This window comes from Prionailurus bengalensis, chromosome E1 (assembly GCF_016509475.1).
Source record: "Prionailurus bengalensis isolate Pbe53 chromosome E1, Fcat_Pben_1.1_paternal_pri, whole genome shotgun sequence".
NCBI lineage: Eukaryota > Metazoa > Chordata > Mammalia > Carnivora > Felidae > Prionailurus > Prionailurus bengalensis.
The window spans coordinates 56,934,996-57,004,732 of record NC_057347.1 but is presented as its reverse complement, the minus strand read 5'-3'; the positions used below and the strand labels follow the sequence as shown (position 1 = coordinate 57,004,732).

At 58.6% G+C, this 69,737-nt stretch overlaps 2 long non-coding RNA genes across 2 annotated transcripts; one reads left to right on the top strand and one right to left on the bottom strand.

Annotated features, from left to right (window-relative positions):
* Nucleotides 1-39,873: 39,873 nt before the first annotated feature.
* On the bottom strand, nt 39,874-40,942 carry LOC122486163. Its single transcript, XR_006298039.1, has 2 exons — nt 40,445-40,942; nt 39,874-40,112 (listed from the first exon to the last, which is right to left on the bottom strand). It is a non-coding gene; the product is annotated as an uncharacterized LOC122486163 (long non-coding RNA).
* A 54-nt stretch (nt 40,943-40,996) lies between these two features.
* On the top strand, nt 40,997-42,553 carry LOC122486156. The gene is made up of 4 exons (XR_006298029.1): nt 40,997-41,114; nt 41,285-41,489; nt 41,635-41,761; nt 42,296-42,553. It is a non-coding gene; the product is annotated as an uncharacterized LOC122486156 (long non-coding RNA).
* The last annotated feature ends 27,184 nt before the right edge of the window (nt 42,554-69,737 follow it).

The following is a 69,737-nucleotide window of genomic DNA, read 5'->3' as shown; positions in this document are numbered from 1 at the left end:
TTCCCATATACCCTCCATTTCTAACACACACACACACACACACACACACACACACAGAGTTTCCTCTATTATCAACATCTTACATTAGGGAGACACATTTGTTATCACTGAACCAATGTTGACACGTTATTAGTAGCTAAAGTCCACCGTTTCCATCATGGTTAGGTTCGTGCGCTTTCGTGGGTTTAGACAAACGTACAACGAATGACACACGTCCGCCACCGTAGTGTCCTACAGAGTAGTGTCCCCGCCCTAAAAATCCCGTGTTTCCGGGTCATCCCTCCCTCCCCCGTCCCCACGGGCGGCCACTGGTCCTCTTACTGTCCGCGTAGCTCTGCCTTTTCCAGAATGCCATACAGTTGGAATCACACAGCCTGTGGCCTTTTCAGACCGACTTCCTTCACTTAGTGATGTGTGTTTAAGGTTCCCGCGTGTCTTTTCATGGCTCGATAGCTCCTTTCTTTACAGCGCTGAATAATATTCTGTCGTCTGGACGGACCACAACTGACGTATGATGTTGATCCATTATTTATTTATTTAAAAAAAAATTTTTTTTTAAAATTCGTTTTCTTGATTTTTGAGAGGCAGAGAGAGACAGAGCGTGTGTGGGGGAGGGGCAGAGAGCGAGGGAGACACAGAATCCGAAGCAGGCTCCAGGCCCCAAGCCGTCAGCACAGCGCCCGACGCGGGGCTCGAACTCACGGACCGCGAGATCGTGACCTGAGCTGAAGTTGGACGCTCAACTGACTGAGCCCCCCAGGCGCCCCATCCATTATTATTATTTTTTTTAAAGAAAGGCAGTGGGTTTCGTCGCCAGGCCGGGCTCACAGATGCGCCTGGACAAGGAGGCGGCAGGGGTGGGGTGGGGGGGGGGCTCCTGGGCTTGCAGGGTCCGGGCCCGTGCGTGCCCTCTCCTCCTCCTGGGCTGGCACAGACGGCTGGCCGTCCGGGCTCTTTCTCGGGGAAGCCTTTCAGGCTGTGCCCTTGGCTCCTCATCCCCAGACTTGCAGGCAGACAAATCCAAGGGGGGGAGGGGATCCCCAGGTTGGCCGGGCGGCCTCGAGTCTCAACACAGTCCAAGCGCTTACCTGACGAGCCGTCCACGGCTTCGAGAGGTCAGCCACCCAGGAGAAGGTGCTGCTGAGGCCGCAGGGGATGCGGGTCTCCCGGGGGCCCTGCTCCCAGAGCCCACCTCCCCCTGCGGCTGGTCGGGGCCCGCCAAGCTTCCCGGCCCGGACGGCAGGCTGAGGGCCACGGGGAGGTGAGCCGGGTGGGCTCCAAGAGCTCTGGCCCTCCTCGGAGCCCCTTTTCTCTCCAGACTGAAGTGAGGTCCACCCAGTGCCCGGGACGTGGTTTGCTGCTCTTACGCAGGCTCCTGGCAGAGGCGATTTCCAGACACGGTCTCCGCCCTCTCTTTTCTCCTTGGCCAAGGCGCTGTTGGCAGCCGGGTGAGCCCGGAATGTGCCTGTGTGCGCATGTGCTGTTTCTGTGGGATGTGTGCTCTGTGTGTGTGTGTGTGTGTGTGTGTGTGCGTGTGTGTGTGAAGATGCTGCCGACGTCGTGGGCGGTCCCTGCTCCCCAGATGGGCGGGTCCGGGGCCCAGAGATTTGGGGGGGAACCCGCAGTATTGACAGGGGCTGACAGGAAGGGGGCGCCCAGCCCTGGGGCCCCTGATTTCTGCCCCACCCACTTGCGGTGTTTGGTGTGGCCCCGCCTCCTGGAGTCTCAAACTGCCCGAGGCCACGAGAAGGTCACCGTGGAAAAGCGACAGGGGCTCAGAGGAAAAGAGCACCCATTTCGTGTCACCCGGGACACTCAGAGACGCTCTAGAAACCTCCCGAACGCAGGCCCTGCCCCAGCTTGGTTTGCATGGGACACCTCAGAGGTCACCTCGTCGCCCGGAGGCCGTGGCCACGGAACAACATCCGGCAGGTGGATTCCTCCAGGCAAGCCGGCCGAGAAAAGCAGCTTTAAGACCAGGAGTTAGGCTGTTCCCGCACATCTTCTTCCAAAGCTGACTCACAGTCGGCCTCTTCCAGGCAGCCCTGACTCCGGGCAAGAGGGCCCTCACCTGTGCGTGATGCTCTGGAATGTTCTTCCGTTAAGTCCCTGCCCAGGTGCGGTTGGCCGACCTTGTCCTTAAGGCAGGAGGGCAGGGAGGCCACGAATGCAGCCAACTCCTGCCTCCAGGCCCTGTTTCCTGAGGGCAGGGTGCTGGGGGGGGGGGGGAGCACCCGCCCCGCTTCCCACCTTCATCTCAAGCGAGATCAAGTCCCTGAAAGTGCACCTTCCGTCCCCTCATTGGTCCACACAGAAGAAACGCGGTTCCCCAGGCGCTTCTGCTGTGCCTGTCCCTGTGGCCTCAGGCCCCGGGAACCACAGAAGGTGCCAGGGAGGGGCGTTGGGACAGAGTCTCTCTGTGACTTCTCTTTGGCGACAGCTGTCTGCGGTGGGGCAGGCTCCCAAGGGCCTCTGCGTGAGTGAAGGCAGCTCGGGGCCGCGCAGCTCTGGCGGGGAGAGGCGGGCTGGCCCCAGGGACCCAGGGACCCAGACTCCGGGCTGGGGCAGCCTGACCTCCACACCGGGTGGATCTGGCCACTCGTGCTCACAGCCACTCCATGTCTGTCCCTGTGCCCTGTCCCACGCCCGTCCCGTCCCTGACTCCGGTTAATGTCTTCTCCAGCAGAGTCTCGAGGAGGAGGAGGGACGTGGGCCTGAGACCGTTGTGTGCAGGCAACAGGAGGTGTGCGAGCCGCTCTCAGGAGGCTCGGGGTGGGGGGTGGGGGGGGGGAAGGCAGGAGGGGTTTGTCATATTTACCGAGGGCCCATTTCACCCTCCGTCGTTAGGACGAGCTCGTGGAGCAGACCCAAGGCTGGAACTCAGAACCCCGAGAGCCTTCTGCCGCTGCCTTGCTGTGAGTCTCGGGGCAGCTTGCTTACCCTCTCTGGGCTCATCAGTAAATGGAGCCGGCCAGGATGGGGGGGACTAGAGGGCGGGCGAGTGGGACCCTTTCTTCTTCCCAGGGAAGGGCAGTCCCTTCCGGGGGGGCACGTGGGCAGCCCCGGAAGGAAACTGGTCCCTTCAACACAACCTCAGTGTGTGTCCGGAGAAATGCATGTCTGAGGCTGGGCGCCTACGGGTCGAGGCAGGTAGGACGTGGGTGTGCAACGGCACCTGAGGGTGCGGAGGAGGCAGTCAGGGGGGTGGACCAGGCCAGAGCGGAGGCCTCGCTCTGGGCGGCAGGACGGCTGCCGAGTGGGCAGGGCTGGAAGTTGGCCTCAACCCAAGTCATCGCCCAGTTACAGTTCTATCATTGACCTGAATAGACTCCTTCGGTTCCCTATTTAATACGCTGTAAATAAACGTGGCAATGACACCTTCCTTATTGACCCCTTACTCTGCGTGGGGCCGCGAGCCGATCGCCGTACGTGGGCCCTGCCATTCACCCTGCACAGCAACTCGAGGAGGCAGCATGGACGTTATCCGCATTCCGTATACGCCGGAGACAATGGGGCCCAGAGAGGTTAAGTAACTTGCCCCAAGCCACACAGCTAGAAAGCGGCAGAGCAGAATTGGAACCCAGGCCTGTGGGAGCCAAAGTCCCGGCTTTCATCATGCAGGCCACACTCCCTTTTAATAATAATGGTGAAAAGCCTGGAGGGATGTTCACCCCCCAGATTTCTCTCAGGCCCTTCGTCGGAGGCTGACCGGCCAAGTCCAGCTGGAGGTGGTTGGTTGGTCCCTAAAGGGGCCTCCTCGAGCCTCCCAGCTGGGAAGAGGAGAAATCCGCCCCTCCGGTGCCGGCCGCCCCTGCTCCAGCGTCTGGCCTGAGCCCAGCGTGCAGGCTGGCACTGCCCACAGCCAGGCGACGAGAGGGGCCCCCGGGGAGACTTGGGGGGGGCGGGGGGGGCAGCTTTCTCGTCTTTCATTCTTCAGTGGGAGCTCTGGCCAGGGGCGTCAAGCTTGGGCGGGCACTCGTTTTGGTATTTTTCTTTTCTCCGGGGGAAGAAATGACCAAAAGCGTAGCGTGTGCTACACGCACACTAGACGTCGGGTCTGTGGCAAGAGAGAGGAGGGAGGGCCTGGTGATTCCCTAAATGCTGTAAATACCGCGCCTTGCCTCCACTCTGTCCGCTGCTGCTCACGCCAGCCGGCCCCTGCCCGGCCAGACCGGCTGTCCGTCCCCTCCCGTCTAAGGCGCCTCCGCCAGGGTCGGGGAGTCTGGGGAGCCCATCGGCAGGGCTCGAGTGCCTCCCTAGAGGAGTAGCTGCGGGGGGCTCCTGGGGCAGCCATCCCTACCCGCGGGTGTGGCCCAGCGTGCCCATCATCGATGGGAAGATCCAAACCCTTAAAGAGGGTCTCGGTGATGTAGGTGGGCTTCTCCTCTGGGCCCGGGGCTGTGCAGGCCACGGAGCCCCTGCCTTCACTGACCCGCTCGAAGGCGTCCTCTGGGCACAGCTTGGCCTCCGTGCGTCCCGCAGCTCCGACCGTCAACACTCCTGTCCGTCGCCCTGCGACTTCCACCCCGGCCTGGTCAGTGGACTCCACCCGTGCCCAGCTGAATGACGGGTGGGTGACAAGTGTGCACAGAAAGAGTTTTTTGGCTTTACTCTAGGATCTGCTCAGGGTTTTCTTTGCAGAAAAAGGGGTTTGATTTTCAAACTCGGATGTCAGTGCAGGCAAGTCAGAGACAAGTTTCTGGGTAAAACAGGGGACGTGGGTCAGTGGAGGTGGGTGATGTGCAAGGGGCGGGGCTTGGAGCAGGGGGAGGAGGAGCAGGGCCTTGGCCAGGGAGTGGTCACCTGGTGGGCATGTGCACACAAAAGTGCATGCGTGAGAGTGTGCATGTGTGTGTGCACACTTCAGTGTGTGCCTGTGTGTGCGTGTGCAAGTGTGTGCATACGTGTGCGTCGGTGTGTGCATGTGCCAGTGTGTGTGCACACATGCACGTGTGCACGCTTCAGTGTGTGTCTGTGTGCATGTGCGAGCGTGTGCACACATGTGTGCATCCCTCAGTGTGTGTGAGTGTGCATGTGCAAGTGTGTGCATATGTGTCTGTGTTTCAGTGTGCGTGTCTATGTGCATGTGCAAGCGTGTGCACACATGTGCGCACACTTCAGTGTGTGCCTGTGTGTGCAAGTGTGTGCATACGTGTGAATCTGTGTGTGCATGTGCCAGTGTGTGTGCGCACACGTGCACATGTGTGCACGCTTCAGTGTGAGTGTGCACGTGTGAGTGTGCACACACGTGTGCGTGTCTCAGCGTGTGAGTGTGCACGTGTGTGTGCATATGTGTCTGTGCTTCAGTATGTGTGTCTGTGTGCATGTGTGTGTGCACGCTTCAGTGTGTGTGCATGTGCGAGCGTGTGCACACATGTGGCCACGCTTCAGTGTGTGTGAGTGTGTGCACACATGTGGGCGCGCTTCAGTGTGTGTGTGCATCTGTGAGTGTGTGCACGCTTCAGTGTGTGTGCATGTGCGAGCGTGTGCGCACATGTGGGCACGCCTCAGTGTGAGTGTGCACGTGTGAGCGTGCACACACGTGTGTGTGTCTCAGTGTGTGTGAGTGTGCACGTGTGTGTGCATGTGTCTGTGCTTCAGTGTGTGTGTCTGTGTGCATGTGTGTGTGCATGCTTCAGTGTGTGTGCATGTGCGAGCGTGTGCACACATGTGGGCGCGCCTCAGTGTGTGTGTGTGTGAGTGTGTGTATACGGGTGGCCTTCTGTTGTCGCCACCAAGGTGGGGTCCTCGGCAGTGGCAGTATCCAAGGCCAGGCAGCCGTGTTCCTTCCGGCAGAACAAAGCACATGGGACCTTGGGAGGCAGAAGCCAAAAAACCCCCAATAAATAAGGCAAGGGGCGCAGGTTATAAATAGACGCAGGCTCGGGGAGCTCTCGGCGGCCCCCCGCTCCGTCCCCAAGTGGGAGCAGCAGCGTGGGGCCGGCCGTGCAGCCCCAGATGGCCGCCCTCGGCCCTGGGCTGCTGGGGGGAGAGGCCCACCTCCGACCTTTGTCCAGGGCCAGGGCCAGCGCCTGGACGTCCTTCTCGGACAAAACGCTTCCTCCAGCGGCGCCGGCCGCGTTGTCCAGACAGCCCCGACGTCTCTCCCTCCCGGGCCCAGCGGGCCTGGCCTCCTCGCCGCGTGTTCCTACCGCTCAGGGCGGAAGGTGGTTTGCTCCTTTGAGCTGAGGGCTCGTGCGTTCTTTCTGTTCCCCATTCAGACCCCGATCCTCCTCTCAAGGCAGCGCTGACCCAACTCTGGGCCGCTGCTTGGTGGTGTTACACTCCCTGCAAATGTCCTCTGGCGACCGCACGGAGGACCGTGCCTGGCGCCTTCGCCGTCTCACGCGGTGCTTTGCTGGCGGCGGTTTCAGAGAGTATCCGGAGAAGATGGGCCACTCATCTACCTACCCATCCTTCCATCCGTCCGTCCTTCCATGCCCGGCCCCCTGACCCACTGGTTGATTCCTCTCTGAAGCCTCGCTGCTGAACAGTGAACCGTTCATCCGGGTTTTCAGTCTGACTTTCTTGCTCTTTGCCGCCGCGGGACACAGACCTGCCCCCAGGGAGGGGCCATTGCGGGGGGCGGAGCCATGGCGGGGACAGTCCCCGCGGCTTGGGAGCTCCTGGCCAGGGCTCCCTGCCGACGGATGTTGCTTTCTCAGCTCCCACTCGCAGGCAGGACGGTGGAACACGCGACGGGGCTGTACCACGTGGGCCCGGCCCCCCAGTGTGTGAGCCCGCGACTCACGGGGTCCGAGCGGAAGTAGGCCAGACAGCAGGCTGCCAGAGCAGTAGTCACGACTGGCGGCGCTTTTCATCAGGTTTTGGGTCCTACTGCGTGCGGGGCACTGTGCCAACCACTGCGCCCGGATCTTTTCGCCGAGTCCACTCCCCGGTGCCGGTCCGTAGGGGACTGGGAATTCAGAGCGAAGCACTCGTGCTGGTCCTGGGTCAGATCCTGGGTCAGCTGCGTGACTCTGGCCAAGCCTCTTGACCTCCCCGGACCGCATTTTCTTGCGCAAAAGGAAACGGTTTGCCGCGCATTCGAGGCTCCCCATCTTTCCAGGTCTGCGAGCGGCGTTTTCACGTCGACCACTCTGAGGATCTCTTCACGCTCGCGAAAACTCACAATGACGACAACGCTCCTCTGAATTCCGCAGGGGTTTCAAATCAATTTGTATTTGATTATCCACGACTGCATGTACGTGCATCTGAAAAATAACCCCAGTGTGGGCATTATTTATTGAGTCTACGCGTGCAGGTTGGGTGCGGGGATCTTGGTCTCTGTGTTAAGACTCGGCAGCAACCAGCGGTCGGGCCACATCCGCCTTCTAAGTTGAGCAAAACCTCAACTCTTGCTCCCCCACCCTTCTCGGATAACAGGAAGAAAACGCAAAATTGGACAGGACGGTGAGCGGAGACACAGACCCTAATGGAAACTGTTGGTTGCAAACAAGACAGAAGCCCAAGGGCGAGAGGGTCAGACCGCCCCGGATGCACCCCCACAGTGTGGCCGGTGCCCGCGTGGCCATCACCCTTGCGCTCGAGGGAGGTTACAGGGGCTTACGCCAGGGAACCACTTCTCAAAATGCCTTCTAGATCCCCACACAGAACATGCAGAAGGCTGGCAAACAGGTCGGACCTTTCCTTTTTTTCATTGTTCCTTCGTGAGATTCGATTTGGGTTAACTGCATACATCAGCATTCTGGCTTCCCTGGGGAAGGAGGATGAATGTTCTCTTCCCACCCCGCCTCCCTCCCTCGCTCCCTCCTCCTCCTCCTCCTCCGGGCTCCCCCTCCCTGCTGGCACAGAGGGCTCAGCTCTTCAGGCAACTGCCTGCAGAGGAGGCCGTGGCGGGGCCTCCGCGAGTCTGGAGAGGCTGCCTCCGGCCAGCAGCTGGCCCTTGTTGGGAAGGGAGGCCAGCCTTGCCTCTGAGAGCTGCTGGCGAGCTGGGGTTTCACTCTGGGTCTTGCAAACTGTTCACTGGGTGATTTCAGGGTCACGTAAGCATTTGGATAAAGGAGGGTTGGAAATGCAGGTGTGCTTCTACTGGATCTCACGTCAGCACCCCGATGCTCTGAAGTAGCCAGCCAGCCCTCCCACCCGGTCCGAGTGCTCCCCACGGTGCTCCCCTCACAGCCCCTGGGGCTTCCCCCTCGTGTACATCTCGAGGTTTGTGGCTATTTGTCCCCGAGGGACTTGGGTCTGGTAAGGGACCGGGCGGTCTCTGACCCAATGGGGGCAGCTCCCCGGAAGAGGCGAGGGTTACCGTGGAAAGTGAAGAATGTTCAGGAGAGGGGCAGAGGGTCCAGTGCGTGCCCAGGCCAGGCGAGGGCAGGCTCCCAGGATCCCAGGGGTCTGGGGACACACAGGGGTGGGTGCCAGCCGCGACGCTGGAGAGGTGAGCAGAGGCCTGGGCACGCGGCCTCTGTGGCACCCTCTGCGGGGACAGGGAAGCGTCCTGGGGATGCCACGGGGGTCCCTTAGGGGCCGTGACGGTGGATTGTGTGTGTCCACTGGACCGGGTGCCCAGAGAGCTGGTCGAGCGCTGTTCCTCAGTGTGTCCGTGCGGGTGCTTCTAGAAGGGGCTGGCGTATGGGTCCGTGGACTGAGTAAAGCAGAAAGTCCTTCCCAGTGCGAGCGGGCGTGGTCCGACCCACCAGAACAAAGAGGCGGAGGAAGGGAGAATTCTCTCCACCTGACGGTTGAGCTACGATATCTTCTCCTGCCCTTGGAATGGAATTCACACCACCCGCTTTCCTGGGCTCCAGCTGGCACTCGGCGGGGACCGCTTAGTCTCTCCACCGGCGTGTGCCAAGACCTGGATAGGAAACATCTTAACATCTCTCTCTCTCCGCCCCCACCCCAACCTCCACCCCCACCCCACTCCCACCCCCAGTCTCTCCTGTGGGTCCTGCCTCACACAGACTCTGGGCCCCACCCTGCTGTCCGCTGCCCCCCGAGTGGACCTGACTGTTCACAGCGGTGCAGAACTCACTCCTTGCTCAGGCAGCCCTTCCGTGACGTCAGCTCACCTCGTTGCTAGAAGGCTCCTGACATCACGATAACTCCCTTTGCTGTGGTACCAGCCTGCCCGCCGCCCCCCTCCCCGGCCCCGCGTCTCCCGAGGGCCCCGGGGCCAAAGAACTCGTCTCCTTCTCCCCGGGCAGTCCTTCAAGTTTCTGAGCGCTGTCCACGGCCCCTGTAAGCCTTTCCTCTGCTTCTTGGGCCGAGCTTCCCCTTCCGTGCCTCACAGGATGTGAAACAACAGACACTTCTGGGGGGGAAAGACCACTCTCGAACTGGCCACTCGCTACCTCGGGTCGCGTCGGTGTGATTCCTCCCCTGGTGCCTGGGTGATGGGTGAACTGGACCCAGATGCCCCCCCATCCCCCGGCTTTTCTCTCTCGGGCACTTGGGCTGATGTTGTGAAATCGCCATCGGGTCAGCCTGGGCTTTGGGGCGGAGCTGATGAAGGCAGGCACTTCCTGCCAGGCGGCTGGGTAGTGGGGAGCAGGTGCGGCCAGCAGGCGGAGGAGAGAGAGCATCGCCTGGATGCCGGACACTGGCTAAGCCCACTTTTCATGCTCCCCGAGGGCCCCGTAGGCTCCGCCGGTGGGCTTTACGCAAACCAGTCCTCGCCCTTGCGGGAGTCAAGGCTCCCTTCCCAGCGACCAAAGCTTGGTCAGCACAGAACGGCTTCTCTGACCCTTTCTCCTTCCCTGTCCTTCCCTCCCTCTCTCTCACCACCTCCAGCTGGGGCAAACTCTGGTTTGTTAGTAACACTTTCGACATGAGGCTCCCAGGGCAGAGGCCAGGAGGAGGTGGCCCCTGAGGGCGCAGGGGACAGCCAGTCTTGGGCATCCCACAGCACATGGGACTTCCAGGAACGAGAGCCCCCAGCCAGGGCAGGTGCGCAGCTCCTGAGCTCAGGAAGGAAACCCTCCCGCTTCCGGGGCCCCGACGAGGGTCTCCCTGCACAGGTGCCAACCCAGGGCCACCGATTACAGCCCAGGGTTCATTTCCGTCCCGTCCCTTCCCCAGCCGTCTGGAGCCTGGGGAGTCCCTCTAGTTTCTAGGAATATCCGTCTCCTTCGTGTTAATGATTCCCTTAAGGCAGCCGCCATCCCACTCAGCCAGGCTGTGAACAGGACGATCACTATTCTCGTTATTGTAATTAACAAGAATGATGAACATGACTTCTAAGAGCCCGTGGTGCCCCTGGCTTGGGGAAAGCCCATGGAGACCCTTCTCTGGGACTGTAGGGACCCCGGTGCCCACGGGCGACATCCCACCCTGCCCTGTGGCCTCGGGGGTCACCGGTGCCATGTGCCTGCTTCACTTATCCCGGGTCCCATGGAGTTACGTGCTGCTGGGGGCAGAGAGGGACGGTCCGTGTCGCCCAGAGTGATTCCGTCCCTTCGCAGAGAGGCCCACGGGCCCCAGAGAGGAAGGCATGTGCTCGAACGTAGCACAGGAGCTAGCAGTGGCCCTGGGCCAGACCTCAGGCCGGCTCCAGCCCCGGACTGGCTGAGCTCTCTCCTGTTCCTGGTACACCCAGGGCTGGTGGCTCAGGTGGCCACAAGGGCCAGCAAGAGGGGAAGGTAAAAGCTTGAGCAGCAGGAGCAGGATCCTCTTGCCAGATGGCTTGCTCTCGCCGGCCTCTTGGCTTGGGGTCTGGCTGAGGCTTGTGGGTCCGGCTCCCCGGCAGGGCCGGCTGGGAGCCGGGGTGAGGTTCTGGGGTCAGAGCTTGGCTGAAGTGTTGGGCTGGGTGAGCAAGCCGGGGGAGGAGCAAGCCCCATTCTGTCGGGATTGTCACTTGTCACTTGTCATCACAGCTCACCGGGTCAGCACGGAAGGTTCTGGAACATGTGCCCTTTTGTAGGCCGCCCGTTCCCAGAGCAGCCATCCACCCACTTGCTTCACTGCCCCCCTCGGCACATCCTTGAGACGGGAGAGCTGCATTTTCCCCAACACTCAGGTGTTTGGATGCCTGCGCGTGCTGGCTTGCTGACCTTCAAGTGGCCTTAAGCGACCCCCTCCCGCCCCCCCCCCCCCCCCCGCCCCGAAGGCAGTAAGCTGTCTGGGCAGCCCTTCCAGGCCAGCCAGTCAACGCCTGGCCAGGGCCATGCGTGATTTAGATCTTGTGTCTGAGCAAATGGGACACTCTCCTGTGGCAGGGCGCCCCTCCCCCTCCTCCCTTGGTGGCAATGTGCTGACTTTGGGGCCACGGCGGTGAGGCGCCCCCCTTCCGTGGCCGGGGTCGGTGCCAGACTGCCCTCCCCAGCTCCCTGCCCACAGGCCAGGGCGCGCCCTTACTCCCCACCCCCACCCCTTCATACCACCCCCATATCCACAACCACACACCCATGTACCCCTACCCACATACACCCACCCTCCCACCCCTCTATCCTCCCCATACACCTCTTACATCCATACACACCTGTCCACGCACCCTCACACCCCCACACCTACCCTCACCCCCACCGCACTGGGGAGGGGTCTACGGGAGTCTTGGCAGAGAGAGGGAGAGGAAGGGGGAGGGAAGGCGGGGGAACAGAGGAAGGGAAGCAGGAAGAGAGCAGGAGAGACAGGCAAGGAGGACAGCAGGGAGCACTGGGAGCAGAGAGGGAGAAAAGCCGAAAAGGGACAGACAGAAAGGCAGAGCAGAGCCCCCAGAGGGACCCTGGTTGCAGCCCCTGCCTCGCGCTTGAGCCTATCTCGGCGTTGGTCAGGTGAGACCACGCTCTGGAGGCAGATGAGGCCTCAGCCACAGGATCCCAGACATAGTCCCCAGGCCTGGCTGTGCGGGTCTGTCCCCAAATCAGCCACTGACGTGCCCAGCAAACCAGCTTCCCACTAACTCTGGCAGAGAACGGAGAGGGAGGGACACGTCCTCACGGATGCAGCTGTCCAGCCTTGGTGCCCACACCTTACAGGGACATGTCCAGAAGAGGAAATTATGAGCTGACCTCTCTTGTGAACATGAGCCCAAGAGTCCTTCATTTATTTTTTTTAAAGTTCATTTATTTTTGAGAGAGAGAGAGCAAGTGGGGGAGGGTCAGAGAGAGAGGGAGACACAGAATCCGAAGCAGCCTCTGAGCCGTCAGCACAGAGCCCGACGCGGGGCTCGGGGCTCGAACCCACGAACCGCGTGATCGTGACCTGAGCTGAAGTCGGACGCTTAACTGACTGAGCCACCCAGGCGCCCCCTAATCGGGGCATTTTGTATGGATGGCATCATCCGGTGTGTGGTCTCCGTGGCTGGCTTTCTTCACGTTCTCAGGGGTCGCCCACATCGTAGCGGGTGTCCGTGCTTCCCTCCTTTTTAAGGGCTCAGCGATATTCCACCGGATGGATGAACCTCACTTGGCTTATCCATTCCTTGGCGGATGGGCCTTTGGGTTGTTTCCAGCTCTGGGCGATTGTGCTGCTGGGAAGGTGGGTGCCCGAGTACTTGTTTGAGTATCTGTTTTCAGTTTGGGGCTATACCTACGAGTGGAATCCTGAGTCATATGGAAATTTTATGATTAACTGGGGAACCATCAAACTTTTATTTCATGGTGGCTTCAACGTTTTACATTTCCACCGGCAGGATATGAGGGTTCCGATTTCTCCACATCCCACCGCTTGCTATGTCCTTAAAAAAAAAAAAAGCTCTTGGGGCGCCTGGGTGGCGCAGTCGGTTAAGCGTCTGACTTCAGCCAGGTCACGATCTCGTGGTCCGGGAGTTCAGCCCCGCGTCGGGCTCTGGGCTGATGGCTCAGAGCCTGGAGCCTGTTTCCGATTCTGTGTCTCCCTCTCTCTCTGCCCCTCCCCCGTTCATGCTCTGTCTCTCTCTGTCCCAAAAATAAATAAACGTTGAAAAAAAAAATTAAAAAAAAAAAAAAAAAAGCTCCCTCTCTCTCTGCCCCACCCCTGCTTGCACTCTGTCTCTCAAAAATGAATAAATGTTGGGGCGTCTGGGTGGCTCAGTCGGTTGAGCGTCTGACTTCGGCTCGGGTCACAATCTCACCGTTTGTGGGTTCGAGCCCTGCGTCGGGCTCTGTGCTGACAGCTCGGAGCCTGGAGCCTGCTTCGGATTCTGTGTCTCCCTCTCTCTCTCTGCCCCTCCCCTGCTCACGCTCTGTCTCTCTCTGTCTCTTAAAATTAAATAAAAATGTTAAAAAAATTCTTTTAAGCGAATAGATGTTAAAAAAATAATAAAAAAGCTACAGCCATCCCAGGGGGTGCAAAGTGGTACCCTCTTGGGGTCTGGATTTGCACTCACTAATGACTAATGATGGTGAGCATCTCTCCACATACCTCCTGATCATTTGCCTGTTTTCTCTGCAGAGGTGTCTATTCAAGTTCTTAGCTCGTTTTCTGGAAAGGTTCTGAAGCAGAGCTGTATGCCCCTTTAAGCCTCAGCTTTACTATCTGTAGAATGGGGGAACACAGGAGTGCCTCCTCCGTGGAGGGCAACCAAGCGTCCTGGTTTCCCGGGACCGTCTGGTGTCAGCAGTCCCACGAAACCCCTCTGGCAGGGGCAGCCTGGGGACCCTCCCGAGGAGGGGTGTGGGAAGCTCGTGGCGGGAGTAAATGTCAGCTGTTATGACTTAATCATTTCAGTACGCGCTTATGGTCGCGAAGTCTGAATGCAGAGAGCCCGAGTCAGGAGTAAAAGTGACCTCAAGCCGACCACGTGGAAAGTTTCTGGAGGTTTACAGATTGGTTTAGGTGGCAGGACCTTGGGGATGTTGATATGCGGAGGAGAAAGGAACAGTGATCATCCTGATACTTTATTTTTTACAATTTTTTAAAAAAGTTTTTATTTATTTTGAGAGAGAGAGAGAGAGAGAGAGAGAGTGAGCGAGTGCATAAGTGGGGGAGGGGCAGGGAGAGAGAGAGAGAGAGAGAGAGAGAGAGGAGGATCCCAAGCGGGCTCCACACGGTCAGCGCAGAACCCGATTCAGGGATTGAACTCACGAACCGTGAGCTCATGACCTGAGCTGAGATCAAGAGCCGGACACTTCTCTGACTGAGCCCCCGTCCTAGTCCTTTCATTAGTAATATTTATCGAGCCATCATCGAGTACCAGCCGCAGAAGGGGAAGAGAAGGCTGGTGGGAGGGGCCCCTTTGGAGGCCGCAGAGCCGAAGGGGCTGGAAGAATGATGATGTGGGTGGTGAAGAAGTGTCCAAGGAAGGAGACGGGCTCGTGGGTCCTGCTTCTCCTCGTGGGGTCTCTGCTTCCGGAGAACCTCAGGCACGGCCTCAGCCAGTGGCTCAGAGGCCCAGGCCCCAGCGGGAGCCTCCTGGGATCCCCTCAGTCTTGCTGCCTCTCCTTGCAGGGGCCGGGGGGGCCTCCCATCGGAGATTCCCAGCCAGGCCCCTGAGCCCTTTCTATCTACTCAATCGTCCATTCAACGCTTGCCGGGTGTCCCCACGGGTCAGAGCCTGTGCTGGAAGGGGAAATGGGGGCCCTCCCGAGCAGCTCCGGAGCAAACAGAGCCTGGAGGCGGGGTCCGGCTGTCAGTTCTGGGAAGGCCCCGATGCCCCGGGGAACGCACTGGGATGTGGTTCCCGGTGCAAGAGGCCACCGGGTTCTGGAAGGCACGGTAAGCAGCTCTGGTTCCTGGAGCCCCGTTACAGCTGCGACCTGCTGCCAGCCTGCTTTCAGTTAGGAGGATGTGATGGGCCTCATCTGCTCTGCCTCGCCGGGGACCGAGACAGCTCACAGAAAGTGGGGAAGCAGTCTGGACGCTTCCTGGGGAAGCAGTCTCCCAGGACGCAGGGTCCAGGCCAGCTTTGTGTCCTCCATGTCTGAAGGCAGAGGCAGAGGGACGCCAGGAGACAAGGGGCCCGGCTCCGGGGACCGACTCTTCCGCTCACCGGCTGTGCGGCCTTGGGCCAGTAATGATTTTTCTAGTGACAGGATTGGACGGGATCCTGTAAAAGTGACATGCTCCCAAGGGTCCTCGGGAAGACGGTGATGGTCTGTCCTCCAAGGCCTACGGGTGAGCAAGCTCCCTACCTGTGTCTCAGGCACTACCCCTGTTGAGTCAATCTGTGTTCTCGACTCTCCTGGCGCATATTTGCTAAACACCTCTGATGTGCCTGGAACCCTCTGGTAACCCTGCCCTTTGAGAGTCCAGACGGTACCTGCCCACCTGGAGCTCAACTTCTATCACAGCAGACGTGTTCTGTGTCATTCCGGATCGCGGGGGCCCTGGCGGATGAGCAAACATCACAGGGAGGTGGGTTTGGGTACCTGAGTGGTGACCTCTGTGTTACGTCTCACCGAGAGACTTCCTCTCTGGCTGGTGTTGGGCACATGGCTGTTGGGGGGGGGAGGTGGCCCACACAGCAAGGAGCTAAAGGCAAGCCGCGGCCAGCTACCAGCTAGGAATTGAAGATGACCTCTGGCCGACAGCCGGCAGGAAGCTGAGTCCCTCCGTCCGACAGGCCACGGACAATTCAATTCTGCTGGCAACTCCAGGATTTTTGAAACAGATCCTTCCCCAGTTGAACCTCAGATAAGCCCACAGCCCAGACCTCAATGGCAGCTTGCAGGTGAGATTAAAGCAGAGGACCCAGCCAAGCTCGGCCAGACTCTTTAAAAAAATTTTTTTTAAACATTTTTATTTATTTTCGAGAGAGAGAGAGTGAGAGAGAGTAAGAGAGAGAGAGAGAGAGGAAAGGGCAGAGAGAGAGGGAGACACAGAATCCGAAGCAGGCTCCAGGCTCTGAGCTGTCAGCGCAAAGCCCGACACGGGGCTCGAACTCACGGACCCTGAGATCATGACCTGAGCCCAAGTCGGACTCTCAACCGACCGAGCCTCCCAGGCGCCCCAGTGTGCCGGAATCTTGACCCACAGAGACGTGACACAGTACCCGAGGGCTGTCTTCCGCTGCTAGGTGGTGGTGATATTGTTACGCAGCCGTGGGTAAGTGGCCCAAACCTTGGAAAGGAGGCCAGCCTGGCTTTCCAGTGGAGCCTCTTCTCACCTGGAGATTCTGCAACCATGTTTTCTTCGCCTTCGTCTCCAGCCTTATGCTTAGTTCGGTTTCTGGCCAATGCACATTTCTTAAGTGATAGCACTGCTTTCTGCGTCGAAGAAGCAGGAGGCTTGGCCTCTGAGGGGCAGGTGCCTGACCGGCGCTGGGGTGGAAGCCAGAGGCCCGGATTCTGCTCTCGCTCCAGCCGCTCCCTCCCAGCGTGACCTTGGGCCAGGCCGGCTGGGCTTCGTGCGCCTCCTTGATGAAGCATCGGACCTACCCACTCGCAGGTTTGAGCCCATGAAATGAGCTAACGTGACGACCTGTGAAGAAGCTCGCGGAGGTAAGGAGTCATGATTTGTTATGAGATGTCACAAGCATTCCTGCTGGGTGACTCAGGAGGCTCACACACTTGGAGAGTTCCCTTCCAAATAAGGCTTGGAGAGCCTCTCGTTTGAGCCCGGAGCCTCCCGGAGCCGGTCTGAGGACCTGGCCCACCCTACCTGCACCGCCTCCTCTGTTGTGAGAGAACCCGCCCAAAGAGCCGTGATCACGGACCCTGCGTGTGTGTGTGTGTGTGTGTGTGTGTGTGTGTGGGAACCGACGGATGGCATCCCTGCAGCCTACGAGGCCACCCCTCCGCACTGAGCAGGTGCGGGGGCATCTCGAGCTCGCCTTCATGGGTGCGGGTGGGGACCGCAGGCTGGTCGGCGGGTAAAGAGACGGAGAGGAAGACGGAGAGGACAGTAACCAGGGGGCACGAGCCATCTTCTCGACAGACCGTCTCACCTTCGTTCACCACCCTTTGTAGCGAGTCGGTGCTAAAACCAAAACTTCGATCTCATTTTCTGTGGCAAATTTGCTTTAAAAGCCACCAGCGTTCTTTTCTCGTCCCGAGCTGAAGTCCTCACGACTTTTCAGCGGCTCCAGGAGGAGTCAGGAGAGCCCAGGGAGCAGGCGGATGCCTGGCCCGGTGGCCCGGGGGGCAGTGAGCGAGACAGATTGCTCTGCTGGCCTTTTCCGGGTCAGCCGGGGAAAGAAGCACCAAGTACCTGCTGACCCGTTGCCAATGCCGCCTAGAGGGCCGGGCCGGAGGCCCAGGTGGGTGCAGACTCCGCAGGAGACGGGGCTGTCGTTGAGCAGGGCGTCTGCCGCTGGAGGTGGGGGGTGACGTGTGGTGTCAGGAGTGCAGACCGTGGGCCAGTCCCACCCTTCATTTCCCGGGGAAGGGTCTGGAACCGGGTTTGTCCAGCTCTGCCCCTCCCAGCCCTGTGACCTTGAGCACGCTACTTTATGCCTCCTCGGCTCTGTTTCCCTATTAGCTTGACAAATGAGCACTAAAGATATGTGTACACATGCATATACACATATCCACCTGACACACACATTATATATTACACATACAATGTACGTAACACACGTAATACAAACGTGCATAAGGACGTAATATACGCATGTATTTATATATGTTAGCTACGATTTTGCGTTGATTTCAGTGAATTTTTAAAAAATTTTTTAATGTTTATTTACTTTTGAGAGAGAGAGAGAGAGAGAGAGAGACAGAGCGTGAGCAGGGGAGGGGCAGAGAGAGAGGGAGACACAGAATCCCAAGCAGGCTCTAGGCTCCGAGTGGTCCGCACAGAGCCCCATGGGGGGCTCGAACTCATGCGAGATCACGTGAGATCATGCGAGATCACGCGAGATCACTCGAGATCACGCGAGATCACACGAGAGCATGGCCTGAGCCGGAGTCAGACGCTCACCCAAAGTAGACAGATACATGTGTCGTCGCAGGGTGACGAGGGCCACCGGGCAAAGCCAAGCAGAGGGGAGAGACTAGAGGCTGATGGGAGCTGTTCTTTCAGATCAGCCAGGGGCCAGATCTGGCTCGCTGTCACCTGGATTTATAAATAAAGTTTTATTGGGACACAGCCATGACTCTCCCCCACGTGCTGTCTACGACTGCTTTCGAGTTGAATAGTTGCCACAGACACCGTCTGTCTCATAAAGCTGGGACTACCTACTTTCTGGCCCCTTATAGCAAGTTGGCTGACTCGTGTGGATGGTGCGGTTGGGGCAGGTCTCGCGGACAAGGCGAGAAGTGCGCTGAGCTCTCAGTGTCCGTGGAAAGAGGGTTCCGGGCCCAGGGGACGGCAGGTGGCACGGCCTTGAGACAGTGAAATGTGCCAGGGGTGGCTGAGGACCTCAAGGAGGCCGGGCTTTGTCAGCGTGCTGGCTCTTACTCGGACAGGATGGAAGTTGAGGAGAGGGTCTGTGCTATACTGCACAGGTGCGTGTGTGTGTGTGTGTATCAGGGAGCAGGCGGAGGCGCGGGGACTCGGTGGGAGGCCAGTGCAGTGATCGAGGTGTCTGGGACACGGTGACAGGTTGGAGAAGATAAGACGCGGCCTATTCTGGATAAATCTAGAAGGCAAGAGAGCCACGATTTGCTGATGAGATGGGCGCCTCGGGCTTTGATGCCTTGGAGGCTTTGTTGAACGGATGGATGGATGGACGGATGAACGGGGTGACTGTGCCCACGTGGTGGGCAAGCGGTGCCCTAGCAGGGCCCAGAACCAGCCCCCCAGACCCCTGCCCACCCTGCCCCTCAGCTGTCGTTCTGGAGGCCCCAAGCGTAGGGTCGTCCCCCGCACCGGGAGGGTGCTGACCTCTGGGCACTCCCATGTCATCGGTTCCCTGACGCCCCGTGGCCACGGCGAATGGGCCACATCTCTGGTCTCCCGTGGTCCAGGCCGAGGCTCCCTCCCGAGCAGCTGTCACCATGCCGGTCCCTTCATGAGCAGTGGCCCTGAGCCCGGACTTGCCCGGAGAGGAGCCACATCCCGGAAGGGCTCTCACCCCCTCTAATGACCCAACAGCACCAGCGGCCGCTGGCGGGTGGCGTGGGTTCCCGTGCTGACGTCCATCAGTCCATCCCCGCGCAGGGCTCTGGGGGCGCGGGGCTGACACAGCGCCAAGGGGAGGGATCCACGATGAAACAACAGGGGCTCTGACTCAAGGCCGCCCCCTCCTCACGTGTCGCACAGGGTGGAGGGCCGCGGGCTGCAAGTTTCTCTAGGTGGGGAGCCGGCCCTCTGGGGGCCCCTGCTCTTCTCTGCTCTGCCCTGCATTCAGGTGTTCTCCGCGGAGCCCCCGAGGGGGACAGGGGAGAGGAGAGAGGACGGAACCGCCCGCACGCCCCAGCCTCCAGCTCCGGTGCCCCGGTGGCCGCAGGGGCGGGGCGCCCCCTTGCCTGGTGCTGCCTCTCCCTCCTCCCTACTCAGCAGAGCTCTGTACGCGTCCGTGGGCTTGAGTCGGGGGGCGTTTGGAGGGACCCCTGTCACCTTGGCTCCTGGAGACACATCAGCCCTGCCTCTACCTCCCCAGCTGGGTTGAAACCAAGTGTGTTAGATTCCCACCTGGCGTGCTCTGCCTGTGCCCCCCCCCCGTGTGCCTGCTTGAGAGCAGGCCAGCGAGAGAGTCACGGTCTGGTTCAGCATCGAGACAAATGAGGGGGTTCACCTGTGGCCTCTGTTGGGAGAAGTCAGATACCATTCTTTGCTGAAGGCTGTGGGGATTTGTCATATATATATATATTTTTAAGAAACGGCTTTATTGAGATACAAGTCATATATTATGGGCTGAATTATGTCTCCCCCAAAGTTTGTATGTGGGAGCCCTAAGCCCCAGCACCTTGGGCTGTGAGTGCGTCTGGACACAGGGCCCGGAGGAGGTGAATGAGCTGAGACAAGGTGGCGGGGGGGTCCTGCCATCTGTCTGCTGCCCTTTTTTTTTTTAATGTTTATTTTTGAGAGAAACATTGCGAGCAGAGGAGGGGCAGAGAAGAGAGGGAGACACAGAATGGGAAGCAGGCTGCAGGCTCTGAGCTGTCAGCATGGAGCCCGACGCAGGGCTCAAACCCATGAGCCGTGAGATCATGACCTGAGCCGAAGTCGGAGGGGGCTCAACCGACTGAGCCCCCCAGGCGCCTGTCTCGTGTCCTTCAAGGAGGCGGGTCTGGGAAGCATTAGGGGTGTGTGTGGTCCTAGGAGAGGCCCCGTGAGGACGTGGTGAGAAGGTGGCCCCTGCAAACCGGGGAGAGAGGCCTCGGGAGAGACCCACCCTGCCGCTGCCTGGATCTCGGACGCGCCGCCTTGAGGATGTGAGTGTAACTGTCTGGTTAGGGCCCCCCCAACCCGCCACCTGCGGTCTGTCCTACTTTGCGTGGCCGCCCCAGCGAACTAACACACCGTATAATCCACCCACCGAAATTGTGCAGATCCGTGGATTGTGAGATATTCACAGATCCCTGTGGTCATCGCCATGGAGGACTTCAGAGCATTTTCATCACCCTGGAAAGAAGGCTTGTACCCGTCAGCTGTCACCCCCCATCTCCGTCCCCCCCGCCCCCGGCAACCGGGAATCAGCTTCCTGTGTCTGTGGATTTGCCTGTCCTGGACGGTTCACATCATCGGAATCACGCGGCGGGCGGCCGTTTGCTACCGACCTTGGTCATTCCGCATCGCGATTTGCGTCCGAGGGGAGGCCTGTCTGTCAGCACTTCCTTCTTGTTCATGGCCGAGTAGTAGTCTGCTGTAGGGACAGAGCGCCTAGGGCATCCGCTCGGCACCAAGGGACACTGATACAGTTCGCCTCCTTGTCGTGCGTGGCGCTGCTGTGACCATCGGTGGACGAGGTTGCGTTCGAACGCAGTATTTTCGTTTCTCTTGGACGGAGGCCGAGGGCTGGACCCGGTGAGCCACGCGCTAACTCTGTGCGTAACCATTTGAGCGACTCTTTGAGGCGTGGCTACACCGTGGGATGCACCCCCCGCAGCGTGGCGAGGGTCCCGGTCCTGGTCCTCGCCAACGCCCGCCCTTTGGCTTTGCTCCTGCTGCCGTGGGCACATTTCTGTCGGCCGCGAGGGGCGAGAAAAGGTCGAGTCTCCGCCCCCGTCCTAACGCTGAGGCCCGAGATCTCCCTGCGACACCCGCTCTGAGGCAACAACTGGGACCTTCCTGTCTCGTCCGTGGTCCTGCTGGGAGCATCCAGTTCCTTGTGGCACTGCGTGCCGCAGGCCTGGCCCCCGATGAGCCTCGGTCCCGTGGGCCACCTGTGCCGGAAGTGCTGTAAGTCATTTCAGGGGAGAGGTGGCCTTAGCAGTGGCGACACGGGGATCTAAATGTCACTCGGTAACTGCAGAAATGGCGGGTCGCTTGGAGCAGAGCCGATGCACAGCCGGAGCACAGCAGGATGAGGGCTACAGGGACCGACGTACCCTTCTCCTTTCTAGGACCAGAGAAGAAACACTTGCGTGCCCCCCTTCCCCCGAATCTTGCCCACAGAGCTTCACCTCCGGGCCCCCGAGAGACCCACGCCTGTTAAGGGGTCGTTTTGCTGAAAGGCAAGCTCACGACTCTGCTCTGAATACCGAGGAAGTACGTGCAAAGAGCTCATTCAACGCATGGGTTGGTGAAGACGTCGGTGTGGTGTTACAGCTGGTGCCAGGAGCCGGACGGCCACAGGCCAGGACCACTGCTGCGAATTCACACTCTCCGCGGGGCGGCGGTCAGCCACGTTCCAGGGAACACAGTTCACGTGCCTTCCGTGGACGAGGCCGCGTGCATTATTGTGCGTTTTCTCCAACTTGCAGAATGGCAAAATGCTCGCGGACAGCAAAAAGGGGAACATAGCCCGGAAGGTGTGCTGGGCATTCTAGGACACCCCTGCATCTCGTTTGGCCGTTTCAAATCCCCCAGTGTCCCTGACGGGCCCCCGGGCAGGCGATGGGACCGTTGGCCTTCCTCTGGTCCTCCAATTACAGGACCTGTGTGAAGAAATGGGGGGGGGGGAGGACAGAAGGGGGTGACTGGGAGGCGTGTGTGGCCCCTGGGGGAGTGAGAGCCGGTGGGGGTGTTGGGCTCAGGGGGACACTCGGGGACAGAGTTGTTCTGGACGGCAAGAGGGTGGTAGGGGCCGGCAGGAGAGGACGGGGTACCAGGACCACCCTTCCACTCTTCCCTCGGTTTACCCCCGGTCAGCCATCCTTCTGTCCTAGAAGAGGCCGGTCACAGTGGAGCCCGGGGCCCCTCCTCAGCGCACAGTAGAGCTGCCACAGCGCCCGGGCCTCAGCAGCATCCATTCTCGAGGAGCGCTGAGCACCGGGCTTTCCTTTCCTGGGGTCCTAGACACCTGGGTAGGAATGCCTTGGCGGGGGTTGGGGGGGGTGGTCTCAGGGGGAGGAGGGAGAGTCCCCGGGTCCTCGAGGAGGCTCGACCACCTACACGATCCTCCAAATGGGCCTGGGGTTTTGCTCAGAGAGCCCGACCAGGGAAGATGCCTCCCCAGGACAGGAGGGCAGCTGGGAGGTCGCTGTCGGAGGGACAAGGGGCGCGGCCTGCAGTTCTGTCGGGCAGCCTGGGGGGAGTGATGAGCAGCAAAACGCCATCTGATCTCAGGGGCAGGAACAGGCCAGCTGGGCGGGGGCACCACGTCGAGGGGGCGTCCGACCCGACTCCGCGGTGCCACAAACGGAAAATGCTGTTTCCCAGACTTTCCCGACGGGACTTTTCAGATTGCTGTTTTTTGACAAGCTGCTCGGGGTGGGGTGGAGTGGGGGGGCCCAGGGAGCAAGGGTGAGGAGGAAGACATGTGGGGTGAGCTGCCTTCTGTGGGGGACGGTCCAGTCACCTGCTGATAAGAGACAGGCTGCTACCCCCGCCCACCTTCCTGCATCTTGTGCAACGCCCCCCCCCTTTGATGTTCAAGAATGTTATCGAATGTCAGATCAAAGGGGCCGTAGTCCGTTAGCTGATGGTTAGCCAAATGATAAATTTGCTGGTCGTACCCCCAACACTGGTTTTCTAGCATTTGAATGCCTCCAGGGACGGGGAGTTCAGTACTTTACGGTGGCAGCCATTGCCATCTTGAGGCTGAAAAATCTGTTTTCCGGGGCTTGCAGCCCCTCGTCTTAATTTTGCCACTCGGGGCCACACAAGAATGAGTCTATTTTTCTTTCAAAAAAGGTTTTTTTTAATTGTAAAACTCTTTAAAAAGTTTATTTATTTATTTTTGAGAGAGAGAGAGAGAACGCAGAAGGGGCAGAGAGAGAGGGAGAGAGAGAAAATCCCAAGCGGCTCCGCACCATCAGAGCGGACCCTGATGTGGGGCTCGAACTCACAAACTGTGAGATCGTGACCCGAGCTGAAGTTGGACGCTGGACCGACTGAGCCCCCCAGGCGCCCTGAGTCTCTTTTCTTTGGAGCAGCACAGACCTTCAGAATTCTTGCTCAGCGGCTTTTGTCCCTGCGTTTGTCTTCTGCGGTCCTATAACCATTTTTCAAGGCGCTTGGATTCAAGATCCCTTCCCTTCCTGGTTAGTTCACAGAAAACTAGCTTGGTCTCTGCACAAACACCTCCCCCTGACCCAAAACTAAATAAGAGGCCAGGATGTCAGGCCAGTGTGGAGGACAGTGAGTTATAATCACCTCCCTTCTTCAGGGGACAATACCTTTAATAATGGAGCCGGAGACGGTATTATTAGCTTTCTGAGGCAGCCCCATGGCACTGCTGACTGAGAGGACACTGACCGCTGACCAGTTCCCTTATTTGTGTGGTTTGTGTGAATGGGGGCCGGGGAAAGGGGGGTGCTCTGGCATCGCCTTTCCCCATCGACAGGGCAGTGGGGAATGACGGGCTGTTGGGACACAATGTGGAACTGGGTGTGTGACGCCGGGGCGGATGACCCAGGGGAGCCGGAGCACGTCGCCGCCACGTCTCGTGGGGTTTTGACCATGGGCTGCCTTCTTGGGAGGAAGGCGCTAGCCCCCCGGCCCTCCTGCTCTGCTGCGCTCACGGCCAAGGGAGAGGTCAGGTGCTGGTGCTGGGAAGCCGGTGGGTGAGGCCACGGTGAAAGGCTGCCGGGACGTGGATGGGCCACCGTGGGCATCTCCGACCCTGTGCCCTTATGTGAAGCCGTGCCAGCCTTTGTCCCTCTTCCCTGGGGTTCTCCGGAGGTGACGGGAGGCGGTGGATTTTCCCCTCGTGCGTGGAGGAACTGTTATTTCAATCGCCGTTGGTCCGGGTGCCCTTCCTACCCCTTCTTCTGACCTCGCGGGGGGCAGCGAGCCGAGCTCACGGACACAGCCCGCCCGGGACAGATGGGCAGAGGGCCCGGCTTCGAGGGCCGGGGCGGGGCTGGGCCCTGGCGGGGGTGCCACGAGCTGGGGTGGGGGGGACGCAGACCTAGTTACCCCAGGATCTTCCGAGGAGGGGCAAGAGAAGGCCCACCCCCGAGGGCTGCTCCCCACCACCCCCCTTCGCCCAGCATGTGAGTCAGAGGAAACCGGAAAGGGAATATACACCACCCACAGCTCAGCGGGGTTTAATGGTGAGCGCAGTGGCGGGCTGGGAGCTGGGATCTGGGGGACGTCTCCAAGGAGAGGGAGTCGGGTGTAGATGGCGGGAAAGAGGGACACACTCCGGGATTGAGGCCTCGGGGCTGGAGAAGCTCACGGATGGGGTTTTCGAAACCGGAACCCTAACCTGCGTGTCCAGAGCGGCTGGCCTCATTGTGGCGGGGGGGGCGGTGGTGGTGGTGAGATGGTCTGGGGTCTGGAGTGGCCCCCGCCTGTCGCTCCCTTCTTTCTCTCCCCTCCCACCGGATCCTCCCGGCTCGTCTCTCCTCTTTTCTCGCCTCCAATCCAAGCGGAGGGGCCCTGGGCCGTCACAGAAGGGCGGGGGGGGGGGGTGGGGGGTGGGGCGGGGGCCGGGGGGGGGGGGGAGGCTTCCTCAGCCAAAGAGGAGAAAAATCTCCTTGGCCCAGGGTTGGTGGCCGGCCAAGCCAGACCAGAGGGTTTAATGAAGAGAAAACAATTCTCAGGGGGGAAGAAGGCTGTTCCCATTTTAATTTTTTTTCCTTTTGGCAGAAACTAACTTTTCTGTAAAAACAATGAAAAATCAGGGTGGAGTTTTCTTCCCCTGAGCCACTCAGCACCCCAGGGAGGAAAGGTTTGTGGCCAGGGACGGGGACAGAGGGCCTGGCTCCCGCGAGCGGTGCCCCGAGGGCGGGCAGGGGACTGGCAACGGTGGGCACTGGACCCGTCCTTCCGGACACGGGGTCCAGCAGGCCTGAGTCCTCGGCTGACCTGAGCCCCGCTGGCCCTCCAGACGGCCACAGGGTGGCCTACACCACGGTTTGCGTTCCGTGAAGTTACGGTTCCTTCCCAGGGACCGGCCGCTGGGAGCAAAGGTCCTGGGGTGACACGGGGAGAGGCAGGCTGGGCCCGTGCTGACGAGGGAGGGACCTTGTCCCAGGGACCGTCCCTCTTTGTGCCGGGAAGGCACGCCCTACGCGCTGTTTCTGGCACAGCTAGAACCCTAAATCCGAGGGTAGTCGATGCATCATGTATAATCCTAGAGCTCGCTGCTCTCTGACCACGTCCCTGGGACCCCGCTTGGAGCTTCCTCGCCCACTGGTTTCTTTCTGAGCTCCCCCAGCTCTTAGCACAGGCCTTTGCGTTGGCCTCTCGACTCCCCTCGGAAAGAACCATTCAAACGTCTGGCCTAAAGGGGCGCCTGGGTGGCTCAGTGGGTGGAGCGTCTGACTTTCGATTTCGGCTCGGGTCGTGATCCCAGGGTCGTGGGATCGAGCCCCGCATCGGGCGCCGTGCTGAGTGTGGAGCCTGCTTGGGATTCTTTCTCTCCCTCTGTCCCTTTCCCCCATGCATTCTCTTTCTCTCTCTCTCTCTCTCTCTTTCAAAAAAAAAAAAAGTCTGGCCTGGGAAGTCCCGGGCGGCGGGACCATTTTGCTGCCTGGAACCATCAGACAGGCCTGAATGAACACCTCCTTGTGCACCTCCAGTCCTGTGTTTGCCAGGGAAGGCGGCCTGAGTGGGCCAGGTAGCATTAGGGAAATCTCAGCGTAAAATCCGTCCAATGAAAGATGCTTCCAAGAATCAGGGGCCCACGAGTAGCTTGGGGTTGGGGCAGCAGAAAGAAACCCAGAGGTTGGGGCCCCGAGAGGAGGGGGTTTAGCCACACGGAGACTGTGGTTGGGAACGTAAGACATGAAAATTGCCAAGTCAGAATTAAGTGGCCAAGGTATCCAGAGCCTCCCGCAGAGGGGACTCACCAGGGGACAGGCTCCTGCCCAAGCGAGAGGGGCGGGGCAGAGTCTGAAGACCCAGAACTCGCGGCCGCACAGGTCGGGGTGGGCTTTGTCATCCCCTGGCCTTTGTCTGCCCGCCCTTCTGTCCCTCAAGTCCTGATGTTAAGTACCCAGAGGGCGGGACCTGCCAGTATTCTCCTGTTTGTGTGCCATGCTTGGTGGAAGCTTCTGGAAAGTGGCTTGTGGAGGGTGGGGACACAGGACCTGCTCCCCCTTGTGACACATCGAGTGCACGTCACCACCCTGAGGGAGTCCCCGAGGACCCGGCATTGCCTGACTGAGCTGAGGCCTTGAGAGACCCTGGCATTTTACAGGTGAGGAAACCGAGGCACAGGGAGGGCAAGGTGCCCGAGGTCACTCCCCTGGTTAATTGTAGAGTCAGACTAAACGTCCAGAGCTCCTGGCTCACGGATCACATCTCTCCTGTGCACCACCCCATCCTTCTGGATCCGGGCAATAAGGGAACGGAGACAAATAGACACACACACGCACACACACATGTGCACACACCCCCCACCCGCCTGCACCTGCTGTCAGACGGAGGGCAGAAGCCACCGGAGACGGAGGGCCCCGGGGGCCTGGGCGCTGAGGCAGGAAACGGGGTACCGCTGCACCCGTGGCCTCCCCAGAAGCCGATTCTCCCACATACAGTGTTCTTTGTTTTCATTAGGGAGAATCTCACTTAAAATAATTACAGCTACAACAACAACAACAAAAAAATCACAGAAGAGAGAAAAAACGGAGTTCAGTTAAATGCAGATTTATTCAGGATGATGTTATGAACTCTGCTCAACGCCTCTAAAAGTACCCATTAATGACTACACACTAATTACCCACCTTTGTATTGTTCTAGAAAGGAAGAGATTCATTCTCCCTGGAGCGGAATAGGTATCCGGTGAGAGGATGCCCCGCGCGTGCTTTAGGGCGGACCGAAACAGCCCTCCTTTTTGGCAAAATCATGAAGAGGCCGGGACGGCTCCACAGAGCTTTGCCCTAAAACGCCACCTCGAAAATGAACACTCTTTTCCCTTCTGGAGGTTTTCCCTGCCTTCATCAGAACAGGGTAGTTTGTAGCCGAAGCCTGGCACCTGCGGGCTGCTCGGGTCTGGCGAGGGTCTCATGCCCGTGGTATTTGCGTCCTTTTGCTCCTGGGGGCGGGAGGGGACGCTTGTTCCCTCCGAGGGCCGCTGTTGGCACCGGCTCCGTGCTGAGCCACCGATGTTCAGGCCACAGCTGTTCCCCGTGTCAAGGACAGGGCAAGGTCGTGGCCAAGGCAACAGGTGAAGCAGGAGGGTGTGTGTCCCTGGGGTCGGGCGCGTCTGTCCATGTGTCTGTCCCGGGGGGGGGGGGGCGGCGAGGTCGCATCGTCTCCACAGAATAGACAGGAAATCTCTGTCCCGGGAGGTAGACGTGTCCAAACGTCACTTAGGTGCAAGCTCTGGTTTTCAAATACAGGTCTGGAAAGCCCCAGCGTTCAAGATTTCCGTCCCTGCCAGGAATGAAGAAGACCGTCTCGTGGCCTGGGAAATGGGGGTCGGGTGTTCGAGGAGCACCCGAGTCCCTGGAAGACCGGGGGGTCGTCCCCAGCAGGTGCCAAGGACTGAAGGCCCCAAGCAGTCAGCAGTGAGGTCCTTGTCCTGGGAGGAGGGAGATACAGACAGAAAGGATCCCAGCTGGTCTAGGAGTTGGGAATTCCCTGGAGGGGGGGGGGTGTGGAAGTCCATCAGCTCAGTGGGTGGTCCCAGATGTGGGGGGGGCTTGCGAGGGGCAGGGTTGGGACTACCCCAATGGAGCTGCAGTCAAACGGTCCCCAGACCACTGACTGCTTAGGAGTGACCCTGGGCCTTCTGCCCCAACCTGTCCTGTGGTCTCAGCCCCTCCCCCACTCCCCGCTGCCCCCCTGATGCCCGGACTCGCCCTGCCCGGTTCTGCAGGCAGATTTTTCCACTTGGCACCCCAGTGGCCATGATGGCCCTACCGGGTCTTGGCCGAAGCCTTGAGGTCTTCTGACCCAGACACGTACCATTTTCCTTGCGCCTTGGCCGACGATCGCCGGCCGCCAGGGAGACTTAGAACACCTGAGACGTGAGATTTTTAAGTTTATTGCATTTGGGGGGTTTATTCATTCCTTCAGCTGCTAGCGTGCATTTCCGGAGCATCTCGCAGGTGAGGGCGCCGTGCGTGGCACGGGGCGAGGACCAGGGAAGGAACACGCGCGGGGCCGGCGGCTTTGGGGAACTTGGAGCCTGGAGGGGAGCTCACCACAGCGCAGTCACCTCATTCTGGCTCCGCTGGGAGGGAGGCCGTGTGTCTGCTGGTGGGTCATTCCATCGGAGTCCTCCAAGATCCAGGAGGGAACGGAGACCTGACTGTTCGGTCCCAAGAGCCAGGAGGCACTCAGTGGCAGGTGCACGCATGAGCACGCAACATGGAGAGAGCAGGACATCTGGGAGTCACATGGTCTCTGTGCCCAGGAAGTCACCCAGGAGGCAGCCCGGGATTAGGGCACGGTCAGTGTGCCCAGAGGGATAAGGTGAGGGTGCCAGGCAGGGGGGGGGACCAAACCCTCCACGTGCGAGCTCCCAAAGGCCAGAACGGGCACAGGGACACGCACAGGGCAGTGCTGTCCTGTGTGCGGGGACGGGGGCTTGCGTTTGGCGGGAGAGCGCTAACCAGAGTTCGGGTCACCACTGTCAAAGCGGCTTGTTCTTCCCCGAGCTGGGTCGGTCCTGGTGCAGCAAGGGTGGGCTTTTCCCGGACCGGGAGGGAGGAAGTGACCGGGGGAGAGCAGCCGGCTTGTTTTGCCCTAAGTTTGGGTGGTGGGGGGATTTCCTTGCTACGGTCACCAGTCTGCTGATTCCTAGGGAAGGAACAAGTCCTGGGGTCCCTGGGGGGCTCAGTCGGTTGAGCGCCCGACTTCGGCTCAGGTCATGATCTCGCGGGTCATGGGTTCGAGCCCCGCGTCGGGCTCTGTGCTGACAGCTCGGAGCCTGGAGCCTGCTTCGGACTCTGCGTCTCCCTCTCTCTCTCTGCCCCTCCCCCCGCTCAAGCTCTATCTCTGTCTCTCTCTCAAAAATAAATAAACATTATAAAAAAAAAAAAAAGAAGAAGGAGCAAGTCCTGGAGGAGGGAAGCCGGGTACGAGACACCGGGGGGAGGTCAGATGGCAGATGGCAGGCACTGAGCTGCCGAGGGGACTCGGCCCCGTCTGCCCTCCCTGCCTGTCTGGGCGACTCTAACAGAGCACCCCAGACCGCGTGCTTACAGCCAAAAGACATTAATTTCTCACGGTTCCGGAGGGTGGTTGGCCTGGTTCATAGCCGGTATTGTGTCCTCGGGTCGCAGAATGGGGGCTCTTTCTGCGTAAGGACACTGATCCCTCGTAACCTGACCGCCTCCCAAAGGCCCCGCCTCCTGACACCATCCCCCTGGGGCTGGAGGAGACAACAACTCGGGTCAATGACATCGTCTTCCTACTTCACTGCTGTCCTGATGTCCCCGGAGGATGTGCACCTGGTGTGGAGCTGGACGGGGCTCGGAATTCCCAAAAGTATTTTCACTTTCCGTACGCTTTCTCATCCCACCCATTTCTTTTTTCTTTTTTTTTTTGAAGTTAAATTTTTTTAACTGTTTGTTTATTTTGAGAGGGAGAGAGAGAGAGAGAGAGAGAGACAGAGCATGAACGGGGGAGGGCAGAGAGAGAGGGAGACACAGAATCCAAAGCAGGCTCCGGACTCCGAGCTGTCAGCACAGAGCCCGACCTGGGGCTCGAACTCACGAACCCCGAGATCACGACCTGAGCCGAAGTCGGACGCTCAACCCGCTGAGCCCCCCAGGGACCCCAGGACTTGTTTCACCCATTTCTGGTTGCGACTTTGGTTGCTTTCTTGTGAAACCAGCTCACCACCCCACTGTGCCTCAGTTGTGCCGAGGAGGGGGTGGGGGAAGGGTGGTTTCCCTGGAGGGGGCCACGCGGTCACGCTGGCCTGCCGAAGCCCGGGCAGAAGCGGTGGAGGGTTCCGGCCGGGAGCCCTGGGCACAAAGAGGGCATATCAGCTTGCCCCCTGGGGCCCTTCCCACTGACCTCAGCAGGGTGGGTGTCACCTTACAGAGGAGGAAACCGAGTCCCCGAGCCGGTCGCTGACTTGCCTAAGGCCACACGGCTCGCCACGGAGCAGCAGCCCGGGCTGGAACCTGGGCAGTCTGGCTCCGGAGCTCGGGACACCGGTCGGCCTCCTGGGGTTGTGGGGCCCAACCCCGCCCCTCCTCAGCGTGACCCCTCCTGACCTCGTTTCCTTCCTCTAGGCCTGCCCTTCGTCATCCTGGTGAAGTCTGTCTCGGGCCTCGGGCGTCCCAGAGCTGAGAACTGGGCGGAGCTCTGGTCCCGCCACCCCACCCCCGTGACCCACACCCGCGATTCTCTCCCTGTGCTTTTCGCCACTGGTATCAGTTCAGGCCTCCCCACCTCCCCTCGATGGTGGCCCTGCCTCCCGGCTGGTCGCCTGGCTTTCCATCCCGCCTGCGTCCGCCACGTGCCAGTGTGACTGAGCTCTCCCCACCGCGCACAGGCCAAGAGCACCCTCCTTGAAGGGCACCCTCCCCATCTTGCCCCGCCCACCTCCCTCCCTTTCCCCATCAGGGCTCTGCACTGGGCACGGCTCACCTACCTGTGGTTCTCATACCCACGACCCCGCTCCGTGAGCACCTTCTCCTCCGCCCAGAGAGCCCGTTTCCATCCCTGGTGTGTTTGGCAGGCTCCTATTCGTACATCAAAACCCAGCTTCCGAGGCGCCTTCCCTCAGTCTCTGGCCTCCTTGGGTTACTTCTTACGTATCCTATCGTTCTGTCGCCTACTGTTAATGATCCGCTGGCTGGTCTCCACCCCACCCCGTCTCCGAGCCTCCCATGGGAAGAACAAAGACATCTTTGCGCGCCCAGTGTCTAGAAGAGCCTGGCTCAGGGTGGACGGGGTGGAAGGGAATAGCCTTAGTCCTTCCACGCTATCCTGCTATCGCTCGGCCCCTTCCGGGGCTCCAACGGGTCCATCGACCTGCAGACGAGAGGGAGCCACCTGTGGTGTATGGGGGGGGTTGCGGGGGGGCGCGCTTCCCTCCCGAACCCGCCTCTGACCCGAGGACCCCCTCTCTTGCAGCCTGAGTCTCCCTGCCTGCTTTTCCATTTCTTCCCTCAAAGCTCCGGTTATGAGGGAGGTGAACACCCAAGAGGTGGTTTTTGCTCTGTAGAAGGGATGTGTTAACCAAGTTGGCTGATAAGTGGTTTTCTGCAAGCAAAGTGATTGGACGGGTGTTCCCATGGCAACCGAGACCTTCCTGGAAGCGTCTGGAGGGGGTACAGGAGGAGAGGGGCCGGCTCTGGATCTGCTGGGCCGGCCAGGCGGGAAGGGGGTGCCGCCTGGAGATCCCCCCTCCCCCCCCCACCGCCCTGACTCTGGGTCCTCCCTCTCTCTCTGTCCCCTCCTGTTCCTCGGGCCACAGAGATCATTTCACGCTGGAACGCGTCCTGAGCGACACTCACCGTTCCCGGGATCTGTCCTCTGTCTCTCTGTCTCTCTGTCTCTCCATTAACAGAAACTGTGCTTTCCGACACCGTGATGTTTTACAACGCAGCCGGTGACGATTTACAAACCGCGAGCACTGCCATGGGATGCTCTGAAAACGCCCTTTGGAGGCGGATGATGTACACATCCCATTTCACAGATGTGGGGACTGAGGCCGGCACCGGAGAAGGGGCTGGCGGTGCAGAGAGGCCAGAGGTATGGCGAGACGAGACGCCGGGCCGGCTGTGACCCCAAACTGCCCTGCGCGCAGACGCTCCCCTTACCCCATCAGCAGGGGTGGGGCTGAGAGAGAGAGAGCGCGCGCGCGAGAGAGACAGAGACAGGGAGAGACGGAGAGAGATGACCTTCCCTTAACCTCCCTCCCTCCCTCCCTCCCTCCTCCACACGGGGACTTCTAGCGCCGCTCCCCCGCTCCCCTGCAGCAGAGGTGGGCAGGAGGGGGGCTGCCTCCAGAAGTGGGAGGTTCCCGGCTGCTGTTTCTAACGAGTGTCATTGTGAGATTTCATCAGTGCCTCCCCGCCTCTCTCCGTCACCCGAAGGGGCCTGGGCCCCATAAAAGTGGCAGCTGGGTAAAGAAGAGTCAGTCCTCTGCTTTTCATTGCTCGCCCTTTGAACCGGGAGGGACCCCCAAGCGCTTGCAAGGGCATGAGCGAGTGTGCGTGCGTGCGTGCGTGCGTGTGCACGCACAGGCGAGGGCATCCGGAAGTGCGGGTGGGGTCCCTCCAGGGGGCAACAGGCTCTGTACTTACACTTGCTATAATAATTACGTATTCCTTTTGTTTGTTAGGAAAACACTTAGGTCTATTGTACGAAGACCCAAGAGCCATTGCTTAGAGAAAAGCCAGAAAAGTCGGGAATCTGGAGCCTTGCCTCCGGGAGTTCCTCACGCTTTGGAAAAGGATTCGCAACCTACTGTGTGTTTGGCAGTAAAATTTGCTTTTCCTCTAGCGTTTGTCTCGTAAACCTTGTGCTTTCGCTTTCGTTTTTATACGTTGATCATGTGTTTAATTATTTGGAAGTTTATTTATTTATTTTGAGAGAGGGAGAGAGAGCACGAGCGGAGGAGGGGCAGAGGGAGAGGGAGAGAGAAACCCAAGCAGGCTCTGCGCTGTCAGCTCGGAGCCCCACGCAGGGCTTGAACGCAGGAACCGGGAGATCACGACCTGAGCCGAAACCGGGAGTCGGATGCTTAACCCCCTGAGCGACCCAGGCGCCCCATACGTGAATCATTTATTAAAGCCTCATGTACGTACAGACTGAGCAGACCGAAAATAACACCCATCATACATGCACAGCTTGATACATTTTTACTGAGTGATCTTATCGGGGTAACCTGAACCCAAATCAAGAAACAGGCTACCAGGGGCACCTGGCTGGCTCAGTCCGTAGACCATCTGACTCTCGATCTCGGGGTTGTGAGTTCAAGCCCCACGTCGGGTGTGGAGGCTACTAAAATAAAGATACTTTTCAGGCGCCTGGTGGCTCAGTCGGTTAAGCATGGGACTTCGGCTCAGGTCATTTGAGCCCCACATCCTTTTATTTCTTTATTTCTTTAAATTTTAATTTTACATGGGGAATGATTCTTTTACATTTCATGGACTAGACTTCAATCAACGCTGTTGTAAACAAGGCTTTAAGCAGTGACTGAAAATACAATTCAAGTGACGACCCGTGGGAAGTATGAATGTCCCCCTCCAGGATGAATGAGCATAACCCGATGGGGCGTTGTCCTCAGGGGGAGGGTGGGGGCCCCCGTGGCCCAGGATAAAATGTCCGGTGGCCTGATGCCTTCTGAAAAGCGTGCTGTGACCCCAAAGGGGACGCGGTGGGGACGTGGACACCTGGTTGCTAAAAGGACACCTTTTTTTTTCGCGTCTTTTCTTTTGGTTCACTGGCTACTTGGGTTTGCCTTGGGTTTGGGCACAGACGGTCAGTTGCTCAAAATTTCTTTTACTGTGACAAACAATACTGAACTAAACAATCTTAAACTTTGTATACTTGAGGGCACACCGTGGACAGTGCTATGCCAGAGTGTATGGCCACTTAAAAGTCTTATATATGGGGGCGCCTGGGTGGCTCAGTCGGTTGGGCATCTGACTCTTGACTTCGGCTCAGGTCACGATCTCGTGGTTTGGGGGAGCGAGCCCTGCGTGGGGCTCCGCGCTGCCGGTGTGGAGCCTGCTTGGGATTCTGTCTCTCCCCTTCTCTCTGCCCCTCCCCTGCTCGTGCTCTCTCTCTCTCTCAAAATAAGTAAGTAAACTTAAAAAAAAAAGAATAAAATGACCCCCAGGTTAGGTGACTGACAATAAATGACCCCCCGATTGGGTGGCTGAGAACCGTGTTCGTTGCTTCTCGGTTTTCTGTGGATCAGCCGGGCGGGTCAGGCAGGCGGCAGGCTGGCTGGGCTCAGGGTCCCGGCTGAGAGCGCCCACGTGGCCTCACAGCCTTGGGGAGGTGAGCCTGGGCTTCTCCCTCGGTGGTCCCGGGGTTCCAAAGGCCACGGGCGCTTCCCAAGTCGGCGCTGCGTCACATCTCTCGTTGGCAAAGCCAGCCAGGCGGCTGAGCTCAGAGCGAGCCACCCAGGGGCACAGACTGAGGCAGGCAGGAGCAAGTTGGAGCCGTTATTACAACAACCTGACCCGGAAGGACACGAAGAGGGAACGTTGTGGCAGGCAGCAGAATAAAAATAAAATTCTAACAGGCCACCATCTTAAAAAAAAAAAAAAAAAAGTCCCACTTAACTCCCAAGTTAAACCAGAGGTGGCCAATTCGGGAATTAACCTTCTGGTAGGACCCTCCTCCTTTTCGGTTCAATCAGTCTCCAACATGGAAAGAACACTTGGCACTCAAAGGTTTAATTACGGGCTTTCCTTCCCACTTCCCGCTCCCCTCTCCCCTACAGGGCTCGGCTGCAGGGTAATTAGCTGCCTATGGATCAAGGTGGCCGTGCGCAGCTCCCATAAAGGGGGTGCATGTGTGGCAGCGTTGGGGGCGGGCGTACTGAGCACACCCAACCAGGTCTCTAGTTGGATCGGCTCGCTGTTTAATGTGGTCTGCTGCTAACAGCTACCTTCCAGCACTTTCCAGGGCTTTGGAGGCATGGTGGGGCAGTTGGTCATTAAGCGCCTGCCGTGACTGAGAGTCCCGGGGAACCGGGTGTCCCGGCTGCCCCGCGCTCTGCCGATACCGCACGCAGGGGAGAGCGAGGAGGGGGCAGGTGTGGGGGCAGCTGGCAGCCGGCTCCGACCTGAGGGCGGACACTGTCACGGCTGGCCGTTCAGGGCTGGAGGGTCCCGGGGCGCTGGGCACGGAGGCACTGGCCCCAGGTGGAGGAGTGGCCAGCCACCTCTGGCCACATTCTTGTTTTAGGGCCCCACCCCACCCCAAATCTCCTTCCCTGTCCCTTGCTCCACACCGACCACAGTTGGGTAGACGATTTTCAAGGAGGCTAAGTGTTGGGGGGTGGGGAATGCCTCAGGGAGAAGGAGGAGGCAGACTCCACGGGGGGGTGCTCATGCATGGGAAGGGACGTCTAGCCCCTCAGTTCTAGACACAGCAGGACAGATCTCCTTGAGAGCCCAATGGGGACCCAGCAGCACCTTACTCCTCAGCACAGACCCGGCTCCTTTCCCCCGGGTCCTCCGCGTGCCCGCTCCTGCCGGCTCTGCACCCCGAGGGGGTCTCCTGGAATAAAGTCAGGGATTGAAAAGAATCCTGATTCATCGCAGGGCCTTGGCTGCCGAGAAAATTCTCTTGAAGGCTTTCTTTTCTTCAGCTGCTGCTTCCCAGGGGTGAGGGCTTACAGAGTTGGCTTTTCAGCCAACTGTCCATGACTCAGAGCCCTGAGGGGCCCAGGAAGGAGAGGGGCCAGAGACCCAGATGTGGGGCGGGGATGGGGTAAGTGAGGTCCCACGTTGGGAGAGCAGAGCCGGGGTCGGACACAGGAACTAACAATGTGCGTTAATCCGTGACCACGCGCGCCTCTCCGGCCAGGCATCGGGCGGGCGGTCTTACGTATTTGCGTTCCCTTAACTCACATCCCCTTTGGGGGCATCTGCTAATGCCCTCGTTTAGATGAGGAGGAAGCACAGGTTGCCTGAGCCGGTTGCCAGTTGCAGGCAGAGTCTCATTTCTTCCAGATGCTGCGTCTCGGCCCCCGGGGTGGAGGCGAGAGTGGAGACAGAAGGGTGCAAGGCGTTCCCAGGGCAGGGTGCCGGGCTCGAGGCCGGCGGGGGCGTCAGGAGAGGAGGGGTGGCCACGGCCCCGTCTTGCTCATCTTGGGTGAGGCTGGTGCCCTGTGGATCTCTCCAGCAGCCCGCTCTCCACGGGGGCCACGCGGAGGGTCCAGTGTATCAGGGACCCTCAGACGCATCCGGGCGTTATCCGGGAGGCTCTCACGGCGGCTGCAAGGCTGGTCTGAGCTGGACGGTGGTGGAAGTGGCACAAAAGACCATAAACAAGCACTGAGATCTACCCCTCTCACAAGGTAACACCCCGAGAAGCGGAGCAGAGGAAGGACGCAAAGAAATGCTGCGAAAGGTTTCTTGGCAACTGCAGAGTTGTGCCCTGAGGGTGTGGCTGACAGCCCGGAGCCCTGGGTCCTGTCCAGACCCCTCAGTCCCGTCTGGACATCTCTCTCTCTCTCTCTCTCTCTCTCTCTCTCTCTCTCTCTCCCTCTGCCCCTTCTGTAGCTGTGTGCGAGCTCCTGCTTGCTCTCAGGCCCTCGGCCCGTGCTGGCACCCTGGCCTGACTCCAAAGAGCAGAGAGGCCACGCAGAGTTCTTTCTGTCTTCCATCTCCAGAAGCTGTGAGTCAGTGTTCGTATTTTTAGCAGCATACACGAATCTGCTGCACGGAAAAGATTTGGAGGGACGCTTGCACCGTTAAAGTAACAAAGGCAATTAATTTGGATCCAGTACCTAGGGCTGGGGCCGGCCAGCCAGTGTTCTTTGATCCAGGAAAGGAAAGAGACGGAAGGTCTCCTGGTTCTCCGGGGATGAAGGCACCCATGGATGGGGGCGTCCCAGGGATGGAGACACTCCGTGGATGGAGACACCCTGGAGAAGGAGACATCCTTAGACTTCCCCAAGCAGCAGAGTGGCGCTCCCTGTCCTGGTGGGTGGCTGGCATGGCCTGGAGCCCGGGGCATTGTGGACGTAGGCCTGGCTCAGGGCAAGCCCGTACCACCCGCAGAGGTCAAAGAGCGTGGCTTCCTTCGCGTTGACTCCTCAGGCCCCCGAAAAAGCCGCATGGTCTCCCGGGCACCCAGTTCACCACAACCACCCCGTGCTGGAGAGACGGCGGGTCCCTCCTGCTCTTGGGAAAAGCTGAAACTTTTGCCCTTGGCTTCGGAGGTCCTCCTCAGTCAGTTCCTGGCACCCCCCACCCCCACCGCCCCCCGCCCACCTCATGCATTGTAAGCGTACGAAGCACAGATCTGTGACCAGACCGTGGCGTCTACACTGACATCTTTGCCATGACCATCCCTGAGGACCCTTCCGGGAGGCGCTGTTGTCCAAGAAGAGTCTCAACTCACAAGTTACAAGGCACCGGGTCTGGCCTGACTGTGGCTCCTTGGACAGCTGCTCTAACGTTTCTGGGCCTCAGTTTCCCTGTATTATCATTTGACGATGCATGTAATGGGTGGAGACAGCATCACGCACATAAGGGGAGGGTGAAGCCAAGTTTTCCCTGCTTGTCTTGCAGGGTTGCCGAGAGGACAAAGTAAACTGAAAGGGGGGGGAACGCTCTCCAGCAAATTAAAGGCGGTGACGCATATGAGACGCCTGGTAATCCTCTCCCTGGGGTTCGGCCGCCTGGACCCGGGATCGGCCCGGCCTCCTGGGATGAACTCGTCATTCGTGACAGATCAGTTGCCTTTGCTCCTGGAAAGAAAGCAGGAGGTTTCTGGGGGTCGGAACCATGCACAGAGGTGGGTGGGCCCTCGTAATCCCTGCGTCATCGGCTCAGACGGTTTCACCCCTCTCTGGATGCCTCGCATTCTCGGGAGGCCCACGGGACAACCCTGACCCCCCAGCACACACACAGACCTTGTGCTGAGATGCCCCATCACAGACACCCGGGGAGGGGGGCTTCAGGTCCGAGCCGGACCCCACAGCGAGCCTCTGCCCAAGGAGCAGACCGCCGGGAAAGGGTGGCTGGGGCCCCAGAGACTCTCTGGGTTACCCCCAAACCACCGACTCAGAACTCACTCGCTCTGTTATTCAACAGTGTTGGGCATCGCAGGAGAAGTTGCCGATTGCCCGCCGCTTGGCCAGGCCCGGCCTGAATCCCCGCGAGATGATGAGGCGGGAACTGGTGGCTGGTCCTCGAGGGCCTCCTCCAACGCGATCCACACCATGGTCAGGCTGTCCCAGCACCACCTCCCCACATCCTCCCAGCCGCCTGGTCCCGGGGGTCGACACTGCACCTGGCCTCTGTCGGGTGTGCATATTCACATCGGCACGCCTGTCCCCGACCTGGTTCGGGCCCTCGGCCTCTTGCACCTGATCTCACAACGGTTCTATTGCGACGGTCCTGAGGTTTAAAAACATTTATAAATAGCATAACAACATGAAGTTGAAACACTCACGAGCCCTCTGCCCAACGCAAGTGTTTCCTGCCCTCCCCGGCTTACCTGCCACTCACAACCTCTCAGGGTCGCCTGGCTGCCTCTTTTCAGCCTCCTTTGTGAGATCAAGTGAGATTTTTCCCAACTACGCTGTGCACTTAGCAGCTTTCTGGCTCCCAGATGCAGAAACTTGAGCGCTCCCGTCTCCCTGCCTGGTAGCTGTCTCCTTCCGCCCCCCCAGCCGGCTCGGGCTCTGGGGACACCCCTCCCTCGGGCCAGTGCCACCGCTGCCCATGTCCGGCGTCCCCTCTCGCGTATGCTTCAGTCCGTTCGCCCGCCGCTGGGCCACGTTGCAAACGATCCCGGGCCGCTTCCCCCGTGTCTGGAGACTGACCATCTCTCAACACGTGCTGTGAATTCGCTTTTTAAGGAGAATTGCTCCTTTTCAAGAAACATCTGAAAGGGGCATCTGGGTTGTGGGGTTGTGGACCACGTGTTATTCTCCTCTCCCTCCTTGCTGTTAATGAAGAAAGCCGAATCCATTTTGAACCCTTTAAAATGTTTCCAACATTTCACCATGAAGATGTTCAGCAGAGGCATTTCAAGGAGGCTCGCCTCTCAACTCGACGATCGTCTGTCATGCGGGGACGTTGTCCTACGCGTGGACAGGCGAGCCACGTGCGGGTGCTGTTCAAGATGCTACCACGGGGCCTCTCTGTTACAAGGAGGTCTGTCTTCGCCCTCCAGGGGCCCATCCTGGGGACAAAGAAAGGACAGGCATATGCACCTCTATGCACATAGCATGTGTGCTATTGGGTGTAGGTCAGTTGTCAGCCCGCAAATGGTCTTCAGCCCTTCGAGGACACAACAAACCTGGGCCGGACCTCAGGGGAGGCTCTACAGAAGAGGTGAGGGCAGCACGGAGGGGGTCCCAATTTGACCTGGGAGGGCAGGTGAGACTCTGGTCGGAGGTGGCATTTCGAGGGTGGGCGTTGCTAAGCAGAGCCAGGATAAGGAGGCGGAAACTTCCAGGCTGGAGCAACGGAGGTGTGAAAGGGTGAGGGGCCAGGGCACAGGCAGGAGAAGGATCCGGGAGGCTGAGTCAAGGTCAGAAGGCAAAGGGTGATGAGTGCCTGGCTAAGGAGTTTGCATCAGGTGCTCTCAAGTACGAATTTCCAGGGGTGGGGGCAGGTTCGTGTGAGGAGAGATCCCATGGGTGGCAGCGGCCTTGGTGGACAGGAAGGAGACGGGATGCCGGTGAGGCAGCCGTCATAACTCAGGGAAAATGCTAGAAGCAGGAGGGGTGGCGATAGGAGAGGGGGTCAGAAACACTCAAGAGACAGAATCCAAAGTTGACAGATGTGCTGACAGTCCCTTCGAGCTAAGGGGGCGGGGGAGGAGGATGGGCCACCCTGAGGCTTTGACTTAGGGACTTCCGGGGAAGGGTGTGGGAGACAGCGAGCTCCGGTCTGAGTCTACAGAGTGTAGAGGACCAGGGCGCATCCAGGAGGAAAGGTCTGGACCTGAAACCCAGAGAGGGGAGGGCATTTGAAATCATTAAAGACAGGATAGAAAGATGTTTAATGATACACGTTTAATGCCGTGGAAACAAGGAGCAACGAGCAGAGAACAAACAGTAGCTAACGATTATTCATCATGGAGGGAAATTCGGTTTATCCGTGCACCAGTGCTTGGTTAACTGGGCGTGTGGGTGGGACAGAGGCTTCTGGGTGGACACAGGTACAGGCTGGTGAAGAGCAGCCAACTGTCACTCCTGTGCTGGGGTCGGGGTGAGGGCGGAGGGGAAGGAGACACTGGAGGGAAACCAGAGGGCGCTGCCTTGGGCGGTCTGCAGATAAACAGTCTTCTCCCCAAGCCTGCAGAGGGCTGGGTCCACCGAGACTCGCTCACGCGAACCTCCATGGTTAGGCTCACGCACCACACGCGTGTGTACAAACAACGAGGCTGGGGAAGTGGCTGCTTTGAGGAGGTGTCTCTGTCTTACTCAAATCCCAGCTGGCTTCCTGAAAGAGGGGGCGCCCTCCCCTCTGCCCCCTTGCTCTTCGGCCATTTTCTCCCAAACGCCTGCCCCTCTACCCCCATTTATGCAGAAGCAAGGGTGCCCTGAGAAGCAAGAACCCCTAACCTTCCCCCGAGGCTAGGTCTGCATGGCCCCTCCTGCCTCCGGAAAAGCATCTTTTCAGCCCGAGGATTTCCACCCCCGCCCCCACAGCTCATTGGAGCCACAGTCCCGAGTAGGTTTCTGGTCTCAGCGAAGACGTCAGGGCTGGGGGCCAGGTGTCTGCTTTTCTGGACATCAAGGAGAGCAGCAGACCTTTCGGGAAGGTGGCTGGTTTTGTCCAGAAGAGTGTACATCTCTCTGGGATCTGTCTTCCATCCTTCGTTCTCCCATTAACCCGGTGGTGGTTGGGGGGGGGGGGAGGAACCCTTCCCCCCCGACTTCTTTTTTTCTACGTTAGCCCCCTCTTCTGTATTGTTTTGTGTTTTTCAACCTCTGTGCCCGGCTCCCATGATGGGAAGTGCTGTTTATGTCCAGGGCCCCTTAAAAAGGCCGCTAACGGCTCCCTGGCTGCTTGTTTCCTTGGCAACCGGAGGCAGGGAAAACAGAACCTGTCACATGGAAAATGTCAGTTACAGCAGCTCTGGGGAGAGGAAAGGAGGGGTGGGGCGGAGGGAGGAGAGAGGGGAGGAGTGGAGGGGGAGGGGAGGGAGAGCAGGCAGGGGACCCCGGGGCCTGCCGCCACCCCAGGCTGGCGCCCCGGCCCTGCCCAGCTGATCATCATATTGTTTCAGAGGTAATTCGGTGGCTTTGGGCACAGAGCAGTGCATCCTAGCAGCAAAGCCCCTCCAGCCGCTCGCTTGAAGCCCGGTCTGGGCGGGCGGACCAGGAGGTTCGGGGGAGAAAAAAGATGTCAAATCTCGGCCACCCAAAGACCCCAGCATCTGCTCCTTCTGCCCTCCATAGTGATGCCCATCCTTGCTTTATGCCAATTGATCCATGCCTCTGCCGAGAAGAGGAAGGAGGTTCGGGCAGAGCGTTAATATTAATCAACACCGGCCTCTCTCCAAAGGACAGCGGGGAAGCAGAAACAAAAGAAGGAGGTTTGCTGAACAGCCCAGAATATTACGGCGGGAGAAGCAATCAGTTAATGGGACTGGATGCCAATGAGGTGTGTGGGGGCTCCCGAGAGTAGAGAGGGTTGGAGAGAGTGTGCGTGCGTGTGCGTGTGCGTGTGCGTGTGTGTGTGTGAGGGTGTGGGTGGTGGGCATGCGCTGTCTGCAACCTTCTGCTGTTGTCCTCGGAAATGCCCGCAGCCTCCCCAATATTCTGATTTCCCGGGAGAAACTCGGCCGGCCTCCCGGGACCCGGAGGGAGCGGGGACGAGACAGGCTGCTTGCTTGTGCGTGCCTTGCCGGACCGGTTCTGTTCGTTCTGAGAAGAGTAAGCCTGCACACGATCCAGGAAGGGGCGAAGGAGGGTTGCCCCGTCTTGCACGGGGATGTCTGGGGGAGTCTCCGGGGAGGCTCTGTCTGCAACTCGGGACACCGGACGTACCGGGGACGTCCTGCTTCGAGGATCTCTCTCGCCCGGGGTTGCCTCTGGCTGAAGTCGCATTGCCTTCTGGCAGTATATCCTCGAGCCCCGGCTGAGTACAGGTTCCCCCTTTAATGCCCGGTCCCCTGTAAGCATCCTTGCAAAACCAAACAAACTTCCCGATATCAGACGAAACAAACAAACAAACAAAAAACCAAAACAAGAAACAAAACGCAACCACAGCAATGCAGCGATGGCAAAACCGGATGCAACTGACCCCCAGACTTCCAGGCTGTATTATTTGCTCCCAAGGTTCCAGCTTTAGGCAGCCGCAGGGGAGAAAAGGGGAAATCAATTATTTTCCCATGTTCTGTCACTGTAATCTCTCCCCCCAAGGTTCGCTGGGTGGGGATGCTCCTCCTTTCTTTCATCTCTTTCCAGGACTCGTCCAAGTGACCATCCGGTCCACGTGGTCCCCGAAGGTCCAGGAGGAAGCTGGTCTGCCGGCGACTATGTCAATCACGGCTCCACGTGCCTGCCACCACGCGCCTCGCTTAGAGACCCATATGGACCTTCCCGTCAGGCAGGGACAGACTTAAATTATGACACTTTTCATCTTGATTGACAATAACCTTCCCCTGGAAGTTGGGGAACAGCCCAGCTACAATTACGTCTTGTACAATAAAATAAAGGAAATAATTTTATGATTCATTATTTTATGAATATGGTCTCTGGCAGTTGGCTAAGGAGATAATCCTCATTCCCACTGCTCCTGCGTTTTATTTTATTAAGAGTTAACTCTCGATTATCCACATGTGAGCCAAAGAGACGATTTTATTCCCACAGCTGTTAGGTCTTATTATTTTATTATTATTGGTTTGGGTTTGTCCCCGGGCTCCGTTCCGGGTGTGAAAAAGAATCACGGTTTCTCATTCTGAATTACGTGCAGTAAATGTTTATAATCTCACTGCCACCTCTCCCTTCTTCTGGGGTGGGTGGCTATTTTTTTTTTTTTTTTATTGCGGTAAAAGACACATTACGCAAAATTACCATGTTGACGATTTAAAATACCTTGCAGTGGTATTTAGTACGCTCATGATGTTGCGCCACCATCACCCCTGCCTAGGTCCCAAACGTTTTCACCCCCCGAAGAGGAAACCCCGCGATAAAGGGGTCCCCCTCCAGCCCCGGCAACCAGGAATCTGCCCTCTGTCTCCATAGATTTCTCCCACTCTAGACACTTCATGCAAATGGGGTCGTACAACAGGGGCCGTTACTGCCCGTAAAGGAGCCAAGGTCCATCCATGTGGCCGCAGGGACCAGAACTCCGCTCTTCTCCGTGGCCGAAACAACACTCCAGTGTGTGGACTGGCCGCACTCTGCTTATCCATTCTTTCGTGGATGGACCTTTGGGGCGTTTCCATCTTTGGCCGTTGTCCATGGTGCTGCTGTGAACACCCGTTTTCAATTCTTTTCAACTGGTTTCGCCAGCGGCCGTACCCCCTTTTCAGTCCCTGGCAGCAGGTGTGAGGGCTCCAGTTCTCCAGGATGTTTCTTCCAGCCGGCCTTCGTTGTGTCAATGGAAAAAACCAGTATTTTCAAGGTCAATCTCTCTCCATGTCCCTGGCCTTCGACCTTGGTGCTGTGATGTCATCCCTTGGCGCCACGAGGGGTGACGGAGCAACGGGAGAGTCAGCAGGAATGCTGCTGTGCCCTCTGACCCGGGAGCTGCGTGTCGTGGGGAGCCCACAGAAGCAGGCCCACCGGGGACACCGCCGGGCAGGGGATCCTCATGGTGTGGGGGGCGGGGGTGGTGCTGGGCTTTGGAGAAGGCTCTCCATCTGCCATTAGCTGCATGGCCTTGGGAATAATTTCCTATTAAAATGGTGTAGCAGACCCTGTTGGTGCCCCACTCAGAGCCCCTTGACATTGACCTCTGTTTGCTCTTATGCCCGGACTCGCTGTCTGAGTCAGGATCCTTCTAGGTAGAGTCATCGGCCAGAAGTGCTGAGGACTGATGCCCCGGAAGCAGCCCTCCACCCAGGGTGTGCAGGGAGTTGGTGGATAACCTCTCGGGCTCCAGGACGGGCCTCTCTGTCTCCTGGAACTTGCTGCTGGAGCTCTGTTCGCCCTCGGTGACAATCGTGACAATCGTATGAATGAGGTATTTCCATAGGCTCCCTCCGGTCCTCGCTCCCCACTGCTACCCTCTGCCCTCCCCTCTTGATTAAGTGACTTGCTGTCCTTTCCTGGCCTCGGAGTCCCCTCCCTGGGGATCCAGCCACAATGCGTGGGTTCTGTCTTTCTGTCTCCATAGATTTTCACCTCCTGAACGGGCTCGGTCCCGCAGTGGACACCAGCAGGTCCTCGTGGTTGTGAACACGGACAGAAGCAGTTTGCAATCATCAGTCTGTTTTGGGGGGCTGTCTCCCCACGGGGAGAAGCGAAGTGGAAGCAATATGGAGGCAGCTTCGTTTTAGCACGCTGTTCTTATCCTGTTAACGGGGATCAGCAAGGCGCGTGAGGCAAAATCCCAGGTGTTTATCTCGTGGGAACAGCACCCATGTTCCGCCGCTGTGGTCTGGGTCCCTCTCCGAAATGCTTTTTTTTTTTTTTTTTAATTCTGAGGCTGAGTCGCAGATGAGCAGACTTCCCCTTTGAGTATTTCCCCTTCAGGTGGGGCGGGGAGGGCCGGTGGGTGCGATAATGCTGGTCTAGAAGCAAAAAATTGGCTTTAGATAATCCACAAAGTGGATAATCAGCCGTGGAAAATTGAGAGGTGGCCATGGTTATTTATCCCTACCCTGATAGGGACCATCTCGAGGGAGAGGGTGGGATGAAACCTGATGAGGGAGAGAACCAGGACCTGGAAGAGAGAAGGGGCGGGGGGTGCTCAGTTCAGCAGGGTCCTCAGTAGGCTCCTCTGGAATGGGCAGCTGCCAGCTGGAGCTGACGGCTGGGAGGGCCACACGTTCTCGGCCCCTCTCACAATCCACCCTTCCTTCGGGAGGTGCGATCCACTGTCACATGTCATGAGCCGCGTCCTCAGAGCCTCACACCCTAAAGATCAAATCTTCTTTAACAGGACTTCCAGAACTCACCCTCTTAGCAGGCTCCCCTGACTCCAGGTTTTACCAGATTTTCTTCCCGTGAGAACTCAGTTTACCCAGGACCAGAGCAACACAATGGAAGCAGAGAAACCAGTAGTTTTCTCTGGACCCGGTTCTCAGTACTGGCTTCTTAGGGGGTGGGGCTCTCCAAGAGGATGGGGCCGCGGCGGGGGGAGAGGTGGAAAGAGGTCCGAGGGCAGGGAGGATGGAGGAACTGATGGGCGGCCCACGTTGGCCCGTAGTCCCCTGCTCACCCTTTCCTTGCCGTCGGGCTGGGGAGTGCTCGGGCCAACTCACCAATTATCTTGGGCAAACAGAAGGAAGATCAAGTTTCTACCTGCGCTGGCTTCCCGCCTAAATCCTCGGAGCCCCTGCCTCCCAGACCCCGTCGTCCCATCGCTATGTGTTGGCATCTTTCCCAGGGAGACAGAGAAACAGGTGCTCCTGGTGCTCCGGCTGACCTCCGCCCTGGGGTTGCCCCCTGCTCTGCCCACCAGCCCGTCATCTCTCAGCCCTGCCGGCCCCCACCCCTCACCATTGCCCCCTGGCCAGCAGGCAAGGCGTGCGTGTGTGTTTGGAGGAGGAGAGAAATCGCGTGTAGGGTCGGGTCAGGAAGTGCGTGGAGGAACTCTAAAATGTGTAGACTCTTGCCCGTTCTGAGCGCTCCCGCTTCGGATGCCTCTTAAAACCCGGGAATCCAGGCTCCTGCCCGCTGACCCTCCGGAGGGTCCAAGGCCGCACCCGCCCTGGCTGTTCGCAGCTGGCCTCTCCCGGGCCAGAGTGCCCGTGCTGGTGCCTGTCTGGCCACCGGTCTGCTCCAGCAGGCTGGGACTATGACGTTCCAGACTGCGGGGCTGAATTTTTCTCCACACTTGCCCTGAGTTCTTTGTAATAATAGCTGCTCCTGGGCCATCACCTTCTCCATCAGAGAGACCCATCAAATGAACCAGCCGAGCCCATAAATTATAGCACAAACCATTCCAAACAATAAAGGCATTTTACTTACTGAACCATTAAATTTACATACTTAAATTAGACCCAACCAGACGTCGCACGGGGATGTCTTGGGGCCAGGCAAACAGTGAGTTTCGGGAAGCGCGACCCGGCGGTCCCCACCCCGCACATGAAATTAATGAGGTGCTTCAACTCAATCATCATTAAAATCACATCTTTATTTAGGTACTTAGCTGGGTTTGACCTGCTGCTGTGGGCAGTCCCAGAGTCACCCCTGTGCCCTGGGCCGCCTGACCGCCAGCCAGAGGTCAGCGGGCGGCCAGTGGGTGGCTGCGAGGCGGTTCGAGCCCCGGACGCATCATTGGCGGACGTGGTTTCTGCCTCCGGGTTTTATTGGAGGCTTGACTCTGCTTTTCTCTTGTTTGGAAACCAGAGCCAACCTCTAGGAGACGCCCCCAAGGTGGGCTCCTTTGACCCCCACGTTGAATCTGACATCAAGTCTGACCAATTACATCTTGGGAAAAAAAAATTTTTTTTTACATTTATTTATTTTTGAGAGACAGAGAGAGACCGAGTACAAGTGGGGGAAGGGCAGAGAGAGAAGGAGACACAGAATCCGAAGCCGGCTCCAGGCTCCGAGCCATCAGCACAGAGCCCGACGCGGGGCTCAAACCCACAAACAGTGAGATCATGACCCGAGCCGAAGTCAGACGCTTAACCGACTGAGCCACCCAGGCGCCCCCCCCCGACCCTTTTTATTTTATTTTATTCTTTTACATCAATTACATCTTTTAAATATTTCTTGGACCTTTGCCTCTTCTCTATTCCTAATTCCTAATTCCAGTGTCCGAGTTCAGGCACCTACATTGTCCCTTTGGTGTTAATTCAACTCCAAGCGCCTGCCACCAGAACAGTTCATGGAAAATTCTAAATCTGGCCTCCTCTGCCCCAGCTCGGAGCCCCTCAGTGCTGCCTCGTTGCCTCCAGGGGAAAGGTGGATCCCTGGGTGTGGCGTTCAAGGTCCCCCTGCCCCTGCGTCCCAACCCCCATCTCTTCCAGCTTTGTCTCCTGCCACTCCCTGCCTTGACCGTTCTAGTCCACTGAAGCCAAACTTCTCGGGGTCCCCCGGCCGCCCCGCTTGTACTCCCCACAGTTAACTTTGCCACATTCCTCCGAGATGGGCTCCCAGAACGCCCTGGCCCAGAATGTCCTTCCCGCCCCTACCTTCCTGTGTGCTTGTAATTGGTCTTTTCAAAGATCCTCAGGTGGGGCTAAATACCCCCACGTAGCTCATGGGCCTCCCGTCACGCACCCCCGTGTTTGCAATGATCAGTTAACATGCCCTGCCGGGGCAGGGTGGGCATCTCCGTGTCTGCACCCTCAGCGTGCAGAACGTCGGGCAATCGGGGACGCTCCAAAAAGCCTGCCAGGCAAATCCCTCGGAGAGAGCGGACAGCAGGCCCCCCACCACGGGTAAGCCCAGCAGCCCTCGGCCCTGGAAGGCGCTTCCCCTCCGTTTGGGCGTGAGTCGGCCCCAGCGTGACCCCGGTGGAGAAACGCTGTCATGGTCACAGGGCGGGGACCCCAAGCACTTTTTTGGACGGTGATGGAAACTGGGTTACACTTGGATGTGGCCTGGGAAACATCCAGGACGCGTCAGGAAGCTCCTCGTCTCGGTCGTCCAGCAGCTGAGTGTTCGTCTCCTGGTCATTTTAAGAACTGGCCCGGACAGGTGTATGCATCAAAATGCCAGGCAGGGGAGAGCTGAACATCTCCCGGAGGGGCGCTGCTGGTTGCTTGGGGTGGACACCCACTGTCTGCTCCCTGCCGAGGTCATCTCCCGTCCCTTCCAAAGGAGAACTCAGCGGGGCGGCGGGGGGCTGGCCCTCTCTTCTGTTCCCCATCTGTCTTCCCCACACCCAGGCCAGGTCTCTGCCTGGAGCCTGGGTTTGGCCTATAGCTGCGCGCCTGACAGCAGTAGACGCGAGCCACGTCTGGGGTTTTAAACGTTCGAGTAGCCACGTTCAACACGCAAAAAGAAAGAGGTGAAATTAAATCTGATACTATGCTTTATTTCACCCAACGTATCCGAAACACTGGCACGTCGTCGTGGAATCAGCTTGCAAACGCCCTAAGAACATATTTTGCATGTGTCATTGGGACCAGGCTTTGAAATCGGCCCGTGTGTCCCATCACAGCCCCCGTCATTAGGAGAAGCTTTGTTCCGAGGGCTTGCGAGCCACGTGTGGCTGGCGGCTACCTAATTGGACCGCGCAGATGTTCCCGGCTGACATCAGAGAATGTCTTTGTGGAAGCGAATATCCTGAATTCTGTAGCTGGCCCTTCCTCCAATTAGGCGTGCAGGGGGGAGGCAGGAGCCGGCCAGCCCCCCTCCCACCCCAAGCCCTGAACAATACCCAGGCTTCCAGCAGGAGAGGGAGGAACAGGGAGCATCACAGATGCCATTGACGCTCGACACACAGCCTCAGCAGAGGCACCAAGAACGAGGTCTTCGCCAGCTCCGGGGGCCCGAAGTCGCTGCCACCGGGGACGTGGAGAACGCGCCCTCGGGGAGTCCTCGCGGCCCAGGACGCCACGGGGCCGTGGCCGCGATAATGGAGCGAAGGCCCGGCATCGGAGGCGGGCTCCAGGATTTCCTAGGCAGCCACGGGCACTCGCACGCACCATGATTAATGGCCGGATACCCTGGTGTGAAAACCATTTAAAAGACGGCATTTTTGTCACGGACAGTGTTCCACATACAGTAAAGGTCACACGCGATGAGAGCATTATCCGTATTTCTTGGGCAAACACGCTTAACCTTGTAGAGCACAATTCCTCGGCGGATCAGCCATCCGTCTCTCGCACTTCAGAGGGGCCGAGGGCGCGGATTCTCTGCTGAAAGGCTCGAAGGAGCGTGGCAGTGGCACCACGCAGGGGCTTCGGACAATGCGCCGAATTGGCTGCCGGCCTCTCGCTGTGGCGGCGGGCACAGGGCGCGAGGCCCCGCGGCCTGCGAGTCGCCACCGGGCAAAGAAGCTTCTTCCGAACATCGGCCGCTGCGGAAGACGGCGGGGTCTGGGGACAGAAGAGCATTACAAATCACATTCTGGGGGCTCCTGGGGGGCTCCGTCGGTTGAGCGTCCGACTTCGGCTCAGGTCACGATCTCGCGGTTCGTGGGTTCGAGCCCCGCGTCGGGCTCCGTGCTGACAGCTCGGAGCCTGGAGTTGCTTCGGATTCTGTGCCTCCCTCTCTCTCTGCCCCTCCCCTGTTCACGCTCGCTGTCTCAAAAAATGGATAATTTTTTCTTTTTTTAAAGCAGGCTCACCGACTGAGCCACCCAGGCGCCCCTTCAGCGATAGCCTCTTAATCCAGCGCAAACCCTCTACACCTAACGCGGTTCCCGGACCGCGGTGTGCTGACGAACGCCTGACAACCTGTTCTCCGAAAAACCAGTGCGTGTGCATGTGTGTGCGCGCGTGTGTGAACGTGTTTATTACACGTTTTACTGAGAAGAATTCTAAGTTTGTGCGAGGCACGAATTTACAGACGATAATAAGGTCTGCGATATTCCTTGTTGCCAATTCCATCCAGCCAAGTGATGCTCGGAATGCTTTGTGCTGATTTTTGCCGAGTTCCTTATATCTGTACTTGTGGTCCAACCGCACCCCCCCCACCCCCGGACAATCTTTTTTTTTGGTGACGTTCACAACGTAATGGCAATAAACCCGTTTAAAGTTGAATCGTCTGATCAACGTTCTCTCGACTGCTTTCTCGAGTCTAGACGATCAGGAACACCGCGTACATCAAGCCCTGACTTGCGGAGTTTGCCAGTTTCCGCGGTGAACATCCTCTCCTCGCAACCAGTTTCAAACTGAGGGCATGACGTCACTGAGCGTGGAGTGGAAAGAAAGGTGTGGTGCTCACCATTATTTAATATTTCCACCGTACCGATGCAAGAAATACGAATAAGAAAAAAGAAATATTAGGGCGTAGCTACACATAAAAATGTAGCCAAATAATTAGTAAGTGGGAGAGTTTGGAGTTTTTATGACCATTGTTTTCAACACATTTTATTTAATTGTAAGTTTATATGATTAAATTTGTTAATGTGTGTTTATTTTGAGAGGGAGCATGAGCGGAGGAGGGGCAGAGACAGAGAGACAGAGAGAGGGAGAGTGAGAGACAGAGAGAATCTCAAGCAGACTCACAGCTGTCGGCACAGAGCCCGAGGTGGGGCTCGAATGCACGAACTGTGAGATCATGACCTGAGCTGAAGTCAAGAGCCGGACACTTCACCGACTGGGACACCCAGGCGCCCCTATACACTTAAAATTTTTAAAAACGGCTGGGTTTAACCACCAGTGCACAAAATTCCCGGCGGTTCAAGCGTCGGCTCTGGTGAGCTCGTAGAAGCCGGCTGTTGTCTCGGCCCCTGCCGGCTCTCCACTGCCTCGGGCTGCTTGTCCTCTACTCTGGCCACCCTGGATTTCTCCGAGCTCTCTCTGCTCTCTGAGCTTTACACACACTGCTACCGGTCCCGGGGACGCTCCTCTCCTCCCAGACACGTCTGCCTCCCTTCCTTTCCTCTCCCTTCTTAGTGATTGTAGATTCCAACCTGGAGCCTGGGGCGGAAATCTCTCCATTATTATCTTACCTCCTGTCGCAGCAAATAACATCACTGCCTGGTATCTCTGTCACCGAGACCCCTCTCCACTTACCCCTGGATTCCTTCTGCCCTGGCTGAGCCGCCCAGGCTTGGGCAGAGTGGAGACCAAGAGACCCTCCTGTCCCTCCCCGGTCCTACCCCGCCATCCAAGAGCTGGACTGCAGGTGGAGAAGGAGGTGGCATTTGAATGGCTTTGTGGTTCCCTCGGCCTTGCCCACTCCACAAAGACATCATCAGAAGGTCACGTCAAGAATGGAAATTTCAAAGGAGAGACACAGAAATGACCAGGAAGAAGGAAGCATGAAGGAGTCCAAGGAAACTAAGATTTTACACGTCCTTGTTCTAGACTGGAAACACATCACCGTGCTCGTAAGGTGCAAATGTGATGATGGACCTGGAAATGCTTATTATTATTATTATTATTTTTGAAAGAGAGACAGTGGGAGAGGAGGGGCAGAGAGAGAGAGGGAGAGAGAGAATCCTAAGCAGGCTCCGCACTGTCAGCACAGAGCCCGATGTGGGGCTCGAACCCACGAACCGTGAGACCATGACCTGAGCCGAAACCAAGAGTCAGACGCTCAACCAACTGAGCCACCCAGGCGCCCCCGGAAATGCTTATTAATGAGAAAGCGCTGAGTACGCCTTACACCCAGGAGGAGAGGGGGAGGTAGGGGACTGCTTGGTTCATTCATTCATTCATTCATTCACTCACTGATTCATTCAGCGTGCACCCGAGAGCCTCGTGTTAGGTGCTGAGAAAGGCGTAGGACGCGAAGGGCCCGGGAACACGTCAAGTTCCAACCTTCGCTTTGGAAGCGAATTGTGTGACTTGCTCCCGGTGAGCTCTGTTCTTCAGGCAGGAGCACCGAGTGAGACCACGCCCTCGGAAGGTCCAGAGACAAAGCCTGTCTGCACCCCGCCGGGACTGGGTGACCAGGAACAGCGCCGAGCTGCGCGGCAAAGGGGCAGAGGAACGCAGGGGGATCCGAGTGCGGGGTGCACGGGCTCTTGGGAGGGGGGAGACGATGCCTGGTTGTCCCCGCTTCCCCTGGACACCCTGTAAGATCCACTTGCGAGGACGCGCACAGACTTGGGCCAGACGGGGAGGGGGTTTGGCGGTGGAACCTCAGAACCGGTGGCTAAGGCTGCCTTTCAGCCCGGACACCTGTTCCCCAGGCGGAGATGGGGGAGGTCGCTCAGCTCGTGGCGTTGGGTTTCTCATCCTGGTTCCCATGAATCTGGGTGCGTGTGCCTTTGCATCTGTCTGCCAGCGGTGGGGGTTGTGTGTGCCTCTTTCCCACCCACCCCCACCCCCCGTAGCTGGCACAGATGGGGGCATAGCTCTGAATAGACAGGCGGTGCAGGAGGCCGTGACCCACATGCGCGAGTTATGTGAGAGGCTGTTTCTTCCCAGGGCTGCCCCGTCAGGTGGCCTCAAGCCATCCCGTCACTGTGGTCCTCCCCTCCCCTCCCGAGCCACCCTTCCCTCCTCGTGTCCAGGTAGTCAGGTTCTCTGCCCCTCACTTCCCGTCTGGACCTGGGTCCCGGTCTCTGCCCGCCACCCTCACCTGGAGAGGACCGTGGTGTCCTCCCCGGTTCCTTCCAGCCGGCCGCAAAGGCTCAGCCCCACCTCCTGCCGCGTCGTCCCTGACTCGATGCCCCCGTCCTGCCGAGTGTCCCCCTCATGTCTCTCCTGCGGGGACTTTATCTCCCGGCGCCTACGTACGCGTGGTGCCCACCTGCCCCACAGAAGAGACGGGCACCCTCCGAACCATTCGCGGGCTCTGCCTCCTAGGACGTGGCCGCTGCATCCTGGTCGTAACGTTCTTGAAGACGGGGCTGCCTCGTTCCGGTCTTACACCCTCACCGGTTAGCAGAGGCACACGGAAGGCCAGCGTCACGCGTGTGTTGAATAAACCGAGCAAGACTTACACGGGGTGGGGCGCAGAGCAGAGAGCCCGCTGCATGGGCTGAGGCTTGTTGCACGAACGGATGGATGGGTGGGTCTGTGAGCTCGTGGGTGAGATGCGTGTGGCTGCGGGCATGCGTGGCAGTGGGAAGTGGGTTGCTTGGGCGAGGGGCGCCGTATGGAGGGTGTGGAGGCCGGCGGGCGCTCCTCGCCACGTGGGGCGGGCATCCCTCATCGTGGCCTTCTTTGGACTTCTGGAACTGCCTGCTGCACAAACTGTTTTTTGGCTAATCAAGCAAGAGGAGGGTCCTTTCATTCTCCCTGCTTAACTGGATTTTGCTCTGCTAATTAGAATCGTGGAAACTGTTGCTCTGGGGCCCGAAGAGTTGGGGAGACATTTGCCATACTACCCGCGAGGGCTGCCACGGAAACCGGTTATTATTCTAATGAGGTTCTGGTCATCAAAGAGATGGCCCTCTTTGCGGGCTGCTTTCAGGCCCGTGTATGCCCACAATCGCGTGAACACGCGCGCCTGTGCGTGTGTGTGTGCGTGTGCGATGGATCTGCCTTTTTTTTTTTTTCGGGGAAGCTTCATGCCCAGTGGGGAGCTGGACCCCGGACTTGAACTCACCACCCTGAGATCAAGAGTCAGACGCTTGGGCCACTGAGCCACCCACGTGTCCCTGGAGGGTCTGCCTCGTCCTTTGACCTTTGTGCGCTCGGTGGGATGGCAGATTTTGTTGTGTCTCCAGCAGAAGTCCCCTGCCTCAGCCCCTCCTGGTGGACGGAGGAGGGGGCGGGGTCAGGTCAGCGATGCAGAGGTCAAGAGCGCTCAGATTCTGGTCTCCACCGGGCAAGTCTGTTACCAATGTTAATTCAACACCGACTACCCTGTTTCCGGATAGGGGAGGGAAAGAGGGCGCATCTCTCTCTGGAGCCCCCGGGAGGGGGGTCAACGCAGAGGAGAGGGTCTAGTCTCAGCCACCTGGCTCAAAACCGAAGGCCCCTTGTCACAACCTCTCTGTGGCTGCCGCGGCCCGGGGTCTCTGGGGGTGGAAACATCTTGAAAGGCATCTGGAAGAGGCAAGTCTCCGCGGAAAGGACACGCAGAGGGCAGGGAGGTGGCTGCCGGGCTCTGGGTGCTGTCGTCCATTTGCGTGGACCCTTAAGGGGAACCACAGCCCCCTGGCCCTGCCCTGCCCTCACCGTGGACTTCTGGTGGGTGAAGGCGGAGTGTGAGGGCTGATGCAAGGGGGGTGGGGGCGGCCTTTATTCACCAAGGAACCTTCCTCCCCTCCCTCCACCACCTCCAGCCCCCGGATCCATCCCAGGACGAGGGGGTACAGCGGCTCTCACGTCCTGGCCGAGTGTCCATTCTCCCCTCCCCCCTCTCCGCACCCAGGGCACCTGCGCAGGGAAGCTCCTGGAAACTCCGCGGGCGTGAAAGCCTCACCAAAGCCCTGGATGTCAACTTTGCCTGATTCTCTAATTTCATCTCTTACAAGCTTTCAGGATGCTAACATGATTAAGTTCTTCACACAATTTATTAGCATCGTGTTGGAAATCCAGTAGTATATTATACTGTCTGAGTAATCCAATTAGCAAAATGTATTTATTTAACGGGAATATTAGCCACACGCGATCCCACACCGAGGCCGTCCCAGCCTTCCCGGTGCTCCTTGGGCTTCGCTTCCGGAGGGAGACTCACGACACAAACTTGTGGGGTGAGTCACGCAGAGTTAGCTTTTGTTGGGGGGCGGGGGTGGAAGGGAGGGAAACCGTAAGGCACCGGGTTCAAACTCCAACCTTGCCACTTGCTTCGAGCTCTGTGATCCCTGGGCGGTTTCTTGACCTTGTCTGCACCGGGCTTCGCCGGTATCGGTGACTTGGGGACCAGAAAGCTCCTCCCCCCCACCCCCCGCCCAGCTGGCGATGTGGGTTCGGCGAGGCCGCCCAGCAAAGCCTGGAGGGTGCTGGGCACGCTGCAGACACGTGCCCCTCAAGGGTGGGGCCCACCCCAAACACCCTGATCCCGGAGGCACTGCCTTGTACCATCACGGAACCATTATGGTCATGGTGACCAGCGTCAGGAGAAGGTGCCCACAGGGCGCCCGATGAAGGTGGGTGTGGTGGGTGCTGGGGAGGAAGGTGCTGTGTTCGGGTGTTTGCTTCGGGGCCAACAAACTCACCCGCACTCCCCCGCCCTCCGCCCCGCTCCGCCACACCGGTGCCCGCTGCCCGTGCTTCTATCCCTCATTCTACTCGGCTCCGTGACGCAGGCACCCTCTGCGTCCCTTGGGGTCATCCCCGTCAAGGCTCTACGTCCTGAGCTACCCCGGTCTTCTCCCCAACAGACAGTGGGGGCCCCAGCAACACCCTCATCCTCCGCTGCCTTCCTCTCTTTGGGGAGCACGGGAGCCAGTGCAGCTCAGGGGGAGGAGCGTGGCGAGCCCCAGGCGCTGCCTCGCCTGGCGTGCTGGCCTCCTGCCAGGGAGGACAACAGGAGGAGGACAGCGAGACCCCCTCTGGCAGCAGCTGGCCATCCCGGCTTCAGCCTGGGTCTGTCCGGACCCCCCCGTACCAGCGAGGATCAGCCCCCGAGTGTGGCACAGGTTTGGTTCTCGGCGGCCCCGAGACACCCAGCAACGCCCCGGCTGCCCACTCGGGGCTTCCCCTTCTCCCCTCCCCAAGACGGCGTTTTTACGTCTCCTGGTGGAGCTTTCCCGTCCCCCTCGTGTGACTGAGACATCGCCACCGTGTCCCCCCCGCCCCAGACTAATAGCTGCGATGTTCCGCCTTCCACATTAATGACAGGTGCGCCGTGGAAGAAGGCTGCCTGCCTGCTTGAGGTTTCGCTGACATCACGCCCCTCTGTGCCGAGCAGCACACCCTAAGGCGACTGAAATCCTAATAGGCTCCTCTAAGTGCCTCCTGGATCAATTTTGACACCAGGCGTTTCTTCTTCCTCCCCACGGCTCGCCTTATAACTCTGTCATTGTCATTGATTTTGACTAAAAGAGAGAGAACCCCCCCCCCCCCCCCCGCTTGTGCTAGCTTGTGCTGCTATCATTTGCAGTCAGCGAGGCAGAGAGCTCCGGGGAGAGTGGGGGAGGGGTCGGGAGCCAGGGCTTGGGGGCAGGGGTCCGCACAGCTTGTGCCCCCGCCGATCCTGGAGCGCAGAGGAGGGGGGCAGCGGAGGGGACAAGGGGGCTGGGGTGCTGGCTGCAGGTGCGTGAGGTCCCGGGGGGGCCCTCTGCTCCCTCCTCCTCTCCACCAGCGTTTGGGGGAGCTGGCAGAGGGTCACATTTCGAAATGCTTTCCAGGTCAGGGTCAGAGCTAACCTGGGACCCATAGGAGAGGGGCAGTGTGGGTGAGGCCCCCTGGGCCCCCAGCACATTAACCTTGGAGCCTGGGGCCCACGCGGCTGCACCCACCCAATCGGAGCATCCCTGGTTCAGTGATAATCAGCCCCAAGCCTCCCTGGCTGGATCTGAGAGGTCTGAAGGAGCCCTGGGCACAGAGAGGGCTGGTCTGTGACCAAGGGTGGGCGCGAGTGGGAGGGGTGTTCCCTGAGACCCCTGCTGAGCCAAATATCTCTCTCTCCAGCCGGATGCATCACCGGGCTCTGTCTTTGTAACTCTGAGGAGGGGAGAGGAGGGCGGGGGAAGGAAGGGGAAGGAGGGCAGGGCGGGGAGGCTGTTAGAAAGGGCAGGGTGGAGACGCTGCCTTCTTACTCTCTCCCTGTCTTTGTCTTTGTGGTCACCACGGAGAGTGAGTCCTTTTCCATTTTCAAGGTGTCCAACCCTCACTGGACCACCAACTGGGTGGCCCCCCTCCCCTTCCAAGTGCAGAGAAAGACACAGAGAAGCCTGAGGCAGGGCCTGCTCTCGGGGACCTCCCGCACAGCAGGGACGCCTGCCATGTCCCATCGGGGGGACAAGGGGCGTGCTGACCCACGAACGAGGCTCCCGGGGCGGTCTGGCCGCAAAGGCAGACACAGGCAGGGGGCTACACGGAGTCCAGGGTGAGGAGCCTCGGTGCGGCCTCTGTCCCTGGCATCCTGTGCCACCCAGGCCCCTCCGTGGGCCCCCGGGGACCCCCGAGAAGCGGGCTCCAGAGCGGGTTTCACGCAGCTGTGGTCATTTCCACGCACGATTTCCCGAACCCACGGCTTGGCTGCAACGTCTTTACAGTGCTTTTCACATCAGATCAAACCCATCAATGCCTGATGTATCTCAATTTCTAGCTTGGAAATCACATTGACAGCGGGGTGCAGGCCCCTCCAGGTGACAACATCCCCCATGAGCCAGATGTCCCCATCCTGGGTTGGGGGGGGGGTTCCCCGTGGTCCTCTGGGCTGGATGCATCTCCAGGATGGGGATGTGCTGTGGGCCAAGGGTGGAGGCACGATCGGGCTTTTTTGGTTTCTAAACCCATTGCTGGCTGGAATGCGAGCAGTCCTGCTTCGGTGATAAGTCAGGTTCTGGAAGGGACGCATCTGACCCACCCCACCGCCCAGAGCAAGCCCGCCATGCCTGCCTGCACCTTCTGAAGGGGAATGTGATTTTTTTTTAATGTTTATTTATCTTTGAGAGAGAGAGAGAGAGAGAGCATGAGCAGAGGAGAGGCAGAGAGAGAGGGAGGCACAGAATCCGAAGCAGGCTCCAGGCTCTGAGCTGTCAGCCCAGAGCCCGATGTGGGGCTCGAACCCACGAACCGTGAGATTGTGACCTGAGCCGAAGTCGGACGCTTACCCGACTGAGCCACCCAGGCGCCCCACCGTCTTAACCATTTTTTTTTATGTTTATTTATTTCTGAGACAGAGACAGAGCATGAGTGGGGGAGGGGCAGAGAGAGAGGGAGACACAGAATCGGAAGCAGGCTCCAGGCCCCAAGCTGTCAGCACAGAGCCCGACGCGGGGCTGGAACCCACGGACCGTGAGATCGTGACCCAAGCCGAAGTCGGACGCTTATCCGACTGAGCCACCCAGGAGCCCCCAGAACGTGATTTTTGATGCTCGTCTGTCCCCAGACCCCTCCCTCATCCAGTGCTGGGTTCTTGCTTTGAGGCTGTCTAGTGTCCATGGACCAAAAACTACTTGGGAGAAAAACTGGGGACAGAGGAGAGTTTTACCCGTGTCCGCAGGCCGTCCGCGGGTGGGGGGGAATGAAGGCTTCCTCTGCTGGTGGTGGGGAGGGGGAGCTCCTGGACACTGAGGCTCCGGCCCTGGACGGCCAAGGGTGGGCCCCTTCCTGGGGGCCCTGCACGGAGGGGAGGGGTCTTTCCTGGGGAGCGTCTTGAGCAGAGCCCCGTGGATGGGCTCCTGCAGGCGGAATCGGCAGCCTGGGGCTGGACAGAAACGGTGACGCTCCCGCCAGCCTTCCAGGCCACGGATCCACGGGACCAGCAGGCCATGGGCCCTCGGGGGTCGGTTCCTCCCCACCCCCCACCGTGGGCACTGGTGAGTGGGCGTCTCCTGGCCGGACTCAGGGTGCCGCTCCCCGGCGGGTCAGCCACGCACACCGCCGCTCGCTCGCACCGTCCCACGCGACGAGCCAACTCTTCTTGGCGGGAGCGTGGAGCCCAAGCTGGCAGTTTCCTGCGTTTGCAAAGCCCGGCACTGAGACCGTGTGGGAGGGGCCACTTCTGGCACCGAGTCTTGGCGGCTGTCGCCAGGCAGGAATCCACCCCCGCCTCCGCCGCCGGCAGAGTGGGGAGCGCGGCCCACATGTGGCGGGGGGGCTGGTCCGTCCCATCACCCAGGCTGCCCGGCGGAGGCCATGGCCACCGGCCTAGGGGGCTCCCCGGGGCCCAGGGCCATCCCGGCCAGCCCCGCACGACCCAGCAGCCACGTCGCCGAGCTACGGGCTTCACTCGTCCTCCCGCTGCTGCTTGCTCGGCTCACCTCCTCCTCCCCCACCCGGGGCTGACCCTCTCCTGCACCCTGGTCCTGCTGGAGGGGCAGGTGGGCACCGCCGGGTCCCGGCTCTCCCTCCGTCCCGTCTCTTGGACCACGTGTCTGGCAGCCACGGACAGCCAGGGTCTGCCTCGGGCCGTGGGGGACCCAGCACCCTTCCAGAACACCAGCTCCCTGAAGGCGGGCCCCGCCAGCTTCTTTCCGGCTACACCTCGGGCTCCCAGAACGGCGCCTGGTGCAGCATAGGGGCTTAGGACCCACCGGTGGACAGAGAAGTGATCTGAGCGGTGGCGATAATGCATTCCTGTCACCAGCCAGAGTTGGCCCCTTTGCACCCTTCTCGTGGAAACAGGACCTCGAGAGCGGAGGGGCAGATACCAGGGCGACGTGGCTGTGTGGTGGCAGGGCGGATGGCAAAGAGGCAGGGGAGGAAGGGCAGATCCTGAACTCTGGAGAGGCTAGATCAGCAGTGACCCCCTCCCCCTCCACGTATCCGGTGTCCCCCGCTCCAGCCAGGGTGGCCGGATGTGCCGAGCCGTCAGAGTGGCCACAAGGGTTTGCGGGGTAGGAGGCAGTGTGGTGCAATGGTCAGAGCCACATGCTCTGTGGGGACACAGACCTGGGGCCATAGAGCTGTGTGGCCTTGGAGAGATCTCTCAACCTCTCTGTGCCTATGTCCTCATCTGTTAAATAGGAAAAACAACAACACCGGTTACAATAAACAATGGATTTTGTAGGGCTACTGTGAGGAATCGATATGACGATGGCTGAGGGGTGCCTAGAATAGTGCCTGGCCTATGGTATATCTTTAATAAATTTTAGAGAAAAAATTGCCAGCGATAATAACAGCCAAAGTGTGGATGTTGATACAAGCCCTGGAAGATAAGAGGCCTGGGTCTTAAGCACATGAACACACAGGGCTGCGGGATCTTGGGAAAGTGCAGCTGTCTGTCCAGACGATCTCCCGGCCGCTTAGGGACGGAGGGGCCTGGGGCTGGTGGCTGCCGGGGGCCAGACTCTGTCCTGGGACCTTTCCGTGTGAAATGCTGGTAAGTTTTAGGCTCACGGTGCCCTGGTCCTACCACATTCCATCCTTCCGCCTTCTCTGGACTGTAAACTGGCCGGTGATTATGATCGCCGTGTTTCCAGTGAGGAAGCCGGAGGCCCACGTGGTTAATGACTTGGCCAGGATTGCACCCTCTTGGCCACGGACCGCCAGAACCACAGTGCCGACCTTTGCTTGGAGTTCCTGGGAGGCCTATTTGTTCGTTTTTGAACACCCGGCCATCCTCAGTGTTGGGAGCCCAGACGATCGATGCTAATGTGCAAAAGCCCCGCACCAGGGAAGGGGCGGGACTGTAAATAGGAATGTTCTGGAACGTGCCGGTACGATCACGTGATGGCCGTGTTTCACGGGTCTGGAGCCTGAGAGATTGCAAAGTATTTGCTCCTTTTATCTCATCTCTTGTCCTCTCTTCTTCCCAGGAACCTGTGATGTCTTCATTCATTTCACAGACCCCGATGGGGCAGAGAGGCAGGGACTTGCTAAAAAGTCCCAGAGCCAGCACGTGTTGTAAAGGCAGGACTCGCACCCGGATCTCTGGGTTCTGAGCCCAAAGGTGCCCTCTCTGGTATCTTCTGGCGCTCTACAACCTGGCCAGGGCCCAAGGGTCACCAAACCTTTGCTCGTCTGGGAAGAAAGCCCAGGCAGAAGCCGCCTCCCGGTCTCCAGGAAACGAATGCCCTGTCATTGACCATCATAGCCTAGAGGATGCTGGGAAACTCCCTCTCAGGTGCAAAGACCCCCTCCCCCGCCCCACAGTTGTTACAAAAAGGGATTCACCTACCCGGGGCACATTCCCCGGGAATAATTGCTAAATATCTCCTAATTTGGGAGACAGCCACTGTTACAGATGCCTGACCGCTTTCATTAAAGCCTCACCCATCGCGACGTGCTGTTCCGGGCAGCAAAGGGGGGGGGGGCGGAGCTACAGCCAGTGTGTGCTTCACAGACAGCAGAGTGTGCTTATGCAACCCCCCACCCCAGCCTTGCGAGGCCCCCAAACCTCTCGCAGAGGTCTGCTTCCTCCCCCACCACCCAGGTGACCCCTGGCCCCACGGATACCCGGGCGGCCCCGGCGGCACTGGATGAGCCAGACCGTGACTTTGTACAGGAAGAGGTGAGGCCAGCGGCAGCGCCCTGGGGACACGCGCGTTCTGGTGTGGGGGCCCGGGGCGCGCCTGCCACCCCGGGCGTCAAAATAACCTCAGCAGGGTGCTCTTTGTGATGATGCCTCTTGGGGCATCCGTCCCCGCTCCTGTTTTCCAAGCTTGGAAACCGAGCTCCAAGAGCTCACGGGTGACGTGGGCAGGCTCTGAGGTCTGTGCATCTGACTCCAGACCCTTCCGTACAAGCCCGGATGCCAGAGAAGGGCCAGTCTGGGGAAGGGTGCGGGGCCCACAGGTCACAGGAGGCCTGAGGGCAAGGCCAGGAGGATTACGAGACACGGTCGGAGCAGACCTTGCTGCAGCAGAGGGAGAGGGGGGCGAGGACGGGTTGACCCCAGGCTGGGGCCAGGCTCCCCGCTGGGGTGGGGGTGGGGTCAGGACATCCTGGTAGGAAGCTGTGGGGGAGGTAAGGATGGGCACAGGCCGCCTCTGGAGGGCTCTACTAGGAGCCAGAGACAGGTGCAGTCAGGTGGCAGGAGCCCAGCAGAGGACTGCCCTTGAATGACCAGTCTGTGGCCCATGAGAGGTCTTACAAGCACTAGGTGGGACTCTGTGACCCCGGGCACAGGGTGGGGGTGAGTCGCAGGGAGACAGATGGACAGTCCGAGGTAGGGAAGGGGTCTGAGGTCTAAGCAGGCTTGGACTCAAGGCTGCTGTCTGTGGGGACTGCAGATGCACCTGCGGCCAGGTGGGCTGGGGGTTGGGGGCTGGGTAGTGACGTCTCCTGGAGGACCCGGGAGGAGGAGTGTGGGCGTGGGGGCTATAACAGGTAGACGGGTAGCTCCAGCTAGAAGAAAAAGCCCTGGGGTCTCCCGGTGGAGCAAAGCCGAGGACACCTGGGACAGATTAGGATGGGCTCGAGTGTCAGCCAGGATCATCCTGGGCTCGGGATCCAGATAAAAGGACTCTACTCCCTCCCCCATCCCCCAGACACCCCGACACCACCACCCTGCCATCTCTCCTTTCACAGCTCGCCTTTTCTAGAATCTTCTGTAAACGGAAACTTACGGTATGCAGCCCCTCGAGTCCGGCTATGTTCACTGAGCGCAACGGGCTGGCCATCCACCCGTCGGCCATTGCTTGCGTGTTCGCGGCTCGTGCCTTTTTATTGCTGGGTAGGATCCCACCGAACGGAGAGACCTCCGTCTATTTTTCCCCTCCACCTGTTGACGGACAGCTGGGCTGGTTCCAGTTTGGGGCTGCGATGAGTAAAGCTGCCATACTGCTGGCCTATGAGTCTCTGTATGAACATAGGTGGTCCTTTCTCTTGGGGAAATGCTGGGGACAAGTGTATATTACACTTTTAAGAAGTTACCGAACTGCTTCCCAAAGTGGCCGTGCTTTGCACCCTCCTTCCCCGTCCCCTCATCTGCCAGCCAGGAGTGCTTTCCAAAAGGTCTTTGCCCCTTATCTTAACAAAAATCATCTTTTTCAGACTTCTTAAAAGTGTTTTCATTTATTTATTTTGAGAGAGAGGGAGGGAGAGACGGGGAGAGAGAGGGAGAGAGAGAATCCCGAGTAGGCTCCACGCTGCCAGCACAGAGCCCGACGAGGGGCTCAGACTCGTAAACCGCAAGATGGTGACCCGAACCGAAACCAAGATTTGGGTGCTTACCTGACTGAGCCTCCCAGGCGCCCCTTAACAAAAATCATCTTAAGACATGGAAAAGACTCTGGGCCACATACGTGTGGGCGGTGAGCATACAATGGAGTGAGCACCTGCAAAGCCCCAGAACTGTAGAGCGAGAGCATAGCCAACCCACCCCGGACTCCCCTGTCCCCTCTTCCGCCAGCCGCAGCCCCGAATTCTGTGTTTATCATCCCTGGCCTTCGCAAAGAGTTTTATCCTTAGAAACACATTCATCAGCACTGTGAAATTCATTTTTTTCCCTTTGTCCTTTTTTTTAAATGTTTATTCTTGAGAGAGAGAGAGAGGGAGCGAGGGAGAGAATACCAGCAGGGGAAAGGGAGAGAGAGAGGGAGACACAGAATCCGAAGCAGGCTCCACGGCCTGAGCTGTCAGCACAGAGCCCCACGCGGGGCTCGAACTCACCAAATGTGAGACCGTGACCCGAGCCGAAGTCACATGCTTAACCGACTGAGCCACCCAGGCGTCCCCCTCCTTTATTCATTCATTCATTCACTCATTCATTTATTCTTTCTGGTTTTCTTAAAAAAGATAGACTGCATGTTGCATGCTTTGGTCGGGATCTTGGTTTAGGTAAACTCCGTGTTCAATATTCTCTTGCAAGGGAATCGCTCAGATCGTGTACGTGGCAGGAGTCCACGCGTTGTTAAAGCTATTTGATCCTCCCCTGGCTAATATATAGCTATTTATTTATCCGTTCTTCTGCCGGGGCACATTTGGCCCCTCCTCCCGGTGTTTTGCCAGAAGTCGCTATAAATATTTTCGTGTCTGTCTCCGGATCTCCATGCGCAAGGTGTCCCCAGTGTACGTGTTGGGACGGGGCGGCTGGGTCACAGGCAGGGAGACCACCCAGAAGGACTTCTCTTTTGCACTCCCCCCCTCCCCTTTTTTTAAAATGTTTTTATTTAAATTCTAGTTAGTTAACATACAGTGTAATAACTTCCTGCATTTTTCCTGTCTCCTGAGCCCTGCCGAATGGCAACCTCTGTGCTGGGCGTCTCGTTCAATTCTCAGAATCACATGGTGAGGAAGGTTGTATGATTATCTGCGTTTGACAGACCGGGACCCTAGGGCTCAGAGAGATCAAGTCACGTGCCCAAGGCCACACAGCTAGTAAATAGCAGGGCCAGAGTCAAACCCAGATCCCGTGGCGAGGGACAAAATCCTTGATCTCGAGGCCCCCTCTGTTGCCCCCCAAACACGGAACACTCTGGCACATCTCTGGGACAGCAGAGGCGGCGTAGACATAGGCTGGCCTGTGGACCAGGACTGACTTGTGGTCAATGCCTCCCTAGGGAGCACGGTGGGGGTTCACGTGTACATGGCTGAGACAGGCTGGTCCCTTCCTGCTACCTGTGTGCCCGACGCCAGAAGCGACCCCCCCCCCCAAGCCCCCCGCACAAGGAAAGAGCCTCAGCCCCTGCCTCGCTTACATTTTACTGTCTCTTAAGTGGCCACAGGAGATGCTATTTCCCGACACAGAATCTGGCCCCATCCAAACCGTCCCCGCAAATGGCCCGTCCGCTCAGCCCATCGTCATGCGCCAGAGAGATGAAGGGAAGAACAGGGATGTGTTTTTTGTTTTTTTGTTTTTTTTTTTCCTTCCTGGGGTTAAACATCCCAGTTTGAGGTAAAACAAATTCCTTGCTGGAGATTATCACCTCCAGCTGGGCCATAGGAAGCCCCATTTAATCAGATCATTTAGCACTGAATCATGTTAACAAGATGCCTGGGCGGGTTAATTCTACACTTGCTGAAGGCCGGTCTCTGCGGGATGAGGAAGCTGAGAGCTGGTGGCAGGTCTGGAGGCCGCGGGGCCCCGGATGGGCTGGAGGAGGGCCCACTCTCCTTGGATCATCTGAAGACACGAGGCGGGAGCGCTGTCCTCAGCCCTTCAGGGGTCTGCGTCGAGGGCAAGAAAGAGATCTCCCCGGGCCTCTGTTTGGGGCCCGCAGTGAGCGGACAGATGAGGGTCAGGCCAGGAAAGGCCATCAAAGACCTAAGAACCCCCAGAACCACTGCCTCGTCTCCGGGGAGTGAGAGGACACCCGCCCTCTGACCTGGGGGCCCCCCCGTGCTGTGTTCATGACGATTCTGGCCAGCCCAGCGTCATCCACCTTCGTGAGCCTGGCGGTCACCATGCACTCCTCTGCCTCCAGCTCTGATCCCCCTGCTACAAACTCTCCCCACACCGCAAACTCGGTCATGGACCTGATTTCCAGGGACTCCTCAGTCCCAGAAAAGGGAGGAAAGGTGGGGGGAGCATCAGCCTCCTGAGTGGACAACATGACCACTGACCTTGCCCGTTCCTCATTCTTCCTGGCAAGGCCTCGGAGAGACCGTGCTTAAAATGTGAGAGTAAGAGCTGGGAAGTGAATTAATACATGAATTCGCTAGCAGCCCTTAATACTCTAGTAAGAACTAGCAGTCAAAGTAGCCCTGTCACTCGTCTGGGACTCGGCAAGCTGGGGCAGCCAGGGGAGAAGCTGTACCAGGAGGCAGGCTGGTGTCACCGCAGGACCCCCTTGGGTGGACGCCTGTTAATCTAACGAATACTGCTGTTTTCCGAGGCCCTCAGGCTGGGAACGTGTGGTCCAGTGAGCGGTCAGGACTCGCCCAGGGCTGCAGCCCCCGTTCTGGGCTACCGGCCGAAAACCAGTGCTGTTCTCCCTGCTCATGTTTTTGTTCTTTCATTTGGTTACTCTAGCTGTCCTGTCCCTTCCCACCCGTGCTGTGGGCCTGAGAGTCTCAGATGTCCTGTCCCCCCCCCCCCCCCAGTTTGCAGGTTCCGGAAAGATCCCTGATTCCCTCCCTGCCCTTCTGGGCGGCGGGCGGGAAAGGTTGAACTCTCCAAGCACGGAGCTGATGATGCCCATGGCTGGAGGTCTCTCTCCCGCTTCTCCGGACTGGGCGGTGGGGTTACTTACAGACACGTCTCATCCACCGGAGCCACGCTTTCCTTTCCAGTTAACCGCCCTCCCCCCGCCCCCGGCCGCTGTCCCTGCACGTCCCACGCGTCCTTATCATCAGGTGACAGTTGAGTGCACACGTCCTGTGCGTGAGGCGCCGTGCCAAGCCTTCAGTGCATAAACTCATGCGGTTCCCGTGACAGCCCTCTGTAGGGGGTGGAACAATCACCCCGTTATACGCACGAGGAACCTGAGCCTCAGCCATCGTTCTGGCCTGGAACCAGCTTGGGATTCCTCCTCCCGGAGTGGATCCCTCTGCCTTGGGTTCATCTGCACCTGCGCCCCGGGGACGCGAGCAGCCTTGGCCGGGCTCTGCAAGGTCCCCTCGGCCCTGCTGTCTTGGGCTGGGATGTCTGGGGGCTCCCAGGTACTTTTCGCCTTCGCGCTGGCCTCTGGCCGGCTCTCTTGCCTTTTCGGGAGCAGACGTAGATGTTGGCCCTTTGTTTGTGCCTCCTCTGGTTAAAGACCCTGCCTTTTCCTTCCACGTGTCCTGTGTTTTGTGTTTGCGGCTCAGCACAGAGAGTAAAAACGCAGAGTAGCACACAAGCTGTCTTGGTGACGTGCTGGAGCTTTCCTGCACAGGTTCGTGACTTCCCATCGGCGGCTTGGCCTGGGCCAAAGCGGGAGCATTTACACCATGAGAATTGACAAACGCCACAAATGAGGGATCCCCCCCCCCCACCCAGAGAGCTGGTTAAACACTTACCAGAACACACTGGGGTGGGAGTGGGGCCCGTGAAGGTTCTTTCTGGGCCTCTTTCTATGCCCGCCTTTTTCCTCCGTTTCTCCCGCCTCTGCACGGAGCTCACTCTTCTCCTCCAGGCTGCTAATATTGATTTATTTTTGAGAGAGAGAGAGAGAGAGAGAGCACGGGCAGGGGAGGGGCAGAGAGAGAGAGGGAGACACAGAATCCGAAGCAGCTCCAGGCTCCGAGCTGTCAGCACAGAGCCCGACGCGGGGCTCGAACCCACGAACCGTGAGATCATGACCTGAGCCGAAGTCAGGCTCTCAACCGCCTGAGCCGCCCAGGCGCCTGTAGCAGAACGTATTTAAAAAGAAGGAAATATTTGTAAACCGAACCAGACAAGTTTCCCGCCCGGAGCCGTATAACAGCACGGTTTCTTTCCCCCCGTGCATGGGAGATGCTGGTCTCTCACAAGCGTTGCCCGTGACAAAATGCGGCCGTGCACAGCTGTGCTCCGTTCCTCTCCCTGAGCCAGCCTTCCTGGAAGCCGGAGGTGCCAGGGGTTCCTGGAAGCGTGAGGGTGCGGGGTGGGGATCACAATACACCCCGGTGCCCTTCAGAGCCCCTCGAGCGTGTCAAATACCCGGCAAGTCGGGCCCAGCTGTACGGAGCGATGCGGCCAACGCTTCACCGACACAGTTGCATTAAAGATTCAGGATATAAATTTGAACAAGGATTAACCATTCCCAGAACAAACAGCCCTCGCCGGCACTCCTCCCGGCACACAAACCCCACCGCATTATCCGTGTGCAAATAGCCCTCCTGGTCTCTCTATCCCCCTCTGCCTGGCAATCTGCCTTCCGCCGACACAGTCCCAGGTTGGTGGCTGTTGGCCTGCAGGGAAGGTAGCCGAGTGTTGGAGGGACAACGGAGACCTCAGTCTGCCTGCTGGGGTGGGTAGCGTCTAGACGAGGCCCCCTCGGCTTCCCTTCTGTTCCTAAAAGACGAGAGGCACAACTCGGCCCCCATATGGCCCTTGACTCAACATCAGCCGACACTGGAAGCTGAGAACAGTTCTGGGAGGAACCCCGGTTGCTCCCAGGGGCCTCCTGTTTTGGGACAAATCACAGCGATTCTGGAATTAGCATGCTGAGCCCGGTCTGGGGTGGCCCGGAAAATTCAGATGCGTGGATGGGAAAGCCAGAAGGAAGAGCGATCGTGGTGGCTCCAACCTGTGAGAGGCCAGGATGAGTCCTCCCAAACCCGGACCTTTTGGGAATCGTGCTCTTTGGGGGAAGCAGAGTCCTGCGTGAACAGAAACGCTGCACGGTCCCGCTCACCCCAGGGGTCCAGGCAGGCGCGGGTCGGCGGGCCTGGAGTCGGTGCCACCGTCCACAGGCGGCCACTGCTCAGCTCCAGATAATTGCTGTCACGGGGGCAGCCTGAAGTCTCTGGTTTCTCTAGAGGAGCCGGACACATGAACTAGATGTTTAGGTGCTAACACTTGATTGTAGATGTTGGCACCAGATTTTAAAATGAAAAAGCACAGCGTGGGCCAAACAAAGCCTTTTGTGGGCTGGCTTCTCCTTCCTCAGCCTAGCGGTCTGCAACCCCTGCTCTGAGAGTCCAGTGGCTGGTGGGTGGTTGCGGGGTGGGGGGCGGGCGGTGCAGCCTCCAGTCTTTCTGCTTTTAATTTCATAAGCCACGCTTCTTCCAGGGGCTTCTGCCTTCCAGGGTAATCTGCTTTTGCTTTTCTCCTTCTGCCTTTGATCGTTTGAGGTTGCCAGGCGTAGCTACCGTTTTATTTGTAGGCTCTGATGACAGGAGGAAATTCTGAAAGCTGTAGCCTGAAGAGACATGCTTCCTCTGGGCTGTTGTGAAGTCATCACTCGTGGCCTCCAGGGGAGTGGAGATGATTGCATGGGACAGAGAGGCTTGGAGGGAGAGGCCCCCGAATGTTCTCTGGGCTACCTTGGGTTGGGATGACCTACTCCAATTTCCTAACACTGGGCTGCCAAAGCTAGGAACTAACTCTCTCTACTGGGTGCTGTCACCCACCCATCCATCCACCTACCCATCCATTATCACTCCACCCATCCATCACTCTATCCACCAACCTATCCAGCACTCCATCCATCCAACACTTCATTCATCCATCCATCATTTATTTCATCCATCCATCACTTCATCCATCCATCCATCCATCCATCCACCCACCCATCCATTCACCTATCCACCTATCCACCTGCCCATCCATCCACCCATCCATCTACCCACCCATCCACCAACCCATCCATCCACCCACTCATCCATCCATCTACCCAACCATCTATCCATCCACCCACCCATCCATCCATCCATCACTCCATCCATCCCTTTCTCCATCCATCCAACACTTCATTCATCCATCCATCCATCCATCCATCCTTCACTTCATCCATCTGTCCATCCATCACTTCATTCACCCATCCATCATTCCATCCATCCATCATTTAATCCATCCACCCACCCATCCATTCACCTATCCACCCATCCATCTGCCCATCCATCCATCTACCCATCCATCCACCACTTTATCCACCATCCATCCATCCATCCATCCACCCATCCACCCATCCCACATTTACTGGGCACTGGTCATGTGTCAAGGCTGTCCTGGGTTGCATGGTGATAATGATGGTAAACAAGGATCCCTGTCTTCACAGAGCCTGCATTCTTACCCCCACAGTTGTGATGCACAGGGCCTATATGCAGCAAGTGGGTGGCCATGGGGCAAAGAGTCCAGTCCATCCCCCTGATGGCGGGCAGCAAAGAAGACCTCACAGGGCAGATGACATCTGTGCTGGGTTTTGAAGTTTGTGCTGCTTTTGGCCAGACAGGAGGTGGGAAAGGCATTTCTGGAGGAGGGAATAGCCTTGGAGAGAGGCAGAGGCCCCCTCCCAAGGCCAATGTGGGCTCAGCGGAAAAGCTGAGGGGCATCTTTCTCATCTCTCAGCACAGCACTGAGGGGACCAGGGTGGTTTCCCTTTGGTGCAGAATATGTCCCCGCAGGCACGGAGCCCCACCAGTAATGGAAGGTGGTCGATGTCAGCAACGGATGGGTGGCAGGAAGAAGTGCTCCCTCACGGTGGGTTACAAAAAGCTTCCTATCACGATCATTGCTGGTAAGAGCACCCCCTTTAACCTGGAGTTTTCCGTTCCTTCCAGCCAGATGCCCGAGACAATTCCTCGTAACCACCCCCCCCCCCCCCCCCCGCCACACACACTTTGAGGTAAACGTACACTACCAAGGAGCAAAGCGATGCTGCGAGAGGTTTTGTAACTGATCCCAAACCACACAGGTCCCTCTGTTCACACCGCTTTTCCCGAAGCCGAGCTGTTTGCTCGCCCGCTGGGACAGAGCCATCAGGACACCCCACCGCTTCTCACGGTCTGCCCAGGCGTCAGCGCACAAACACCCGTGGACTTTGGAAACCCACGGCCCTCCTTAAAACCTCGGCAGAGCTTTTATCCGTTTTCCATTCTTTGCTGACAGGTTCCCTTTGCACATGTAACTGTCGTGCCAAGCTGGTGTTGATGCTCTTATGCTTTCCACCTACGCTGATCGTCTGGGTCGTTGGGCAAACGTGGGTTCCTTCTTGGTGTCGTTTTACTTCTCTGGAAGTTTCTTCATCGTCAGCAAATCCACACTCTGCTTGTTAGTTGTGGTGCTTGAGCCCCTGTTCGCCTGTGTTTCCTGAGGGGCCCGCAGGTCCGATGGCCGAGCCCCAGAGGCAGCGGCTGTTGCCGTG